Source organism: Amblyomma americanum, chromosome 9 (assembly GCF_052857255.1).
Source record: "Amblyomma americanum isolate KBUSLIRL-KWMA chromosome 9, ASM5285725v1, whole genome shotgun sequence".
NCBI lineage: Eukaryota > Metazoa > Arthropoda > Arachnida > Ixodida > Ixodidae > Amblyomma > Amblyomma americanum.
The window spans coordinates 122,097,815-122,164,672 of NC_135505.1; the positions used below are offsets into that span (position 1 = coordinate 122,097,815).

General features: G+C 46.1%; 2 protein-coding genes across 2 annotated transcripts; one reads left to right on the forward strand and one right to left on the reverse strand.

Moving 5' to 3' along the window:
- Positions 1-13,924: 13,924 nt before the first annotated feature.
- TrpRS (Tryptophanyl-tRNA synthetase) lies at positions 13,925-29,735 on the reverse strand. The gene is made up of 8 exons (XM_077637094.1): positions 29,336-29,735; positions 28,954-29,062; positions 25,696-25,815; positions 23,896-24,078; positions 21,821-22,034; positions 18,865-19,038; positions 16,320-16,460; positions 13,925-14,281 (listed from the first exon to the last, which is right to left on the reverse strand). The coding sequence occupies exons 1-8, from the start codon at positions 29,481-29,483 to the stop codon at positions 14,117-14,119; spliced, it is 1,254 nt and encodes a 417-aa protein (XP_077493220.1). The 5' UTR covers positions 29,484-29,735; the 3' UTR covers positions 13,925-14,116.
- Positions 29,736-30,669: 934 nt separating this feature from the next.
- On the forward strand, positions 30,670-52,377 carry LOC144104217 (calcineurin subunit B type 2). Its single transcript, XM_077637095.1, has 7 exons — positions 30,670-30,830; positions 37,834-37,873; positions 40,051-40,227; positions 41,163-41,222; positions 43,494-43,678; positions 47,084-48,754; positions 48,939-52,377. Exons 1-6 carry the CDS (start codon positions 30,828-30,830, stop codon positions 47,129-47,131), a joined length of 513 nt encoding a protein of 170 aa, XP_077493221.1. The 5' UTR covers positions 30,670-30,827; the 3' UTR covers positions 47,132-48,754; positions 48,939-52,377.
- Positions 52,378-66,858: the final 14,481 nt, after the last annotated feature.

Here is a 66,858-nt window from a genome sequence, read left to right on the forward strand (position 1 = left end):
CACCGTCATTGGGCAAGGTGGACGTCGGCAGGAGCTAATTTCCCCATTTCATCACCGCCTTATTTTAGGCCTCTGTGCGGCAAACTGTGTCACAAACACTGGGACCAAGCACCTGCCCCAACTTGCCCATCATCTCTGCCGACAACCAGCCCAATGAAAGTCGGTAGCGATTGCCATAGACGGGAAATCAATGCAAGCAAGCCCGTCTGAATTTCGTCACTGCGAATCGCGGTTGACTGCAGATGGCGCCATATTCCGAGTACGATTCACTGACGTCACAGTCGATACAGCCTGTGCATTTGACGTCAACGGATTACATACCGAATTCTCTCGTGCTGCAAGAAGGACAACTTTCAGCACTCATTTCACTCTTTATTTACTTTTTGTTGTTGAGCTAACAATCACGTCCAACATTCTCGGGCTAAAATTTTGAAAATTAGAAAATTGTAAGACACTAATATAGAAATATCGAAGGTAATGATCCATTCTCCTGATATGTAGCAAAACCTTTCTTTTAATGCGTTTCATCGATCCCATCGATAAGTTAAGACTGCCGTTGAAAACCAACGGGGAACGCTTTTGGCGATAGCGAAGACGTGAATAGAAACAAATACAAGACTGCCACGGGTGATTTGCAGATATATTGATTGTTATAGTGAAATCGTGCGTTATATGATAAAATTGCGTGCATAAAGGGTTTCTCGCTCAAAATTGCTTTTTGTCCAGAATTGTTGGGTATGTAACGAGCCGCGAAGCAACGTTCCCGTTCATTAATTACTGCTGGTGAATAGCGCGCCTGATTAAAGAGTAGTAGACAAACCTATAGAACTCGAGCAGTTTCTGGCAGATGACGTAAACATTATGACTGTCGAAACGTAGTGCAAATATTGTAGAGCTTTTAAACCATCGTAGTGTTCGTCATTCCGAAAGAGCAGTTTGCACATCTAGGTGTCCGTTCTCTGCCAGCCTCGATGCTGACGTTTAGTTAAGCTTTTTTTGTCTGCAAACGTGGACAGCGTTAAACACACTAATAGTATCGAAGCCTTGCACTTATGCAAGTATTTAACCGTCGCACAAGCGACAAATCTACGCGTGGACACTTTCCCGATGTGAGTGTCGTCACCTCGCCGCCATTTTATCGAGGACTGAAGAAATTTCATGTAGCTTAGTGACAGATATGCGGTCAAGGGCGACCGACACGGCATCTGATGCTTCAGAAGTAAACGTCATCGGCGTGTGTGTCCAAGCATTGATTGTTAAGCTGGACGCTTCTAAAGTTTGCTTCGACTTATGTCTATGACAATATTCCAACCGCGTGGTTTAGCAAAGCTAGATGGTAGCAAAAAGTGCTGTTACCTCCCAATCCTGAATTAGCAGCGAGAAAAGTAAAGAGGTTAAAACACGGAAAACATGCTGATTATCACTCAGGTGGAGTCATGTGTCCAATATTTGATCGCAATAGCAATATAACCCTCATCGAAAAAAAAATGTGATCATCTTCCGTCACTTAATTTCTATTGGCTGAGAGGAGCGTGACGTCAAGCACCACGTGATGAGAGTAGGCTCACGGCGGGAGAGGAGGCAGTCGGCAGCTGTGCTTTGCCATGTGCAGACGTGCCCAGCATTCCATTGGCATGGAGTCAGAAACAGGGCCATTGCGGGCTGTGAAAAATCGCCGCAAGCGGAGAAAGCGTTCATAAGTGGGCATTGCATTTATGCATGGTATAGTATGTTGGCGCGATTAGATACCCGCGTTTGGCTGACAGCATTCATTGCCTAGCTTCTCTCGGAGTAGCCCAGATAGCTGACGCACGGCACGTGCGCCTTCGACAGAGCGCGGAGGCTGACGCCGATAAGCGCCTGAAGGTGGCGGGGAAAAGTACTAAGAGTACTACCCAAAACTGCTTGCTCTTCTCGCTAGGCAGTGTGCTATGGCGCTGCAATTGGCACCGCAAACTTCAGCGCAAGTGTTCCCCATTGCTGTCCGACGGTCCCAGAGTAAACCAACTAACCTAGCACAATTGCAAGCAACGAAAAAAAAAATTGAAACAGGGTCTGTGCAGCTCAGTTCGCAGTCATACTGTTAATTCCCACAGAAAAATATGTACAAATATTTTCATTTGCAGTTCCTTCAACCTATTTTCAATGACTTGATTCAGAGCAAACATTTCCCATAAAAGAAAGAAGATCTGAGTACTTAAGTGACACACTTCTTTTTTTTTCTGTCATCTAAGCTTGGTTCCCGCAAGACACTAACTATAAGGTGACGCCCACTAACTGAAAGCGAGATTACTCTGGAAGCCTATAAATATGCAGCTTGCGATCATCACAGTTTAGCTTACACTTTTCTTTCCTCAGAATGCGAAAGCAAAAGTAAACCAGAACAGGCTTCACGCGGCAAATGAATACAGTGTTTAAAGGTGTCACTAAGAACATGAGCGTTGGCATCTTTCATGACCATGCAGGATGATACTTACCCTGCTTTCAGCGAGTTAAAAATTCTGAATGGACACAGCTTAAGAGACACAAAATGGAGTGTAATAAGTGACTCTTTTTCATCCTTTTTCTTCAGAAGTGAAATGCACCTTTCTTGTAAAAGGCTGCGACGTCGCTCGGACAGACATCTATAAATGTTTCTTCAGTTTCTACAGCTGGCTTATTCGAGCTCAAATTTCCCATGGGTATGTCGTTTGGCGGTGGGTTTCGTGCACAACTGTTGTTGGATGTGGTATTCACTTTTTTCTGCCAAAATTAAGTGGATCGAAATGCATGTCGTCTGTGGCAACCCCAAAACAACAAAAATATATATATAAATCGCTGCAGCATCTGAACACCTATATGATGTTGGGCGGAATACCAACGCTGGAGGCGTCGAGAGCTGCGACAGAGCGGGTAAAAAAATTGGTGGTGGTTTAGCTCTGGTTAAACCTGGAGTGACGCGATAGCTACAGCTGGCCGAGTGGAACTTGGTCATGTGACCAACCACGTGACCAACCACGTGATCAGCCACGGCGCCGCGCCGCCGGCAGCTGCTCCTCACCACGTGACGAACCACGTGACAGCGTGGCGGTGCCGCCACCCTGTGGCTGCGCCGCCACGCTGAAGGCTCGAAATGATACCGTAATGTAGCTATCGCTACAAAAACTAATTCTTATTAGTAAAACAAAAATGACGGTGGTTTACCTCTGTAACACCTAATGGCTGAGCGATAGTTGTGCTTGCTTCTACTATGATCTTGCTGTTTTGGGAGTGGCCCGGTTTTGGCGGCCACTTTCATATTAAGCACATTCGCATTAGCCTGGACATCGATATCGGTTGAAATCCGAGGTCAAATTTAGAGAATGGGGTGGGCCAAATTTTGAAGTGACCGGGGTCAAATTTGAAGGTAACCATTATATTGGTCATAGTCAAATTAGCCTGGATAGCGATTTTGGTCCAGATCAAAAAAAGTAAAATTTCAGAAGATGGGGATGGGTCATATTTTAAGCGTGAGATTGGGCCAATGTTGGTAACGACCAAGGTCAAATGGTTAAAGTATGCTTCGGCATCTGACTTAAGGCTGTTGTTATGAATCGCTAATTCCGAATGGAATTTGAAGGTCAAGATGAACACACACTGAAATTAAAGTTTCTGCATTTTATAGAACTATCGCTTTAAAATTCTTAACCTTGTCACTGTCATGGACCATGGGCTCTTCAAATTCTTTTCGACAAGAGCAACAAACACTGTGCCTAAACGGAGTATTACACGAAACCCAAATCTAAATGACACCCACAGCGAAATCTGAGAGCGAACACATCAGTGGTACGTCTGTGTGGGCGATGTAACAGTCTTTAGAAACCAGGAAGTCAGAGACCACATGCCAAACATGTTTTTTACTTGATGGAACCGTTGTTGAAAGAAGTAATGGTGTTCGTTCTGTGCGCAATTTTCGCAAAACAACCGTTCAAACGTGAGAATCGTACTCCTGCCAGAGTGTATAAGTGACTAGTTTGTTCTTTCTCTTCGGCGTAAACTTGAAAACACCGGCGACCGTCGTTCTCGTCTTGAAACACAGTGTCGGCGATTCTCTGTATGCGCTACACTCTCTCCACTTGTTTGTCAAAGAGCTCAACGTCGACAGTGCACGGTGTTTCCCGGAATATGTACATAGCCATTGTACTGCCGTCGAGTGGCACCTACTGAGCAGAGAATAAAATATTTAGTGATCACGGCGGCCCCTGTATTGCGACAACTGTACTACACTTACGCTGTAGCATATATAAGTAAACAAAAATTAGGCTAATGGAAAAAAAATTCCAATGTTTACACCCTGCTTCTTTATGCGCTAAGCTCGTGGAAAGCTGGCGCTGTGTTTTTTGCTGATACCTCATCTCATTAAATTGAAGAAATGCACCCTCCAGAGAAACCTCCCACTGACACTTGCGAAAAATGGCCACATTTTTGCCTTTCCTCTATAACCCTCACAAATAAATCATAGGTCTTTCTTCACTCTCATTTTGTAAATTCCCTGCCCTCTCTTTCACCTCGTAAAATTTGGTGGCCCTCCCTCACCCTAAACCTCACTTTGCCGGCCCTCCATCACCCTCACAATCAGCAGTTTTAACATTTGAGTTATTATTCCTTTGAACTTTATTTCCAACGAAGCGGAAGGGGCTCGCGTACAAAAGTGAAAGATTATCACTCGACGAGTTTCGTGCCCCCTTCATAAGGCATACAGCAGATTTCAGGTTAACATTTGTAACAGCATACATGGGACATTCACACGTTGGAGATAAATACAGAATCTCATGGTGAAAAATAAAGATTAGTTGAATCATACCTCTAGAACAAAATTTACCTTTTTGAATTCATGAGAGAACATCATTATGCAATACTTAGCGAACATACCCATTACGACGACCGTCGCCTTGCTGCGCTGCATTTTGAAGCGAAAAGCTTCACTAGGCTCGTCAACACCGGGCTTCGCGTGAGCCACACGACAGATTTTCCGCAGCTGCGCATGCGCGAAACCGAGTGACGTCACGCGGAGCGCAGGTGGTCGCTGCTGCCGCAGCCGTCGTAGCCACCGCGCTACCTCCGTCGTCTGATCTTTCGCCATGGAAGGAGAAGACCCAGAAGTGGTAGCGTGGGAGTTGGAGATTTTAATAGCCTTGTATAACGATTGTGCAAGCTTTGTATACCTAAGACAACACGTTTTGGAAAAGCTAGAAAGGTATGCCCAAATTGTAACCCTATGTATGAAGTATTAAGCTAAACCACGAGCATCGCCACGAAGCTTTTCGCTTCGAGATATCCAGGCTTAAGAATTTAGCTAAGCCTCAGCCCAACTTTTTTGCTCCAAGATGCTGTACCAGCTAGTTCAAATGTCAGTATTTCTTCGCCAAGAGTGCAAGGGTTACCGTCGGGACATGGGGCTCCCATTTCTTCATGATTAAAGAAGGTTGTTATTGCTACAGTATGATATCCGAGCGCATGTGAAAATCTATGATGGCTTTACTAAATGGAAACTTTGTATTGTGCCTGCATGCAATGGGCACGGACGTGAAGCAAGAGGAGTGGGTGGAATCAAGACGACAGTCGCTGTCTTTTCTTTTCACCACTGTAATATATGGCTTATCATATCTGTAAGAACGAGCACAGCTGTATCTGGTCCAAGATAAATTCCAGTTAGTAACTGGAACTTTTTCGAACAGTTCCACTTTTATAATTAGAACTGCGTTCCAGACAACTAACGAGATATATGAAACACAGTACCATGCATCTGGAACACAGTTCCGCCTATATTCCGGAAGGTATTATCCAGTGATATCTTCTGACACTTTTGAGCAAGCCATTGTGCCTCATAGGTATTTTGCTTGTAAAAATGATGTTTTGTAACCTCCCTTTGGCTTGTATAAACGACAGCAGTCAGATATAAAGACGCAGTTGTAAAAAATAACAGGAACACACTCACGATAAAGATACTACTTATCAGTTAACATAAGCAGTTTGCAAGAAGATAGCAAATCAGATGCCGAGATGTAGGGCTGTGCTTCACCACTGTGTAACCAGTCAAAAAACTGGAATTCGGACAGGTTCTAACTGGAATTCAATGGTCCGAATAGTAGATCAATTTGGATTAAATAGATTTGTAAATAAAATAGGACGCGCAATGGGTCTTTTCAATCCATCATCATCATCAGCATAAGACTGACTACGCCCACTGCAGGGCAAAGGCCTCTCCGACGTCCCTCCAAATAACTCTATCCTTCTGCAGCTGCCGCCACCGTATCCCTGCAAGCTTCCTAATCAGTTAAAATGGGAAATAATTACAAATTGCACCCAGTATCGGGGACATAAGTGCCCAGGATTTGCGAGCGCGTGCAAAACGTATCCCTAGCAGCGGAACATTTTTGTAACAGCGTGTTCATTCCTGCCTGGAGGGGTGGTCATCTGGGAGTGTTGCTGCAACGGTGCTCTATTCGGCTTGATACGCGAAGGAACACTCCGGCAACCCGCAGTAGCTGGCTACTGGTAAAATCCAAAAAAATACGTAGGTTTCCTGCGCCTTATCGGAGTGGCGGCACACTCCAGGAAGCGCGCAAGCTTATCTAGCCATCGTGTTGGCTGCTTTCCACACCAAGCCCAAGGGAGGAAGAGCAGACACTCACAGACGGTCACCCCTCGGTGCGCGAAATGGATTCACCCTTTTCGGGACACAAGATGACGCCGGTGACGGAGCGATGCATTTGGAACAAGGGCGGCCCGTATGGGCACGAATTGAATGCTGTCGCGCGGCTTCGCACAGCACGACGGCGTATCAGCGCACGTGCAGTTAGCCGTCAAGGCCCAGCGAGCCAATCTACTCTGCCTAGCGAATATACACAGTCACCTGATTTATACCTGACTCGCTATCTTTTGCATGATCATGATCATTCCCTTGCCGATAGACTAGCCGTATCCGATTTTTCTGAGTTTATTTAAATGTCGCTATGGGCCTTCTTTATCAGCTGAATCACAGGCCACGCCGTAATCACAAAACGACGTCACCCTTTTGCTCGCGCTCACATGCAAACGAGAGCTGAAATAGCTTTTGACGCTAACTTCGAGCGAAAAAAAAAATGTTGAGTAAATCCAGAATCATTCCTTTTCTTTTGTTTATCGTTGACCCAGAGGATTGCTCAAAATAACGAAGAGCTTTTTTTTTCCAGTCTGTAAACGGCACGCATTATCTGCGCGTGGGAAAAGCCGCGCTCACGCTAGAGGCGTTCAATTGCTTCTTTGCGAACATCAGAAACTGCTAAAACTGCCGTTTATGCCTAATGGCCAACAATACGCAAAACAAAAGTGACCGCTAATCTGTAACCAATTCTAGGCCGACAACACAAAGCATATCACATTGTCTTAGTGGAGGCTTAGTTCGCACGTTGTTTGGAAAACAAAAGTATCCCTTTGTGCTCACCCGCGACGATTGTAGACACAAAGCGCTACGCTTTCACGAAATCAGCACTTACCTATGCACTGTCCCATGAACGTGGGGCTGTCCGCAGGCTTCAGGCTGTGGTTACACAAATTTGATGCAGTGCTTGTAAGCCCTTCACATCTCACTGACTGCACCACCTTTTGATGGCACGCTGGCCTCCGTGCTCCGCCGCGTGCAAGATCATTTTAGCGAGGCACTCCACAACTGCCTTGGCTGCCGCTAAGAGCGACAATTGCAGAGGCTTCCTCAGAGCCAGTGGCGTTAACTTACGACGCTTCAATCGCCAGCTGCAGAGATAAGCCCGTTTTCGAGCCTGCAGCATACTTCAGAGTCTGGCGGTGCCAACGCCGCTCTAAGTGCACCGTCACTCACGGTGTCGCCGTCGTTGATCAGGCGAGCTGCTCGTGTGATGGACTAAGCGGCGATGTTGGCAATGTTGGCGTCAGGTTTAAGCAGCGCTTTCTGACCAGCAATACCGCGCCAGCTTTGTTGTTATGCTCTATGTAGCCATACTGCTTCGTTCGGATCTGAAGTAGAGGCTTTCTGTGGGCCCTGGAGCTGTTTGAGCAGTGCTGCAGTTCGATTTTTGTTGGAACCTTATTTGCAAATGCGTTCTAATGTCTCCGATATCAATTCGCTTGTGCTGGATATTGCTGGGTTCGATCCCCAGTACCGCCGGGTACCCAGCGGGTTTTCTAAGGGGTACAAGATTTCCCCCGGCCTGGGGCTCGGCTCTTCTGGGGTGAAATGCTTGGGAAAAGGGTCTTGGATCACACTGGGGATCGTACCCAGCACCTCCCTAATGCGAGGCGGATGCTTTACCACAAGGCCACCGCTTCGGTTAAAAATGGCCACAAGTGGGCTTTTACCGCATGAGGCGGATTTAGGGGTTCTTGACGGCGGAAGAAATCACAGGCCCGTCAACACAGCGGTTCGGTCCAAGACCTTGGATCTTGGCTCCTTTTCCCCTCAGTTGAATTGAAAATTGGTTTTAAGGGAAAGGAAATGGCGCAGTGTCTGCCTCACATATCGGCCGACACCTGAACAGCGCCGTGATGGGAGAGATAAAGGAGGGAGTGAAAGTAAGAAAGAAGTGCCGTAGTGGAGGGCTCCGGAATAATTTCGACCACTTGGGGATATTTAACGGGCACCGACATCGCACAGCACACGGGCGCCTTTTGCGTTCCGCCTCCATCGAAAGCCCCGCCGCGGTGGCTCAGTGGTTAGGGCGCTCGACTACTGATCCGGAGTTCCCGGGTTCGAACCCGACCGCGGCTGCTGCGTTTTTATGGAGGAAAAACGCCAAGGCGCCCGTGTGCTGTGCGATGTCAGTGCACGTTAAAGATCCCCAGGTGGTCGAAATTATTCCGGAGCCCTCCACTACGGCACCTCTTTCTTCCTTTCTTCTTTCACTCCCTCCCTTATCCCTTCCCTTACGGCGTGGTTCAGGTGTCCAACGATATATGAGACAGGTACTGCGCCATTTCCTTTCCCCCAAAGCCAATTAAAAAGAAAGAAACGAGAGCAAGAAAAGAACGGCCCTGTGCGTGTGGGGGTGGGGGGACAAACATGAGAGGTCTATGTGTCTGGTTCTTTCATCTACTTTGCAATAGCGCTGGTTTGCATAGAGTATCTTGCAATCTCACCAAATCGCGCATTTATTTTTGCTATACGTCAAGCCAGTAACAGAAGTGCAAACATCCACTATGAACAAGTCAGGAATCGAATCTCTGCAATGCGCTTAATGGCTGAAGTCAAGTTTAGAGTACTGCTGTGACCATAACTTTATCTGTAACGCGACGAAGGTTTACTTGAACAGGTTTGCATTAAGTGAACGCGATAAAGTTTGAAAACACGGCTGTTCCTCTTAAATTAAGCCAGTCGTTCCACTTAAAGTCAGCTGGTCTTAGATAAAAAGCGAAACTAAGATGTGACTAAAGTTTCCGTTCCACATTGAGTAACTTGAAAATAGTCTCGTTCCAATGAAATGATTGGAACAAAGATTTAAGTGAATCTTATGCGGAATCGATGAAGTTTATGTGGAACCAATATTAAGAGCGCATGAAAGGGAGTTGTCATATCTAGCCGAGTCATTAATTTTTCTGTTGTCGTTTTTTATGTACTTACTCTGCGTTTTGTGAATAAACGATCAGTTGCGAGTCAGTGTTTGTGGTGCCTGTAATTCCTTCTACGTCCTCGTCTTTTTCCGCTGTTTTTTTTTTCATGTCTCTTGACGAAAAAACGCGAAAGAAAGCCCAGGCCCTCTTAATGAGCAGCGACTCAGCAGGGTGCCGCGGAGTTGGGCAGAAGCTGCCAAGCATCCTGTTCTTTGAAGCGATTGGCACCATATTCAGCTGCATGCTTAGCTTGTCGGCATCGTGTGCAGTAGTATCCAAGGCAAGGCGTGCGCACGGAGGCTGTGGACCTGTAGTTCTCAACAACCTCAACCTCGGGAAGGGAGGCAGAACACCTTATGGTGGGCATGAATCCTGTGGTATAGTAGGACCGTTCATGGGCATGGTCGAACATAAGGGTGTTCCAAAGAAGGCATTCGTACCCCAGTGCACGTTTAGGTAGTTCTTGTTTAGTAATTTTCCTTCAGTCATCGTCTACGCGTGTTCTGAAATCAGCTGCGTCCAGGACGGGAAACTTAAAGAAAGGCCGGGGCCGGAAGCTACTTCATGGCACGCGTGCTCATCCTCCACGCGGGAATCGCCTTTTCTCATCCTCACCTCACCACCTGTGCCCTTGTTCACCTTATATACTCACCCTAATACACTCTTACCCTCACGTCACCGACTGAATCCCTCATGAGGGGAGGGTGAGGACGCCCTCATGAGGGCCTGCCCTCGTGAGGGTGCCCATGTTAGAGTTCCTGTATATGCTCCCGCAGGGAACTGAGTTGCGCGAAGGTTTGCCATTTTGTTCCAAGCTCTGCGGGAAAGCTGCTTCTTGTGTGGCAGGAGCCTTACGAGAAGGCCGTTTAGAAGCACCGTTCCTCATCCCTGTGGGGGATTCACAATACCCCCTCAGTCGTATAACAAAGCAGACTGGGCTCAAGATGGGAAACCTCGGGCCCCATCCTCCTCCCTGTGGGGGCTTCACAATACCCCCTCAGTCGGATAACAAAGGAGTCTGTGCTCAGTATGGGAGCGGCTGTCCCCCTGGGCTCATGTGTTGGGCATGAACAGATATGGTTTGGAACAAAACACGTCAGCGTGATCACCGCTCCGCGAATAGTGTTACGAGCGGCGCGGGGAAAACAGTCGCGCAACTCTGCTCCCTGCGGGAGCATATACAGGAACACTGGCCCATGTCTGCTTGCAAAGCTCACGCGCAGCGGCGGCTTTTCACGCATGTTGTTCGACGCCCTGCCACCACTGGCGGCGGCTCTCGGTGCGGCTGCGACACCTATCCAGTGAAGTTCTGTGTCGTATCCAAAAGTGGCCTTACTTAATCCAAAAAATCCCATTTTGTGGACACTTTTTCCATTTGAGAGTATGGGAAAAGTCTGCTGTTTTCCTGCGTTATTTTATAGCTTTTTTTCAAAATTTTTCATGCGTTTCGTCAGCGTTACCAAATGCAAAACTGCAGGAATTTTCCAAGTACTACTTGGTGTTCATATATTGGCACTTTCTTTTCTGCACTCAAGCACGCATTGCAAGCATGGACTACCACTGAGGCAAGCTGGCTCTTATCTCAAAATAAGGGTGCGTTTAAAAATTAATAATTGCTGAAAATCCAGGTTTTAGCTTTGTTCAGTAACAATGCGCTTCTCAGTGGAAGCAAAGGAAACAAGAAGGTCACGTACAGGTTGGTATGTGGGGTTTAACATCTCAGGTGACAGGTACAAAAAGTATGATGGGGCAGCCTAAAAATAACGTAAACAATTAAGCCCCTGCCTGTGCCAATACGTATAACAGGCTTAGGTGACAGGTACAGTACGAGTCATACTTAAAGGGAACAAGGCAACGCGTCGCCCTACGCTTCGGCAAGCTCCAGCATCGCGCAGCCGCGGAAGCTGGTGCAGGCGCAGAGAACTCGAAAGGCGGAGCCTGAAGCACGTCATCTGCTTAGAAGATAGCACTAGCTCATCGTCTTGGAAGATTAGCTCTAGCTGCACAAGGGAAAACCATAAACGAGGCAGTACAGGGGGATATGGGCCGGGCATAGTTCGAAGCACGGGAAGCTCAGAGTAAAATACTATACGAAGAACGCCTGAGGAAATTTTAAGATAACAGGTGGGCAGCTGAGGTATTTAAATACCTATACAGAAAGAGCGTTGACTCAGAGTGACGGAAAAGAACTAGAAAGCTAACCAGTAAGTTTGCCAGGCACGAGGAAGGAGAAAGAAAGAGCATTGAACGACAGGTTAAAAACGCGGAAGGTAAAAATTAGATAGATTCATTGAAAAAGAAGCATAGTGTAGAACTATATCGATGCTGGAAATGGCAGATCAGGAAGGAAACGTTTTATGATAACTCGAGGCAGTGCCCTCCTCTTTGAAGCTAGGTCAGGATGTCTTAGAACTCGCAGCTACAAAAAGAAATTTAACGAAGATCACACATGTGTTGTGTGTGGTAAATCTGTAGAAACGATACAACACCTCATACTAAAATGCGATGGCATCCATCCCGATGTCGACGCTGGCACAGTCACTCTTCCTGAGGCCCTAGGGCTTAGAGATAACAGTGGTCATGTAAATAATTATGCGGTGGAAATTAGCAAAACGTGATTGGAAGATTGGTGGCTCAAAAGCAGAGAGGTGACATAAGGTTATAAGTGTAGGATTGAAAATGTAAAGAAAATTGCACAATTTTAGGCCAATTTATAACAGTTAAATAAAAATAAAGGCAAAAAAAACGAGCATGGCAGCAACTGCCACCACCCTGTTTCAAAGGGGAGGCTCCTATCTTCCATCCATTAGGGTGCCTTGATGTCCACTTCTCTCTCGTCTCCACTTTCAAGGTGGGGACACCCTTTGCTTCGTACCATCCGGCACCATTTCCCCCTCGCAGCAACATGTTGGGTCCCACGCGCCAGTCGCATACAGCGCGCTACGAGTGTGGCGTGCTTTGTATGCGGTTGCATGGCGACTGAAATAATGGAACTGAACTGGAAGTAGGACGTGCATAGTTTTCTCTCGTGGCAAAAATATTTTGGCACTTTCGAGTGTGTATTAGGCACTGTGCAGTCGCTCAGACTACCCGGCAATTGAAAAGTTATGACGGACTGCTGTGTTCCCCAGTCGCTGGCTGCACTGAAAAGGACAGCGATTATTTGGTCTTCTTTAGTAGTCTTAATTTAATTACCAGTGTGGCTGAATTCCGTAGAATTGTGCTGCATTTTGTCGTTCAAACGTAAGGACTGTTCACAAGGCCCCAAGTTTCTCGAGTATACCAGCAGCACGGAGGATGACCAGCAAAGTATAGCTATTTTTGCGTAGTTAACACCTGCTCTTCTAACATTCTCTGGAATCCCTTTGTCTTATTACAGCACCTTAGGAAGAGAATTCCACACAGTAATAATGGCATATTTCTCTTCCAAACGGTGGGTCGCCACATTTCTCTGGCGTAGACAGCTGAAGACACACCGCAACTCCGAGGACGGTTACTGGGGAACAAAGCAGGACTTTTTCAAAATATTCAGTACAGTCTTCAAGATGCTGGCGGCAATTCCTAATGCTGCAAGAAAGTACCAAAATCAGGTTGGCGGGCTTCTCCGCACAGCACTGCCAGAATTACCTAGAGTGACTTACCTGCATAACACCAAAGTCGCGCGGAAAATGGGGGTACGCCGCATTGAATGCTTCCACACACCCCCTCATTACAATCGACAGCAGCTGAACGGCATAGGAGGATAATGCAAGGCTGCAACCCTCCACGCCACTGCATCTTCAAAGGCGCTATCAGCAGATGCGGGATAGAAGCTTGTCCCACCACAGGCCGTTTGGATGGTGTTGCGAAGGATACCGCTAGCCATCAGAGTGGGCTTGGCTCATCACCAGGACTTTCGACATACTATTCGTTTTACAACCAAACATGCTCACATCAAGTAGAAATAGTGTGTATCTGTCAGGAAGATCTTCGAAAAAGTCTGATATGGCCAATAATTTGCTATTACATGCTGGACATGTCAACATTCTAACTGCTAGTTCCATTAAACAGAATCGCACAATGGAACGGACTACAACCTGCCAGTCATTTTTGGCATCGGTGGCTTCATATCAAATAGACAAGTCACTAATGCAGCTCACTAGATAAGACTTTTCATAGATGTGAACATTCCATAGGAGAAAAATCAAACATATTTTTGACACGTCAAATTCGTCTTAAAGAAGAAAGTGCTATCAATAATTCGACAATTACGTCTTTTCTGGTAAGCCGTTGACAAAAAAGGCAGTGCTAACATAAACTGTACCAAAGCACTTGGCCACAGAAATGAGCAAAGCTCGTTGGCATCACTCCACTGATTCTGTAATCCTTTTGAGTCAACAACTGAATCACCAAAACTCAATGCAATGAGAAAATACAGAGGCTTGCTGTGCTTTGGCATAAACATAGATTCGTTGAGTGTCTTCAATGCGATATGCGAATGCTCCCACATTTGATAAAAAAAATTAGGAGAATGTACAGCCTATGCTGAAGCATGTTACGTCGATCCCTTCAGATTCAGAGGCCTAGGAGTTGTGAACTTGGTGATGACGTCGTCGGTAACAGCCTTCCTGGCAGCTTGGTGGTCGGCGATGAGCTTCTGCAGAATGCCTATCAGCTCCTTCTTCAGGTAGCCCGTGAGCAACTCTCCGCTTGTGTAATCCTGGCAAGAAAAAAAATGAATAACTGTTATTAAATGTCTTTAGGATGTTGAGCAACGTCAGTGCTGGGGCACCTGAGTGAGGATATAGGAGTGACACGAACTTGAAAACATTACCTGATGCAGATGTGGTGCACCTATGTCATGTAGTGGTGTTATACCATTTGAACAATCTTAAGCAAATAGTAGCCAGACAAGCAAGCCCTCTTGGAGCATATCAGCTAGAAAGGACGTAGCGACCATCATGGTCACAGCACTCCGCCCATTATGTTGGAGAGCATAACAGAGCAGTCACACAGACTCTAAACTAAGGGGACGCTTCACTTCTCTGCAATAGCTGGCCTCACCACAGTGGTGCCTGCCATCGAGCCACACTCGGTTCCTTTTGGGAGGGGAAACTTGGAATTACATTGGTGACTTATTATTCGGACTTGACGGGACCCAAGAAATGGCCTGAATAACTGAACAGTCTTAAAAACCTGTGCACTTCTAAAAAAAATAATTTTTCTGCAAAAAAAAAGGCTTTAAAAATCGCGAAGTTTGCCATTTTCCCCATTCCAATTGCAAGGGATAATATTACATTATATTTGAGCCAGAGTCGCTTTCGTACTGTCCACACTGCCCCACGTCACGTCACACTGCCTCGCGTCACTGTGCGACACGGCCGCAGGTCACGCCATGAATGTGTAGCGATGCACGCACCACATGAAAGTTACAAAAAGTGGGATAGGGAACCCACAGAAAGAAACAGTGCCTCTACAAAAAAAAATCTCAGGTACGCTCAACCCACGGTTTTGTTTACAGGAATGGCACAAACTCAAAAACATGCTAGGAAAAGGAAAGCACTGCCCATAAAAGTTGCAACAAACTCAGAAACATTCCAGATGTGTTCAACGAAAAGTGCTGCCAGTAAAATTGACAGGAAACTCAAAAACATCTCGGGTATGTTCAAGAGATAGTTTGTCCCTTAAAAAATAGCACTAAACTGAAAATACCCAAGGTGCTTTCAAGGCAAAGTTGTGCCCATAAAAATGGCACTAAACTCAACAGCACAAACAGTGTGCTCAAGACAGGTCCATAAAAATGGCATGTAGGATGTGACACTGACTCTACACGCGACACAAAATAAGCTCCACAAAAAATAGCATTCATTACAGGTGTAAGAATGGCAATGGGACACGCAGGTGAAAAAGACAATTTTTGTTGAAAAATCGCATAGTTGTTTTTGCATATTTTATTACGGGCAAGCTCTTCTCTGTCATGTCCAACTATACCAGTGCCAACTTTACGGACATGAAATTATTAATACTTGCAGAGTAAACACGTCCAGTGACTAAAATAAGCATAACTGAGCTACCTTCATGAGGGCAACCAATTTAAAAAGCAGCATTTAGGAATCCTGCTTGGTTCAGATGCATCCTCCGGCAGTTTTGAACCTTGAAAAAAAATTCGAAACTAGCGTTTTTAAGCCCTCAGAAGCTGCATTGTCACTGTCTCTTTAAATCATGTGGGATGCCTTTCCTTTCGTTTAACATTTTCATGCAACCTGAGTGCTTGTGCATGACATTATTGCAGTTACTCTTGTCGCATCACAATGAAGTTCAGTATGGATATGCTTTACTACAGCAGAATGCAGGTATACTATTTTTATTGCAATTTATGACGGGCAATAGGAGTCAAATTTGTTACAACCACTGTAGTCCTACCTTAAACAGACATTGTAAAGAGTATTAACGTTTGAAAAGTTCAGAAATTTTACACATCACAAACTTTTTCTCGTTGCATAAAAAGAATCTTAGTGAGCGAAATTAGATATTTCTCAGAGCTGTCGTGTGCGTGTACTGGCCACAAATAGGTGCACAAAAACATCCCTACATTTCAAATGCAGACTTGCAAAAACTGAACCAAGCAAGGTAGGCAAAAGCCGAAAACAGATTTAAAAACAACTGACAAGCATCTCTGAACTGCGCAATTTTTAGTCGCCCGGCACAGATATCAACAAGAAAGCTTTGTGGCTAGCACGAAGCCGAGCACCACATACCTTGCGTATCTGCTCTAGCCTCTCATCATCGTCGAGGAAGAAGCGTAGGTACTGGTAAGATATGTCCACATCACAGTTGCCTCCCTTCTCCTTGTGCTCTTCAACGGTTGCACCACCTCCAGAGAAGGCATACTTGTTGATCTGCACAAAGACCAAGGGTAAAAAAAAAACGTGTTTGTGGGTGCACTGAATTGCATACAACAGTTGCACTGCAATTTCCGTAGCACCTAACAACGTTCTGTAAGTCGAACTAAGGCAGTGGTATAAAACCTGGCCTCACTTTCTTGTGGGGTGTACAGGCTGTCTCGATTATGCGAACAATGTGAACAGTTCGTGAACAAATGTGAACCAGTTGAGCTTCGTGTTACCACAGCAAAACATGCCATGCCATTTTTTCTAGCTTTGGGAGGCACAGTTCATAGTTCAGCACCTTAAATGTCAAGGGCCAGGTTTTTGGTTAGATCTGTCAGCCATTAATAGCTTAATAAATGATTTACAGGGGCGAGTTGTCAACTGCAGGCAGTAATGAGTACCTGTGGTCTGATGTACGCAATTAAAGAATGTATCCAATCTGTCCCCGGCTTGTTCCACTAAACAAAGCTTTGTGTTAGGATGGCTCTGTCAGCTCAATTTTGTAACAGGGATTTCACGCACAATGCAGCAAGAAACACGCTGCACCAGGTACATAATCTCTAATATATACAATACAACACGTTTTCTTTTATTTGTATTTGAATCATACCACGCTGCCTATTGTATTTTTTGGCGTGTTTTACCATCGGGAATCGGTTACAATCGATGATAGCCCTTGAAGAGAGAGCAACAGATCTGAGCAAGTTAGGGAAAAATGCGAGTTACTGACATCCTTGCCGAACTCAAGGAGAGGAAACTGCCACGGCCATAGCACATAATGAAAAGGCAAGACAACTGATGGTCCGTAAAGGCAACAAAGTGGCTTCCAAGTGTGGAAAACCTGTTCCCCCCCTCCGTTTCAACACGGCCAACCACGTTCGTCGTGCGTCAGGACAGCGCCGGCTGGGTGAGAAGGGAAGTCTCCCGCATGGGGGAAGCGGAAGAAGCGACAAGAACGCCACCTCGAAGGTTACACGGAACTCTGCGGAGCCGGTGCCAATGAGAGTCTCCTTGGGATCCGGCCAGTGTCACGAGCGGTTGCAGCCGTACGCTCTCGTCACCCTCCGCGGCAGGCGCACGGAGATCCGTCGTGCCTTGCCGCTGGACTTCTGGTTTCAGGCAGCAAAGTGAGCGCACAAAACGCGCGCTCTTGTCACCTTCCCCAGTAAACTCTCGGGGATGGCTTTGCCCCAAGAATGCGGTGCGCATGGGAAGGCCCCGCCGCCATTGTCGGCGCATACAAATGTTTGCCGCGATACCTACGAGTCGCGCCCCTGCCCCAGCCGGTAAGTCGGAAGTCCTTCTTACGTAGCCTTCTACTTCCGAGGAATGCTTTGTTGATGTTCTATAGCTAGCTGGCCCACTCTGTGTATTATTTGCAAGTGTAATAAATAGCATACGAGTGTTCACGCTTTGTCGTCCCTCCCATTGTTCCCTCGAGCACAAACCCCTCCGTAGTTAGCGATCGGGAACACTGCATCCGCGGAGTGGGAGTGCGGGACGGAAGGCGGTCCCCCATATCTCCACACTAGAGACAGTAAGCACAGCATGGAGCAGTAGAGTGTTAGGCGGGTGCATGAAATTGGGAGGCTTGTGGGGATAAGGTGGTCACAGCTGCCGCAGGGCAGGGTTGATTGGAGAGATATGGGAGAGGCCTTAGTCCTGCAGCAGACATAGCTGCACTGCTGCTGATGCTGAAAAGTTGTTTCTATTCAGCGCTATTTTTCCTGCGCGCAGCACTGAATGTCGGAGGCCGCCTTGTAATTACTGCTCCGGCGCCAACAAGACATTTTAGTATAGCATGCGGAGACATATTCCAAGTGTACACTTAAAGATATCATGGTTCGCAGTGCACCTGCACGAAATTCTATTTCAGAAGGAGCTGTAATGTAAGCTTGTGTTGCATATGCTGTTTTTCAGGTTTGGTGCAAGTGACTGGTGTGTACACGAGACAATGTTGTCAACACGGCAACACGCTCTGAAGTGGGGCTCCTCAATTCATAGTAAATTCATCATTTTTAATATTTTTTACAGAATAGTCCACTGACTAAATGGTGAATAGGGCTTTTGCTTTACCTTATCTCACCTATAACAAAATGGGTGAGTGATAAATCTGCCTATTCTTGAACTAGTTTGATGATTCCATGTAGCTCCTAGGCCTATTGAGAGATTACGGTTTGTTGATAAAAATCATTACGACACTATGCCTGCAGTTACCGTTGTGTCGGTGCTTGCACACTGAACCAAAACTGCGGATGTGACAAACAGCGTAGCATCCGACAAAATGCTTGCATTTAGCACAAGTAAACATGCATACACTATTCTAAAACTCTCTAAAATATCTGCCAATTGGCCATATGAGCCACAGACCAGGGTCACAAGATCACGTCCAGCACATCCTCTACTGGCTCACCTTGTTCTTGATCTGGGCAGGTGTGTCCGTAAGGAAGATGGATGAGTTTGGGTCGCTGGCACTCATCTTGCTCTGGGCCCCTTGCAGCGCTGGGAAGAACACAGAGTGCAGCAGTGCAGGCTTGGGGAAGCCCAGCTTGGGGGCCACGTCCCGGGTCATCCGGAAGTATGGGTCCTGTTCCCCAACGTCAAAGGGACAAAGTCAAGGAAGAACAGGCAGAGCCAAGAGCCAAGATTAATACAAATGACAATACAGCAAACACCTTCTGAAAAGAGTGATGCCAAACACTGGTGACACGAACGTTGGTGACACAACTCAGACTCCGTACTTTAGTTGATGTATGGCCAAACAGACAGGCAAGCAGCGGATGGGCGGACAAGCAAGCGGATGGATGGACAGGCAAGAGGGCGGACAAGCGGACAGATGGACAGGCAAGAGGGCAGGGGCAAGCGGAAGGATGGACAGGCAAGAGGATGGGAGGGCAAGCGGAGGGATGGACAGGCAAGAGAGAGCACGGGCAAGCGGAGGAATGGACAGGCAAGAGGATGAGAGGGCAAGGGGAAGAACGGACAGGCAAGAGAATGAGAGGGCAAGCGGACAGATGGACAGGCAAGAGGGCCCGTGGGCAAGCGCAAGTGGACCGACCACTTGCCGGATAGACCGGCAAGAGGGCAGAGGGGCAAGGGGAAGAATGTACGGGCAAGAGAGGGGACAGACAAGGCAAGCGGAAGAATGGACAGGCAAGAGAGTGGACAGAAAAGCGGACAGAGGACAGGCAAGAGGATGGAAGGGCAAGTGGAGGGATGGACAGACAAGAGGGCTGATGCGCAAGCGAAAGAAAGGACAGGCAAGACGATGGCAGGGCAAGCAGATGAATGGACAGGCAAGAGGGCAGGGGAGCAAGGGGACAAATGGACAGGCAAGAGGATGAGCAGGCAGGTGAAGGGATGGGCAGAGGTATGATAAATTTCGACTATCAAAAAATAACAAACCCTGTCCCTCAAATTGATGTCAACTTCTGAAAAAAAAAAGTGGATCCATTATGCGAGTAAATGCGGTATTTACCATGCAAACATGAACCCCAGAGTGAGTATCATGCACCCTGGTGCAGTACGCAACACCAGTAACAAAGAATGCCCAAACCAAACATTTGGTACCCCCTTTAACTCTTTTGCTACCACGCTATAGGCGACCGGGCCCATATGACCGATGTTTTGAAAAACACACTGAAAATTCATTTTGGCACTTGCAGACACGCTATGCCATCTAGGTTATATCTATAGAACCAAGTTCATAATTGCAGCCTTTGTTTTCAGTTTAGAACAAGAGGGGGTGCTGTGAAAAAAGAAACTTTGAACGGCTGCAGCAGTGTCAGCCGGCAAATATGGCGACCGCTTCGCCGCGTGCCCCTCGAAATCAAAATCCGACACCGAGCGCTTCGCCGGTTTCGGTTCCGGTTTTTGTGACGAAAGCAGCGACGATAAGTCAGACAACGATGTACAAATGTCGCATTTCGGTTCCGACAGCGAGACTTCGTCTCGGGGGCCTGGAACGTTGGCGTGCATTCACACTTAAGTTTTGTTTTCGTTCGCTCTGTGTTTTCTGCGGTGCATGCGGTTTGTAACTGAGGAGAGTGGTTTATTTTTGTACTTCAGGGCCTTCACAACATATGGCCAATACAGTTTGCCAAATGATCAAGGCTGCGTCGCGTTTTTAAACCGAGACGACAGCCAGGTGTCCGGCATGTCGGCGTATTGCTGCGAAGCAGCGTTCGGAGATTTGCTTGACCTCTCGACTTCTTCTTGATGTTCTTCGCAGTGGAGGTGATGAAGACTCTGTATGAAAACACTATGAAGTATGCTAGTATGAAGATTTTTTACAGGAAAACATATGCTAGGCATGACGGCTCATGGGAAGAGGTGAATCAGTTAGCCATGCTGAAGTCCATTGGAATGAATCATCATACACATGGGAATTGGGATCTGCCGCGACTATATCTCTCTTGGAATACAGGAATCATCTATTCTGGCCTTCAGCCATCAAATAACATCTACCGAAATCGGTTTTTCCTTTGCTTGTGTTGCTGCACGTAGCAGACCTGGAGGACTCAGTAGCGGCTGCATCTAATGGCAAGACGTGGAAAGTGTCCGGGCTTTTGAACCACATCAATGAAAGTTCATCGATCCTGATGTTCCAGAGCTTGCCCAAAACGCCAAATTTGGTCAGCTGGCTTTCAGGAAGCAGCTTATTCAACAAATCTTACAGTAGAGATGAAGTAGAAGTCCACACCCCCAATCCTCCCACACAATTCATTTATCACAAACCGAAAAAAAATGGAGAAAAGAAGGAACTGCAAGCTCTGCTATCAGAGAACAAAACATGAACAAAGATCAAACGTTATGTGCAGCACCTGTCAAGTCTACGTTTGATTCACATCTTCACGCCATTGCTTTTCACAGTGGCACCACAGTCATGACCGCTTACTTGACCGGCCGTGGAAAGTGCAATAACTTTTCCTCACAGCTGAAACTTGGAGGAATGACAGCTATAAACACGAGAAACAGTTTGCATATTCCAGTTTTCTTCTAATCAAGTTCGCGCTTGGTGCATCCGGTAATTTTTGTTTTTCTTTATAATTTTTTCGTGTTTTTAGACCAAGTACTTCAACTTACTTCAAGTACTTCAAGTACTTTTACACACACAACTCTGCTGTTTGCTTCAATCAGAAGTGTAACTAAAATAAGCTACAATTTCATGTGTTGCAATATGCACTGGGTTTGTTACTTGCGGAAAAAAAATTTCTTTCAGTACACTCCAAATCGTCCACACTTCCGCTGTATCGAAAGAGTTAGAACTATTTCGATCGATACCAGCTCAAATCCCAAATGCCACTCCTCCTTTCAGTAAACCCTGTTGGGAATTTGGCTGTATCACAGGGATTAGCGAAGGTGTGTACCTGGTCAATTCCACAAGGGATGAGGCAAGGGACACGGCTCCTCTCCCCAAAGATGAAGGGAAAGGAAGAACTGAGTGCCGGAGCAGCCTGGACCGCCGGGAAGCTGATCTTGCCCATGGAGTCGCTGTCACCGAAGCCAAAGATGCCCTTGACCTGGTTGAAGGTGACACTACGGCGGATCCTCACTATGTTCTTGTAGAATGCAGGACAGCTCCTAGAAGGTCGTCAAGAAGGAAACAGTAACTGTCTTCAAGTAGAACCAACAAGTTTCAACTAATCTACTGGCCGCGCTAACATATGTGGCCCAAACTACTCACAACAAAAGCACAAACTTTGCCCTGAATGGTGAATACCTTGCATTTGTAAGGAACATATAAAGGAGTTTAAATGCTAACCACGTTGGTGAAAGTAAAGTTATCTCGCATATCCAGACATGATTAACTAGTCGCATGTAAAATCTTTTGTAATTTGATTAAAAGCCTGGATATTATGCCGAGTCAAAACGAACCCTACCAGAACAGCAAGTTGGTGCCCAACTACAGTAGAACCTAGTTGACAAATTTCCAGTTTGTATGATTTCCCAGTTCATACACTCAAAATCACGAAGAATAATAATGTCCCACAGGGCAGCAAAATATTTTTCCGGTTAATACATTCCCGGATAATATGATTTGCCTGCAAGTAAGCTCATAACTTTCTCAAATTCTGATTGTACGATACGTTCAGCAACTAATTGAATGTACGCTGGCATGCAAGCAGGCCAAGCCTGGCGGCACGTGACATGAGCACAAGAGCAGAGGTCAGCTGCAAGACTGGTTTCTTAAAGGCAAAGTCAAAAATCAAAGCAATCTTTATTTTTTGAAAGTTCAAGGCAATATACAAAATATTTGGACTGATAGCCATGTGACAAGTAAACGATCCAATACAAAATATAATTTGACATGCAGCCGTAATGTGCGAAAAAACCACCTCAAAACTACTCGGAATAACACCCTGAGCAAATGATTCGAAGCCAAGTATTAGGCAGAAAAGAAACATACAATGATACAGAAAAGCACAAAATAAAAGCTCACGAAAAGTAGACAAACTGGAAAAAAAAGGAGATCAGGGCTCTTAATGAAGAACGAATTGCAACTCAGCTTGAAGTTATTTCCAAAAAAGGGATGACAACCTAAAAACCAAGCCAAACCCGGTGACAGGTAATGCAAATAGAACAGCATCACCAGTTACCTGCTAGAGTAGCTTCTCCGCAGCACAGAAGCGCAATAAGGCAAAGGATTCGAAAAACGCCACTGCGACAAGACCTTTCTCCAACATGAGCAGACTGGCCATCTCACAAAGTGTCAATAAATGCCTTCGTATTTCACTCCTGAGTCACATTTTTTTTTAATTTTAGCTGTTCAGGATGATATGTTTACCCAAATAATATGATTGCACCAGCATTTTCAAGAAAACACAGCGAGGTTCTGCTGCATATGACCCTACAATTACACCCACACCACTTTGCACAGTGTCTTGATAAATTGCCGTGTGCAGGAGATTTTCTTTGGAATGACAATTCATGCCAGCAGCTCCTCAGAAATTCAAAATTCACTAAGCCACCTCCTCAGAAATCTGTAAAGCACATGCTGGATTCAAATGAACCCATCAGGTCAGCAAGTGGACATTACCAACAATGACAGGGTTGCGATGTCGCCAAGGAAATTGACACCAAGAGCATGTCGACAGAAATCACGTTTTTTTTTTTCTCAACTCCTTCTCGGAAATATCTGCACAAACCACAAGAACACACACACGGCCTGCCGACTCTCTGTCACATATGGAAGTGCGTAAAATTTCTGCTGGGTTCTTTCGGCTTCTATTACAGTCCTCTATATCCCCGTAGTTTCCAGTAGCCTCCTTCAGTTTCCACTAGGTGCCTTTTGGTTAAAGACAGAATGATCACTAGAAAATTTAAAACACATTGTGCCTTAAATGTAATGAAAATGCTCACAAGCTGGTACAAGGGCTGAATTTTTTCGTCCATGTGATCGACTTCGAAGAAAAAAAAATAAAGGCATTCAGCTCAGACTCACCCCACAAATTGGAAATCAGAGAAGATGAACGTCTTGTCAGGATCAAAGCCACACGCAATGATGTCCCGCATGTTCTCGTGAGCCATCTTCTCCGCCTCTTCCACCGTCATGTCCTTCCACAGGAACTTCTCGTCGTCGGTCAGCTGGATGACCAGGGGAACGTTGAAGGTGTCTTGGAGCCACCTGCAAAGCATACAGCATTTTGTCAGTACTGAAGGGCCTTATAAATTCATTTTATATGTGTAACCGCGTTTTAGTGGCTATTCTGCACCATTTCGGGTCAGCCTGCTTCTCACCTAGCTGGCTGCAAAGCTCCTACCCTCAATCCCTCCTGCTATCCATCTTTTCTCGCCCAAAATGCACAAACACAAAAAAACATGCATACACTGGCCATCTAAAAAAAAACGGCCTCATTCTATTAATTACTACTGGCCGTATAGTGAAACAGTCGGCTGTAACAAATTACAGTATGGTCAGTAACAAAATAAGGTGGGCAAAAAAGGTGGAGGTTGAAGTATGAATGAGTTCATATGCTCAGGGAACCCAAAAAGTGTTCCAAGAAACTCAGTTCCAGAACCCCTGGATTATGGAAATGACAGCACACCTATCAGAAAGAAAGAACACCTCGTTTCTCTGCTTTGCTTAAAGGTGCTGCGCACTAAGGAAAGGGGCCCAAGACCCCTAAAAGTTACACTCGGGTGAAATTTAGCTCAGCCTTTTTTGATGCTGCTCAAAATTTGTTCAACAGTACAAGACGCTTTCATCGTTGAGAAATATGGAGTTAAAATTCGGAATACTTTTCGCCTCCATCGTAATTTCAACTTGAGATGTTGGCAGTGACATCAAAGATTATGTGATTGCTCCATTTTGCATTCCACATTTTATTTCCCATTTTCCTTGCATGATGAATTGCACTAGTTGTTGGATGTAAAGGTTTTTGAGTACACAATTCATCATCTTCTATTCTGTTCGGTAAAAAAAAAATGTACTAAATGGTACTCCAGCTTACTTGCAAAAAACAACTGGTGGTGGCGACATCTGCCCTTCATTTTTCACTTTCTCCTTGTTTGTAAGAGCTCTACTCCCAGTGAAATTAGCTCTTTGCCTTTAGAACGTGGTGCTCCATCAACCTGAGCCAATTTCATTACCTTTTAAGAGTCTTTGCGAGGAGTAATGGGTTGCGAACTATCAAGAGATTGCTGGCCAAACGCTGATAGCGTTTTTTTTTCCTCTCTCTCATTCTTTATCACATCAAATGAACCCAGCTCTTCACCGTGTTTAACAATGCTAACTTGTAAAAGGCTCCAAAAACTTGAACAGCAGGCCTAGTTTGTCAATCACCAGCAAGGCATGACATCCCGAATCACAAGCATGTCAAAGTCATAGCCTAGTACTCAAGTGAGGAAAACTGATAGGACTTGCCGACACTGTAAGCGTCTATGCTAAAAATTAAAGCAGTGTATTTTCACGCGTCCCCCTATCCTATGAGGCATGTCACAGTGAAGCATTCCGCATTACTTTTGACCAGCCTGGTACTCTGAATGTGTGCCAAAATCTCTTCACATGAGCATTTCAGCCTTCTTACTGGTGTCAGTAAATTAACAGCAAGCCAGGTACGAGTTGCCTCAATTCAAGCTCAGCCGCTGAATACCACGGCCAAGATGACATCGTTGTACATGAGTCAAAGGTGCAAGCACCAGACCTATGACACCTGCCTCCAAATGTCCAAATGTTGCAAGCAGAACCCTCGGCAAGTCTCTAACAGTCGTACCCAGTTTCTAGTTTGCAAACGCGACGTACTTGGTAAAGATGAATGGTATCAGGTGACCGACGTGCATGGCATCCGACGAGGGACCCCTCCCCGTGTACAGGTAGAATGGCTTTTTCTGCTCATAAGTGTTGAGGATCTCATTCAGCTCCCTGAAACCAAAAACAAATATTCAAGACTCTACATCTGTAGAAATACCAAAGCAAATATGTTTATTTACCATGTATAAATAAATACACAAAAAGACAGGAAAAAGCTACCCCTTGACAGTATATATATATAAGCCTAACAAAGGTTGAACCACCAGCAGAAACTGTTCGATTATACATATTGTTTACATACATACATATTGTTACATATTGATTATCCAGCAGTTTTGGTCAATGGTCCAACCTTTGCCTTAGTTCACAGGTAAATAGATGGAAAGATCCCACAAAAACCACTGGTGTAAGAACATAGCGGTCATTGTGCATACGTGCCAAGTTAAAAGCCACTTCAGCCAGTCCGGTATAAGCAGCCTTTCATACACAAGAAATAATTTGACAAATATAATTATCAGGCATCTTAGTTTGCCTTTATCTTTAATTTGTATGTAGTTTAAAGTAAACTGCCATGCATCCTCACGTCAGAAAAAAAAAAGGTTTCCACACCATCATTTTCTGTAACGTGGCACCTAGAATGTTACTGGTTGATGATTGGCCCATTCACAACATTCGCACCGACTATGCAGCGATGCGACCAATTTGTTGAAAGCCAGTCGCACTGGGTCTGTGATAACAGCACTGCACATTTCTGTTCTGCTGAAATCGCACTGCTCCCTAGCAAAAATCATGCAGCAAGCTTCTTTAGTGCTTTGAATCAAGTATCTTTTTTTTACCTGCAGAAACGCCCGCCCGAAGTTAAGAAATAATAATATCTGCTGAGGGGAAAATGCGGTGAAGGTTTCAGTGCCTGCTCAGGAAGTGCCGGGAAAAATATGATTTGAGGAAAGTGTAAGGAAAATGAATAAGAAGAGGTGGCCATCAAAGTTTTCAAGTGCTTGTACAGTAAAAACATGGGTATGTTGTGGAGGAAAAGGGCCAGGAAACTTACAACAGAATTTAGAGGCAAGAACAGGGAAAAGGAGGTGGCCATGCACACCAAAGGGGATGACCGTGAAATCAAGACTGCTAACAGGAGACGAAAAATGGAAACAAAGGAATCGCTGTGTATGACACTAATACAGAGCTGGAAAGAGCAAAATCTAGAGGGAAATGTTATACAGTCGAACCCGGATATATTGAATTATTGGGCATATCACACTCATCTGCGAATGTATAGGAAAGTCGCACAGTGTCCCGAACTCCCAATTTCGACGGTCATTCGATATGTCAAAACACACGCTGTGCCCCTGCAAGTGACGCTTCTCTGAACAGAGCTCATGAATCACTTTTCGCACGTGGAGACGGATCTTGGGCACCTGCTGGCAAGGTTAGTACTGTGAAACCACATGACGAGTTGCACTTGGGAAGTGCTTGAAGGTAGCCTGCGGTCTCTTGTACTCATTCCCCACGCCACACCACTCTCATGCGGTGAAGTCAACCAAACCTACTAAATTCTAGCGGCGGCACTTGGCTCGCGTGCTTGGCCCGCGTTGGTGCCAAAGACGCCGCGGCAACCAATTGTACTTTAATTCTAATGAGCCATTATTATATTTATAGCGTACTGGTAACAGGATTAGATGCCTTATGACAGGCAGTCGCTAGTTCCAAAGCACCGTACGCTGCAGGGTCAATGCGACACAAGTCATGCCCAGCAAAGCATGGCGAGCAGTGGGCTGCCAGGACGCTGACAGGCAGCACGTCACTGCAAGAAACATGCCACTTGTGTGGATGGAATGCGTTGTTACTTATAGTTTACGGATAAGCTTGTCTAATGTCATTTTTTATATATCGAATTATCAATATATCGAACCAATTCCCAATCCCCTTCAACTCGATACATACGGGTTCAACTGTACAACAATTCTAAAGGCAGTTTCCCTTATTTTTGAGGTCAGGTAAGGTTGCCTTTGAACAGGACAATATAGGGGTAAGCTTAAGCAAGGAGACGATAATAGTGTAGCCTTTGGAAGCAGTGCAGAAAACATGAAACATGCTCTGGTGAACTATGTCAAATAGGGTGTGGTCAGCCTTCCAGAAGCTCTGGGTTTCAGGGATAGCGAAAGCAAAACTAACAGATCAGCAGTAAAGATGACAATACTGGTGGTGTAATAGCTGAATGAAAAAATTGCACGAACTGTCACAGAAATCCAAACAATATAACCGAGAACATAGGAAGAAAATACTACCTTCGAATGGAAACGAACCACAATAGAAGTAAAAAAAATTGTCAGTTGAGGTTTAACAACCCAAAGCGACACATGGACTATGGGGACGCCTTAGTGGAGGGCTCCGGACTGATTTATATCACCTGGGATTCTTTAACGTGTATTGACATCATACAGCACACAGATGCTGACTAAAAGTTTAAGATAGTATGAAATAAATAAAACAGCCACCATTATTTACTAGGCAAGGTGCTGCTCTGCTCGCCACCATCCTGATCTAAAGGGGATACCAATAAAACTGATCCATCCATCCGCCAGATGGCGCCTGTTTCAACCCCATTTCAAAGGGGGCACTCTTACCATCCATCCACTTGGACAACATCCATAAGCCATCAGGCAAACAAAGGACGCGCTTTCAGTAACAACATGCAGGTCAAAACAACACGAACAGTGAATGGATAATAATCCAAGGTACGGCAACTAAACATGAAGCACTCTCATGCTTCTGGTTCATTCATATAAAAGGGACTATGCACTTGCTCATGGTCACCTTAATTCCTTCCCGGTGTGGAGTCAACACACTATCAAAGGGATAACTAAATTCCCATGACATCAAAGCAGAGCTGGAAGCTCTGATGGAATGGAAACATGATGGAATCGGGGTGCAGCCTTGGCACAAATTATTAATAGTGATAACTGTAACAATGTTGATGGAAACTATTGATGGATGGGGAAAAAGACACACTTGCTCGTTTCCTTTGTCCCATCTTAGCACTGTTCTTTTCCGTCAACATGCATCAGCGAGTAACAATGTAGTCAGTTAAAACGATTCCGAAAGCAATAGATCCTGAAAGCATAGTATCACACTCGAAAAACAACGAGTAGCTGTGTCAGTAGTACAAACTCAAAAGCTGCAGGAAGTTTCATAGAGTTCACAACAGCATTCACGTGATAAATGCGGCCAGACTAAACACACACTCACCTGTGAGAAAAGAAGACTCCCCTCCGAAGAAAGTGGTGAGCCTTTTTCCCTGTTAGGGCTTCAACCCTGTCCACGAGGTCTTGCGTCACTTTGGACGAACCGAACTTCACTGAAACGGAGCACGCCAGAATGACAAAACGTTAATCAAACGATGTGCGCGCACAATACACGACGACAGCGTCTTTACTTGATTTTTACCTACAGAACAGGGTGGAAACACCAAACAAAGAGGCTGAGCAAATGCTGAAAATGAATGAAATGGTGAGGGCGCAACGGACTACCACACGATCGACAGTGCTAGGCGACTATTTGCGCATGTAATAGACGTTTGACAGATGAAACACTTTAAACTTCATCACGAAAAACCACCAGGCCACCTCACCGATGAGCTTGTCGTAGTCGACGCCTGTCGCCGAAGCGCTAACCACGTTCCAAGGATTCACCACGTCTTCGTCGCCTCTTGAGACCTCCGCTTGATCGCCGCAGTCGTTCAAAGAAAGTTGGGCCATTTCGGCCATAGACGCCGACATCGCGGCCGGCAGTCTGTATGCTAATTGCACTCACGAGATCTGAGAGCGAACTTTCGGAAAGCGATCACTCGCTCGCACATGCACGCAAGCCGGCACAACGAATCGACGAATCGTCACTCACGTCACAGCTCGTGCGCTCATCCACGTTAACGACCACGCGCACCTAGTAGATGGAGAGACGGAACTTTCCCCGCCGTACATGCCCCGAAGCTTTTCTTCCACATCCTACCAATCCGGCTTCTTTCTTGAAGTAAATGCAGGAAGCTAACAAATTATTGGCTATCTAGAGGTGAACAGGCTAACCTTAAGCTATTAATTTTTTAGCTAAATTGACCAAAAAAATTTTATTTTTTTCCCCACAGGTAGCAGTACAACACATACATACAAATTAAGCGTGTTTGCACTACAACGTCAGGGTTTTTTAGGTAGTTCGAAAACTATAATTGCTATGATCGGGCACAAAATTGTTTATTTTTTAAATGCAAGCAAAACGGAAAACAGTGCAACCAACAGTTCGCTTTTCTCGAGAAAATTTCTGAGAAAGACCAGTTTCTATGCCTTCTAGACAATGCGTAAAACACATGGTAAAACCGAATTATATAGATGCGCGAATGAGTGCGAAAAAAGGACGTCAAAAACACGGCGTCAATGTGCTTCTCCTAGTCATAAGGAATGACACTATATAGTTAATGATGAAGTGAAGAGAAATTCAACGAGGGGCAAAAAGCACAAAAAGGCACATATCGTTTAGTCAAAGTTTGTTAGGCGTTCTGGCCAGAATTAAGCTGAAGTTCTTCGTTTCATTATTCTTTGTTTTACGGTGGGTTTACAAACCGGCCGTTATTTACTATTCACCTTGGCCTCTACTACAGTGTAGTTCGCTGTACCTCTACTTTGTTCTTTCCTTCCTCCATGCGATTTACAAACTTTGCAGACAGAGAGATAAGAGAACCTCAGTTTTATCGAAGCGCGTGGACTGAAAGTGTCACCATATGGACAACTCTCAAAAAGCCATTTTGTTTCCAATAACTCTAGCGCAGTTTAAAGGTCTTATGCAACATTTGGCAAATAAAATTATTTACGTTGCAAGAAAAAATAAACCCTTGCACTCTCGTTTTAGGAATGAAAACAACAAGACGCCGGGCTCCAACAAAAACTAGCAAAAAGGGAGGGGGCAATTCGAAAATAAACCGCACTAGATGTCTCCACCATCCCTCGGGCCGTCTGATCGTAGTAGCGGCGTTAGTGGTCCGGGGACAGGAAAATTCGTCGCGCTTTATTCGCGGGTGGCGGTCCTTGGGCGCGGATTTGTCGTGCTGTAGTCCGAGCCAGCCACCGCCAAACATGGTGAGTGCCTTCGCCGACGCCTCCAGGGGCGTTCTGCCGCGAGCTGGACTGCGCCGCAACACACGCACGGACAGGGTACGCGAGCCCGAGCGCTGTGGCCGTAACCGGGTGAAACCGCTACTCACTGCTGCAGCCTCGCCACTGCGTGCGACGGCAATGAGCCCGTGTAGTACCCTCTTCTTCTCCTTCGTGGGGCGTACACGCCCTTAGTACCCCTACTAGCGTAGGGAGTTGTAATGCTCGTCCTTCGGGCGCGTTTAAATGCCCCTAGGCCTAAGGATATTGGAATTTCCGGGCCCGCTGCAGTGGGCCTTCGCTTCTGCTGCGCCTTCCGAAGTGTGATGAGGCCTGTGCTGCGGCGCAGCCATAGCGGTGTGCGATGCCTCCGTCCAAACTTATGCTTTCTTCTTTTGCTTTCGTTCCTTCCTTCGTTCACGCTAAAGAAGCAGCAACGGCGAACGGCTTTGCGGGCAAGCACCGCCGACTCAGTTTCGCAGGTCAACTGCTCGAACGCACATCAGTTCCTCGTCGACCGACGTGTGGAGGGCGTTCTGTCGTTCCTTTTATTTTTGTTTTCTTTTTCAATTTCCTTAATCTTGACGCACCCCTGCGCATCGCAGAGCTGTTGTGATGTATCTAGTCGGCCAAATGCTGCTTCCAGGTTCGCGGCCTTCGTAGCGCGAACGAACGAAGGAAGTTGGAAAGTGAAAATAAGGCGCGTTAAATTTTTCAGCGACCCGCCCGTGATGTCGCGCGCAACCCTTGGCTCACGCGAAGCTATATGATGCGGGAGGCGCTTGTCGGGGTTTTTCTTTTGTATGTATTTGTATGTGCGTAACACCACCCGTTGCAGTTTGACTGCGCGGACCTGGGCTCCTTTTTTTGGTAGTTTTTCGCGTTATAATCCCTGTGGCCTGTGTTCGTGCGGTCTCTGGCACGCGGTTGATTCGATTCGAGCGTGTAGATTTTCAGCGTGGCCCGCGGAGCGTGTCGGTCCTGTGGCCTTTCCGTTACACGCCAATGATCGTTGAACACAGTGCGTTGCGTAGCCCCCCCACCGCCTTCTGCCCCCCCCCCCCCCCCCCCCCCCCCACTGTTTTTCGTGCTGCTCTTCGCATTCCTCCGTACGTGAGGCGCAGTCCTGTCAAGTTAATGACCGCCCGTTGATTATATTGCGCCATCTGTAGCCAACGCCACGACTGAAACAAGCCGCTTTACTGCGTCGTGCATTCTCGTGTGTGCTGCGGCGCATTTTTCAAAAGGTTGGAATTTTATAGCGCAATGCACAAGACACAGACATGCAAAGGACAGGACACACACGAGTGCAGATTCCCGACTGAGCCAAGCTCGATATGCAGGCAACCGATGGACGTATTCCATGAGAACTATATTTCAGTTAAAAGTGCAGATATTATTGTAGCTCCTTCATGTGTTCAGAAGAGCTGAGTTTTTGCGACGTTCAGGTAGCACCTCATTGAAATGTTTCGAAACAACGGGAGCAGTGCAAAAGTGAAGGAAACGAAGAGACAGAGGAGCTCTTATCCTTCGCAACAACATTGTTTCGACATGCATTACGAACTCTCCCATTACGCTGTGTTGAAATGTTTTTCACACGTGCGAAATGTCTAGCCGCAGGTTGCCTACATATTGTGCTTTGCTCTTCTCAGATAAGTTGGAGGTTAGTGCGGTTGTGTGCGGTCCATTTCATGTGGATGTCTTGCATTGCAGTATAATTTAACCGCCTTACCAATTCACCCAGCCTGCCATCTGAGTAGTTCAAATTTGTAGTTAGGGTTTATTCAAGGGTATTAGCATTCTAACAGGAAATTGTAGCTTTAGCTCTATGCTCAGTAAAGTTGTAATAATTAGTGGTAAATCCCAGAGTCGTCGAGTCCTAGTGTGCAAATATGTGGCAAATTAGGAATACGCACATCATTGGCAGTGAACTGGAAGTGTGCAGGTTAGCTGGTACTGCCTTGTGTTTGGCTGGCAGGCAGTGCCTGAAACATGCACATCACTTGGGACACAGGTTATTAGCCTTTCTTCCTAATGCTCCGTGCACGGACTGCGAGCGTTGCCAGATTGCAGGCTGACCTTTAGAAATCATGCGAGGCATTTCTTGCTTACTTATACATTGTTTGTGGAGACTTGTATATGGAATGTTAATGCCTTGAAAAGCTTTGCGATACCGCAGCCATTTCGGATGGCATGGTGCCGCTTTCAAAATAGCCAGATAAGGCTTCTGCACAGAAAAAAAATGATAGATGTTGTTGAGGACTTCATGTGCACATGCTTCTCTGAGAAGCGTGTACTATTTCACAGTAACCTGAGTCCCAGTACAGAAGCATGAACTTTTAAAGTTTTATGCTTGGTGTCTTGATCAAAGAATTGAGGGTGGGGCACTGTTTTTACGCAGCTATGTTATGGCCACTGCGAGTTGTTGTATGTAGACTTTCCTGGCAGTAGTTTTTGCCTGGAAACAGTTCAGTCAGGGTTATATGAAAATGCAGGTAATATGTTGCAGTCCCTACACAGGTTACTTGTTTAATGTTTAGAAATGTCACGCAGTAGGGGCAGTGTCTTTTTATCTGCGTGCGGTGCACGATGTCATGTTTACATTTGTTTAGCTAATGTAAACATGTTTAGTTGACCTCCTCAGGCTGTGGAAAGTTGTTTCTAGCCACATCAAGTTCTTTTTTAACCTCAAATAAAGTCTTACTGCTATACCATTGTCTACCTGTCCCAGGATTGAACAGTCACCAACTTATACCCGTGCCACACCCACAGCAGAAATGCTGGTAAATGATAAATGCCTCACGTTTGTTAATGCAATTATTTTTGGAGTTGGTGCTACACATCTAGATTTAATTTCGTTGTGTGCACGTCACGGTGACGATAATGCCTGCAAGCTAATAAAAAAATTTATTTGATTTTAAACTGTGCTAATGAACTCAAAATCTTGACAAAGTTGTCTTAATGTAACATAAGAATTATTTTCCACAATATGCCCCCTGTTCTTAGTTGACAGATTGAAAAAGTAGCCTGCAATTGACGCGTCAGAAAGTGACAGTGAATAAACCAAGAATATTTTTCAGAAGTACCAGTCAAAATCACGGTATTCGTATCAAAAATGCATTAGAGGCACCTCATCTAACTGAAAGTTGTCAGTAAACCATTTGCTACTTGATAGGAAGTTGTTACCAACAAATTTGTGTGTTATTCTACGCGTGGAATGGTGTCGAGAGTGTGCATTTTTCAGGCGAAGGTGTTGTGGCTTAACTCATTATGTTGTGAACGTCATTAGGGCTAATGCCATTAAATTTTTGTTTGTGGCACTGCGCAAATGCCATTAAAACTTGTGGCAAGGCATTGAGCACTACGAGCATTAAATTTGCCCATGTAGCACGGATATTACTTGCGAAACAGGAAATGCCTTTCAAGACTTACTACGGCACATTTCTCTCCTGTCGTATCAGCTAATGAGTCACTTTGGTGGACATTGAACGGAAAGGAAAAAAAATCTCTCAACAAGTTCCGCTTTCGCATGATGCATGGAACATGTGCTGATTCCTTTTTTTTTTTGTGCCCCCCATGTTTCATTCGAAATGAATTCAGAATCTGCAGCATCATTTCTTTGTGAATGTATGTATGATGAAGTCACTTATACCTCATTTTCATGACTACAGCTCAACGAATGGGACATAGAAGGAAACACGCAGGGACAGTACACAGCACCACGTTCTGTCCCTGTGTGTTTCCTTCTATGTTCCGTTTGTAGCGCTGTAGCTATGGAATATCGTCACCAACTCACCCAACAACTTAGCTTGTCTCATTTTCAAGCTGAGGTAGTTGAATAGGTGTTGCATAATGTGCTGTTAGCAGCAAGAGTTTGTGATGTAGGTATGCCGAAAAAAAAAACTATGCAGCACAGTTGCCTAAGCCAGTCACTTAAGCTCCACGACCTGGTGGTAACAGGGAACATTGCATTCAATTGTTTTCTGAAAACAGGCATCCCGTAATTTTGCTGGCGATAGTACCTTTGGTTTGGTGCCATTCATTCACTCCGGTGGCCTTAGTATTGGCTTTTGAATGTGGGAGAGTTTTGTTCTTGTTGACTGTGCACGGTTGTGCGGTGGAGCAATTCAAGGTTGGGTTTTCAGCTTCGTTACAAGTAATTAACTTGGATGCAGTCAGCCATAAATTTACCTCCTGCGGACAGCGAGCTTGTTCCGGATGCACTCACCTGCAAAGGTTAATGTCGGGCCCTTTCATTATTCATTCAGAGATAGAAGCAATGAAAAAAAGAAACAGCCTGGTTCTTTTGAATGACAGTTTTTGGCAGTGCTCAGTTTATATTACTGCCTGCTTCGTATTTATCTATCTGGGTTGTAAAAAATTTGTCCTATGCAAACTACTTACCTATTTGGGCTCGTACACTGACCACAAGGTAGTTTATGATGATTCACATTTTTTATCAGTATTTAGAATCGTAATTTGGTTGGATTTTCCCGAGTTGGCAAAAAATTGCGGTAGCCTATAAAGTGAGCGGAGCAGCCGATTTGACAGGCTGCGCCATCTTGCAAACGAGGCCCAGCCCAAGCCGGGACATTAATTGCCTGACTGTTCACCGGATGACGCTGCATGTCAGATCAACTGCTCTGCTTGTTTTCACGAATGTTCTGCCACACCCAACTGCATTTTTTTTTTTGCCATTTCCGGAAAATTTCAGCAAGTTATGATGTTAAATTGCTGAAGAAAATGTGGACCACCATAAGCTGATTTGTGTTCATTGGTTGAGCCCATAGGTGCCGGTAGTTTGCGCAAGAAAATACTTTACAACCCGGACCATTAAATATAGAACGCGCAGTATCTGACAGCAAGCTGTAAGATTCTTCTTGTCTAAGAGGACTTGGATTTTTTTGAACAGAGAATGTTGGAGATCGCTGCTGGGGCATCTTAACCATTATAACCATATTAGAGCACGTGTGCAGTTTCTAATTGTGCAAAATTCCTAATTATTAGTTATTCCTTTCTTGTATTTGATGTTTTGACTTTGCACGATCTGCTAGGCCGCTAGCCTGTTTCTTGTTTCCATGTCTGTGTTTTGTTGGCCTGCTATAAAGCCTTATCTTGAGAGCATAAAAAGGGTGTCCTTGTCACAATCATTGCACCAGAGTTAAGGGACACGCTTCTTTATCTGCTGCGCAGTCAGTCAGCGTAGCTTGTATGCTTCATTGCCACTCACAAAACATGGACACCAACATGCCTCTTTACAAAAAGTTTTGAAATTGCAGTGGAGTTCGCAGTTCATAGAAGTAGGACACATAATTTGTTTTTTACGTAATGCACTTAGCTGTGCAACTGAAAACTGCAGAAGCTCAGAGGAACAATGTCAATGTACATTACAAGTGTCAGTGTGCCTCAAGTGTAGCGTCTAGCGTCAAGTTTAGAGTGTGAAACTCTGGTTAGATGGTAGTGATTCATAATTACTGAACGTAAATAAGTGGAGAGCGGTATCTTGGGGGGAGGGGGGTTAATCTCTGTAAGGTCTCATTCTATTATCCCTCTTGAGTCTTTGGTTACTTCTAGCGCAGCTCAGCATACTACCAGTGCAGAAAGAAAGGGTCAGAAAATGGTATATATGCCCTGAATAATTAAAGTATAATATTTTATTTAGCCACGAGCACGACTGCTCTGGGGCTTTCGGCCCTGAATTACTGAAGCAGCAGGTAACTTTGTGTAACATGCTTAAATGTGTAGTTGAGCGTGAAAGGCGTGGTTATTTAAGCTTCAGTGAATTTATTACTTGTAATGATGACTTTTACCAATTATTTGTAACAGTGACTTGTAACATTGCTTGTAACAACTGCTTGTAGTGATTACTTGTAACAATTACTTTTAAAGATTACTTCTAACAATTACTTGTAACACAGCTTGCATACTGCGAGTTTGATAAGACGGAAGAGAAGAGGTATACCACGAAGTCTGGGTATCAGCTGAAGTTTATTACCGTTGTGACTAGGCAGTGAAACACTAGATGCCTGCTTGGTGCCCGATCAGTTATTTGTGGCAGTAATAAACTTCAGTTGGACATGACATGGTGACTCTGTGGCTTTGGTGTTTGGCTGCTGATATCAATGCCGCGGGTTTGGTCCCAGCCGCAGCGGCCATATTTTGATGGAGGCAAAATTCAAAATGCTCATGGTTGTGTGAAGCAAGCACATGGTAAAGAACCTCAGGCATTCTGAATTCCTCCGGAGCCCTCCACTACAGAATCAGTCCATGCGTGGCTTCAGGACGTTGAATCTCGCATTTTACGAAAAAAACGTCATGTCGTTTTGTGAGTAGAAGGCTCCGAATTCAGTCTACATGAGGTTTCTCAGAGGGGCACTGAGAAGGAATGCAAGTTGGCCTGGATCAACGGGGGTCGTCACTTGCTGGCACGAATAAGACGACGTTCACTGAATACTGGCATTTATAAACTAGAGTAGCGAAAAATGAGAGGTATTGGCATGCGAATAAAGTTGATTTGTATGTACACTGATCTGATTCTTGTTTGATGGCAGTCTGTGCTCACTGGGCATCATGGAACCTTGATAGAATTGCTGCAATTCTAACCGAACATCACGGAAACTGAATAGCATTGCTTGGATCATTTGATAGCAAGGAAAAAAGACCACAGTTCTGTTATTTTTCATGAACAAGAGTGGACAGCAATATGTTGATGTCTCTTAATGAGCAGGGTTGATCAAAGGGCTTTTGCATCTAATTTAAGTGGGAATCAAGACTGCAATGCTCATTAACTGGTACCCTATATATGACATGCAGTATAAATAGGAAGTGAACTTCGTTGATGACTTATTCTGTATTGTGCCTTTTTTGCTTACTCACTCTGTCTTTGTGCTGAAAATGCTGAGGCAGTTGTCAGTCTTTAATGTGAGATCTTGCATAACAGGTTGTCATTCGTTTTCTAAAATTGTCACTTTTTATTAATTTTTTTCAGGGAAATGAAAGCTCTCTCCCAATGGAGATGTGCTCCAACTGTGAGTACTAACATCACCTTCTATTTATGGTGTCCAAAAGTGCAGCATGTCAAAATAGTATTTCGAATGTTATTAATGCGAAAGCATTAGATGGCTCTGTCCAGAGTTTCGTGTCAGCAAAACTTTCTCCACGCGATTGTGTCGTTCTGTGAAGAAAAATGTGTGAACATTTTGTTGTTAGGTAGTGTGTGATGAATCTCGCTGTGGGAAAAATTTGGTTGGTGAATTTTAATTACTTAATTAATTAAATGCAGAAATTACTCTGATGTCACAATACTCGGTGTTTTGTGTCAGCAAAACTCTCCACACGATTACATTGTTCTGCGGAGATAAATGTGCAAAAGTTTGATTGTGTTATATAGTGCGGGACGACATCTTGCTGTGGGAAACATTTGGTTGATAAATTGCAATTAATTACACATTGATGACACAATATCACGGACGTTGATATAGCACCTGTAGGTGAAAAGTAAAATAAAGTAAACAATAACATACAGAAAATTCAAAAATACAAAAAACATAAAATAAACAAAAATTAAGTAAAAAATTAAAACTTAAAAATATTTTTTAAAAAATTAATCGTGCACTGGCGTCGCGGAATTAACCTGCGTTCTAGAAAGTTCCATGCTTTTTTATTCCTCCACGTAAGCAGACTTAAGTGCCCTGGTAATTTTTGAATGCTCTTAAAGGGACCCAGAAAGGGGCTCTCAGTAAAGGTGCGATATGTCTGGGATGTTAAAAGACAACGGTTCATAATTATCCTCCAGCAAGAATTATTTTAATATGTTGTGTGGTAGCTGAGTTACATGCAGACAAAATTTGAACTTCCGCGTCTTCGCGCCTTTCCCTCTTCTCTCGCACACCAAAACGGCGGCGCTCCTGCGCCGGCCCCACTCACCAGCCCCTCCTCCCCTACCTCCGCCGGCTGCGGCGCGCGGAGAGTGGCCCCGGCCGCGGTAGTGCGTGACGTCTGAAAGAATTTGGTGCTGTGAACCAATGATAACCCACGGCTGCTGACGTCATTTGCAAGACGTGACGTCGTATGCCAGGTTTTCGTGCAAAAGCCCGGCACTGCGCGTCGCTACGAGATGTGAAAGCGGGAGTTTTTAAAAATGTATTGCAAGTTTCCCGCTCGCTTTTGAGGTCCCGTACGTGGCATGGACGCTCGGTGGCTTGTACTTTACATAGTGCAAGTATTTTAAAGCCAAGCTCAATCACCCCTTTCTGTGGTCCTTTAACACCAAATTGTGCACCCTTCTGTGAATAATAGCGTAAGGTGCTGTTGTCACTTCTCTTGAAGGAAAATTGCAGGGAATTTTGGCAGTAAATAATGCCCAAGTATTCAGGTGATGGCCTCCTGCTGCTTCGGCTGCTGTTATAAGGTTTTATGGAAATTGGCTAATCTCGATTCAAACAGCTGCATTGAAAAGAACAGTGTGAGAGGTTATTTTAGGCTTGACGTCTTCTGTGTTTGCTACAGTTCAATTGTTTTGAAATAAGCTTAAGATCGGTTGCTCATTTGTTGGTGTACTTATTGTGTGCACACTTTATTGAGAGCAAAACTAAGTCCACTGTCTGGGTTCTGGAAGATATTGAGTGCAAATAGCAAATAGTGTGTCCTGAAGACATTGTCGGGCACTGTACAGGAAAGTGATAGCCAGATTTGACCTTACTTGCAGCAGATGTTTAGACGAAAAAAAAAACAGCAGCAGAGAAAGCTGAATGGCACTGCCATGGTTTTGGACAAAGCTTTTGCTGTTTCGATATTTTGCATCTTCAGAATTATTTCTTGTTGTGTGTAATAATGGCACGAAATGTATTGTTCCTGTTGTGGAAACAGTGCCTTGTGGATTTTTAATCACATTTGTGTGTCCCGCAGGTCTGGTACTGAGTGGCCAGACCTCTGTGGGTCGCGTTTTCACGATGTCGGTACATTTATGTTTACCCCTTCTAATGAGCTAAAACTTGTTCTTCTATCATGAGCGGGAGGGCTATAGCGATCGTACAAACATTGTGAAAAATGCCCAGTGGCCACGCAAGCATTGGGACCTCCATCATATAGAACCCCAGGTGGTCCAAATTAATCTAAAGCACTTCACTACAGTGTTCCTCATATCTCGTTTGTCTCTGTGGGACATTAACCCAGACTACAGCGGTGTCTCGGCTGTCATTTTCAGTCGATGCCGACGAAATCAAAAGGCTCGGCAAGAGGTTTAAGAAGCTAGACCTTGACAATTCCGGATCCCTGAGCATCGACGAATTCATGTCCCTTCCCGAGCTCCAGCAGAATCCACTAGTACAGCGTGTAATAGACATCTTCGACACGGACGGAAATGGCGAAGTTGACTTCAAAGGTGCTCCACATTTTCCTTCATATATCAGGTTTCTTTGCTTGCAACAAAGTATATACACTGGGCATGCATGAAATTGCACGAACTTGGGGTCAGTGAAGTCACATAGGGTGATATGATTAGGGTCAGAACTCTCAAACTTGGAACAAGCAAGACAAAGGTGAGCTTAATAGGCAGCACTTAGTCACTTGTAGCCCGTGAGCATGTTTTAATTAAGGTGGGCAAAAGTTGTCAAGCGTCGTCACCGTAACATAACTGTGATGCTGCCTGGTTTGTTTCCGGAGGCAAGCTTGCGTTTGAGTCCTTGTAGTGAGAAGAAACTGATCATTTAACAACTCATTTTTGACAATTTCATTTTGAAAGCATAGCATCATAGCCAAATTTGCAAGAAATTTTAAGGCCCATGGCCAGATTAGATTGGGTGCTTGTGAAAGTGTACAAATATTGTTTTGTGCAGTTATCATTACTATTATTATGACATCTGTATGTCATCCTTTCTGTCCTTGTTTGTATATTGATATCCTAAAAACAAGTTGCTTGCATGTATACAACGACGTATGTTATGTTTTGCTGCATGCATTTTCTGGAAATTTTGCTGGTGTCTTGTTCACATGGTCTCATGTTTGTCTAGATGCGCCTTTTATTTATTATTGTGCACTGTTGTTGAGAGTTCTGCTGCCTTGATTGTTTCTTAACTTGCTTTTTCCACGAGTTATACTTGTGCCTGTTAATGTATGCCTTGCAATTGGTCTTTCATTGTTTGACACTTTTGGCTGCTTTGTATAGACTTCCCTTTTTTAACTTATAGGTGAGTCTGTGTTGTTGAATTCACTAACGGGGCTGATGTTTTTGATGCTGCAATTCAGTGGAGACGCACTTGCAACTATACTTTCGTTATTGACGTCACTCTTCATTTGAGTTATTTCTCTCTTTTCCAGAATTCATCCAAGGAGTGTCACAGTTTAGCGTTAAGGGGGACAAGGAGTCCAAGCTGAGATGTAAGTGTTGTCAGAGCAATAATCGGGTTTCTCGCATTTGTGTGCAACAAGACGCATGAGTCTTTCAGCAACTGTGTTACAGGGAAAGCGTCAAGAATGCGAACCGTGGGTATCGGAATAGCTCTGCATGGTGTTTGTAGCCCTATTAGAAATGAAACGAAGGAGCTAACAGCATTTACGTAATGTAAAACCTCGGTTGTTTCGTACTTCAAGGGAGTGGAAAAAGCGTCCATATCAGCCGAATGTTAAATCATAAAATCCCCCCCCCCCCCTGCCCCCCCAGAAAAATAAACCGCCAAAAATGAAAACCTGTTTGGAGAAAACTTGGAAAGTTCTCACGTTTAAGATTTAAACTGCATGACAACGTACAACGGTGGTTTTTAACAGTTCCATCAAATGCTTTAATTCATGCTTCCTATTGGGAAGTTTTGGATGCAGAACTGCCCCATAATGTTAAGGGTCTCCATGGCTTCTTTCGGTATGCGACGTGGTGGCGTTACACATGAGGCTTCACCTCACTGATGGCAAACATCACATGGCGAGCACAGAGTTCTGGTGCACTGGAATGAAATGCCACACGGACAGAAGCAAGGGAAGTATGCATTGATGCAGGGGCAGCAGGACTCCTTTGGAAAAAAACAAGTTAAAAATACCAGTGATTAGGCAGTCATTGTCCTGAATTGCATGAGGCTAGGCTGGCTGACTGATATGCGTGGTCGTTAGCCACTGTTGCCATAGGCTGACGGTGAAGCTCTGAAAGCAAAACTACGTGGCCGAACTTTTTTTTGGCTAATAGACGGGCCCGCCGATCATCAACGCACCTTCTGTCTGTTGCGCCCATGTCAGAGGAGCATGGGAAGCAATGTAAAATGCAGTTCAGACCTGAAGATAAATGTTTGGGCGATTGCTTGTTCCTAGTTGCCTGTTTAACTGGAAAGCATCTGCAACACTTAGTGAAGGTTAATGTGATTTGTTGCAACAACTTTATATGAGACATGAGATACAGAATTGGCAAGCATCCGTGTTTTTTGCTCTAACTGGAAGATTTTACTCTTTTGCATTCGGGACGCTTGTGATATCAAAGCGCCGCTGTCTTGTGGTGACCATGCTTAACTGGCATGGATTGCGCTACCTTCAGAGGAGCAGGCAGAGCCCTAGGTGCTGAAAAATTTCAAGTCTCGCCACTTATGATAAAAAAAGAAAGTAGGTGCCAAAACTCTGCATTGATTCATAAATCCTTGGTGTTACAGTAATGTGCCTCAAGAAGAGCAAAATATTACTAAGGCTGGAATCAGTGTGCTCAATCACATATTTCGCTGTTTTATCTAAGAGCATGAATGAATGGCTGCAAGTTTTGTCAGCATTTAGGGTAGCCCCTTGGGTTTTCGAACATTTTATGATTATCGCATTGTATGCCTGAGAGTCGCCCATTTTTGTTGCTACGTATCATTTTTCAGAACTCCAAGTAGAGTGATTTAAAAACGGCAAACTTAAACCAAAGCCCGGCTGCATGGCTAGAGGCAGCACTTTGTGTGACATAGTGGCATCAGAGACCTCAAAGAGCGGTAGGCAGAATGGATGTCTGCACCGTGGTCAAAGGACTAAATGGCATCTTTCATGGCAGATCTTGCAACATACAGCCATAGGCAAAATATTTGGGTTGGTAGTGTGCGCATGTGGTGTCTCTTTTTTGTTAGTGCCCTTGTTTGCGCGCCGTTCATTTCATCATGCACCAACTCGCCCCTCAGGCCGTTATTTGGGTTTCTTTGACTGTTTTTCCCCCTGCCTGGGATTCTCCTAAATAGAAAGTACCACTGTATTTACTCTCGTAATGAACCAGCCCACCTTTCATTTGTCATTGAGGATTTACGTTTTTTACCTCTTAAAAAATGTGCATCTGACCTTCAGTGCCGGTGTTCAGCATGTTCACTTTATCGCAGCGATTGGCCAGCACTGTTCACTATCGCAAATTCATCTGATCATGCCTTGATACAGCAAACACCTTTTGAAGTATGCTATGCTAAACACCGGCGACACGAATGTGGGTGACGAGGGGAAGCGGCTTGTCACTTTGCACCTTTGCTTTTGATTGATGGATAAGCAGACTGGTGGCCGGTCATGCGGTCTCTCAGGCTTTTGCAGTAAACAGGTTAGCTTCTTTCTTACTCTTCTGTTCAGGGAGCTGGACACTTTTGAGACCTCTGAATCCGTGAAGATACGTTTATTTCCATTTTTTGTAATGGCTTATATGCACGTTATACCCACTTGCAGTTGCCTTCCGAATCTATGACATGGATAACGACGGCTTCATCTCCAATGGCGAGTTGTTCCAGGTGCTCAAAATGATGGTTGGCAACAACCTCAAAGAAGCTCAGCTGCAGCAAATTGTTGACAAAACCATCCTTTTCGCCGACCGCGACGAGGACGGCAAGATCTCCTTCGACGAATTCTGCTCGGTTTGTGCCGGTTTGCCATTCGAGCTGCCTATAATGCCCTTGTAATTAGTAGCACTTCAAAAAGACTAGTAGATGTGTGGGGGCATAACGCTCAGGAAGTCTCAAAGGGATTTCAAGATGCCTTGTCTTGCAGTGCCTAAGAGTTGTGGACATTTCTAAAACATTCCTGTCTGGTTGTGTGTGAGAAACAGACTGCGGTGACCCTGGAGATTATGTACAACAAAAAAATATGAAATTATCAACGCTCTCTCAGAATGTTTCAAAAACTTGCGCAGCAGGTTATCTTTGCTTTGTAATTAAACAGTTGTGGCCAGTCTGTTTTCCATTCCCTTTCTCAGTGCATTGCATTGTGTGGTTCATGTTCATAATGTTCATGTCCCAGATCAGTGTTCTTTGTTCTTATGCCTGTGTTCATTTATCTGTTATTGGCATTCCATTCTTCAGTTCTTTAAAGTGAGAAATATAGTATAGTGTACAACTGTTGCAAGGAGGTTGCAAGTGTGTAATATCTTTATACATGCCAGCATATTTGCATTTCTGGTGACCTTTCATTTATGACTTCTGTAATATAATTTTGTGTGCCTCGTAAGCTATGTAAGCTCGCTATGTTATTTTATTGCAGACTCTGAAAGTTAATTTAAAGCATTGAATTTGTGACCTTTGTTAGTGGATTTGTGATGTTGCTTAGTGCATAAAGTCAAAACTCCATCAAAATTTTCTGTTGCCACCATCTGGTCTGACACTTGATAAGTGTAGTCTGTAATTTTTTTCATTAAAAAAACGGAAAAAAATGTACTGAATGAAATAGGCACTAGTAATGTAATACGCACAAGCACAGCTCCTGCCTGCAGTTGCACTAAGCATCCCGCATAGTTTCTTCAAATAAACTTGAATGGTATCAACGTGATATGTGCAGCAATCGGAACATTTGACGTTCGGAGGTCAGGAAATTGTCCTGTGAAATTTCTTCGGCTTTTGTGTCATTCTTGTAAAATTCGGTTCAAATAATGTATTGTTTGCTGCTTGTCAAAATTTTTTTTTCCCCTGAAGCTCGAAGGCTTGGAAGGTAGTGTCCCTTCCCCATGTGTGGCTTCATTGTCATATACAGGGTGGAGGCATTTTGACACTTATCAAAATATGAAGTTTTAATAAACGTAGCTCAAGTTCCTTATTGAATATTTATGAGGGTATTTTTTTCAATCGTAGTCTCTCGTAGTAACGTGGCATTTACTGATGCGATTAAGCAGATTGTTGCGCAGAGAACCCAATTGCCCTCAAAAGCAACTGTTGGCACTTAATTAAGCTGATGTGTTCTGCACACAGAACAGAGAAGTTGTCCTCGAAAACAAATTTAACTCAGCAGATGCGTGCTGCGCACAGAACCCAGATGGTGTCCTCGAATACAAATGTTACGATAGTGGTACCCTGCTTTGAGCAATAACTCAGTTGGCCTTCAAGTGCCATAGCTGCATTTCGTTTACCTTGCTCAACACCTAGTTCTTCACATTAGTTCCACATAGGCACATGGGCATTTGCACATACTAAGTAATTTAATCTTCAAATTGTACATGACCTCATTTACACCTCGCATGGGCAGCCGCTGCAGTGGTTATGGCGCTCGGCTGCTGACCCGAAGGACGTGGGTTCGGTCCTGGCCTTGGCGGTCGAATTTCGATGGAGGCGAAATTCTACAGGCCCGTGTACTGTGCAATGTCAGTGCATGTTAAAGAACCCCAGGTGGTCGAAATTTCCGGAGCCCTTCACTATGGCGTCCCTCATAGCCAGAGTCGCTTTAGGACGTTAAACCTCCATAAATCATAAATCACACCTCGCATTGTGCGTGCAGCACTGGCCAATGCCCTCTCTACACTCGCCAGTTTCGCTAGTGTCGAGTGACCGTAAGGGTTGAAAGGTGATCTGCATGCAGCAATGCTGAAAGCAGTGATGGTGTGATAGGTTCTGCAGTTAACGGAAACCAGGATTTATGGTAGTTCTGATGGAGCACGCCAACTTGGGGGTAATGATTCAAAAGACTACTGCGAACTTGCACATGCGCATCCTACTGATACATTGGTGGGCATATCACGTGGCCAACTCAATGTGTTGCAGCGACACGCGAGAAAGTGGGTTAAGAACTATGCCAGTATCGTTAATAGGAACTTTGCTTGCATGAGTACTGAAGTGCTAAAATGGTTCTTTAGAACTTGTAAACTGTAAACTGGTAACCTATGAATTGCACAGACCGTATTTTAGTCTCCGAAATGTAAGGGACCACACAGTTGTGCAATTCAACCTACTTGTACAACAACCAAGTACAGTGATGCTGCGTTGTACAAAAAGGAGTCGAGTTCAGGGATACAAAAACTTCTTGCAGCACTTAGATGCTTGTTTTGCTTCAGATTTTTCACTTACTGGTGATCATGAATGCGAAATGAGACTTCATTGTGCACCTGGGCCTGGTTGCACAAAGCAAATTATGCGATCAAGTTCCCAATCTAAAATTTTTAGTCTAGACCCTTCACTGGGTTTCAGAGAAAGGAAAGGGGCATAACTTGCTCACTTCATCGGTGGACACCTTAACCACTCCCTCGAGAGAAAAAAAGAGAAAAAAACATGTAGGCGAGCTAAAACCTTCATTGTAACATGAAGTGATAAAAGGGAAGGATAGCTCAGAACTGAAGCTTTTAGTGTCCTTTTCTTATTTTGTTTTCTTCATCGTGGTGCGGTTAAACTGCCTGCCAACAAAGAACCATTTATGTGCCTTCTTTTCTTCAAATCCAACAGAGGGTCTAGACTGCGAATAAGGCTAGACTGGGAACTAGATTCTCTGATCAGTTTCATGCAAGTGGGCCCTGGTGTCATACAAACTTGTTGCAAATCAGTTTTGTTTCAATCTCTGAAACTCTGGGTCTCGCACTAAGCCCCTGCTTCTGCAGTTGTCTGTAAACCTTATCTGGATTCGTGCTCAAAATGATGCCAGACTAACAAGAATTGAAAGCCTATCTGGGATGCCAAGAGGGACTTGCTTTTTGTGTGGTACGCTGTGTAGTTCTGTTCTGGTAGCTCACAAACATGCCTGAAACTGTCTGCACAGCATAGCGAATCATTGCTTGAATCTCCCCAGCATAGAACATAGTCTTATTGTTGCAAAAGCTTATCTTGCAATGGTATTCTGTTATCTTTATGCTATCATGTTAGATTTTCCTCTTAATTTCCAGTCGAAACAAGGCATTCTGCACTATCCAATGGTTGCTGATCGATATCTGCATAATTGCCATTCCAGCATCAAGATCACATGATTTTGCTGTCAGCCATGAGGCATATGCACCTCGTGTTGTCAGGCATAGGTGACTTGCATTGTGCGAGGAGGTCATCTCTAACTGCGCCTTTTTTTTATCTCCACAGGTTGTCGGCAACACAGATATCCACAAGAAGATGGTGGTGGACGTTTGATGGCCCGTCGCGAAGGCGTGCCCGTATCTCGACGATTTGATTTTTTCGCGGCCCGTTTTCCCCCTCCGGAACACTTCAAACGTGTGCTCCCTTGTTTCCTGCCGTTATCTCTGCTCCAGTCGAAGAGGAAAGCCGATAAACAGCGGCAGGCCCGCGATACACATCCGCCGCGCGTGAAACAGAAGCGATGCACCCGGAGCTTCCGGTGCACACCGCTAAACAACTTGACGCTGCTTTCGAGGCTGTGACGAGCCAGTAGGTAGAGGGCTTGCACTTGACGGCACAGATGCCATGGTGGTGCGCCACCGGGCTCCTGGTTCTCCAACATGGCGGCTGTGATAACGTCGGTACAACTCGTCTTCAGAGCTGGTGAAAATGCACAGAGGGCTTTCCATGGAGCGTTATTGTTGAGGTTATTGTGATAGGTGTGCTTTGACAAATCAGGGCACCTTCGTCGCAGTACCGAATGCTTGCCCTGGAGTTGTATTCATCAGTTAGAGGCTGGAGCATTGGTTTAAAACCTTGCTCTACGTTGAAAACATTCATGCCGCAATTTATAGCCCTTCAGGAAACCAGAGTGTCACTGGCCTTGTACTGGTCAGCCGATTATTTTGCAGGCACAGAACCCCAGGGATTTTGGCAGTCTCCCGCTTAGCCTATAAATATGTAAGGTCGCGAAGGAGACAGATCCAGCATGCTGGACTCCACAAGGAAGTGTACAGTTAGAGCTTTTTATCCTATTCCAGCAAGGTTCCAAGAAGCAAGGACCGTCAGAGGAGTGCAGGAGAATCTGATGGCTAAGGGGGAAGGTTGAAGTCACTTTCTGTGAAACCGGAAGGGGGCACGTCGCAGTGTTGGCAAGCAAGCATCTCTTGTCCCATCCGGAACTGCTCGCACCATCTTCACTCTGCCATGCTGTGACATCTAATGTGTAGCAGCGAGGTTGCTGCTGAGCGGCTAGACAGTGAAAAAAGGAAAGAACCGTATGTGACACCCACCAACCTTTTGCCTTTGCATTCCTCCATGCCGGTGAATCACTAGGGTTGTCACCACCTTGAAAGCAGCGCCAAGTCCCTCGGCCGCTTGCACGCGCAGTTGATTTTTTTTTTTTTTTTTGTCGAGAGTTGGATGCACGTTATATACACATAAGCTGCGCCTTGTCTCCCTTAATCTCTCTCTCTCTCATGTAACTTATACTTCCGGCGCCTCCGATCAGCACGGGCACCAGCCCAGCCAGCCAGCCATTTTGGCGGGAAGCCCCGGGCCGACTTCCGGCCAGCGTGTGTTCACACTATACTATATTTCGAGGTGTTTTTAGCGCATTGCGTCGATGCTAGAGGGAGCTACGGCGTATAACGTGGAACTCTAGTCGGCATGTGGCACCACTTATTTCCCCCCCTCCCCCCCCCCCCCCTCTTGCCCAGTGTTTTCCTCCGACCTTTTCTCTTTTAGTTTTTGTACTTCCTGCATTGTTTTGGATGCCCCACTTTCCCTCGTCCTTGTCCACCGTCGGAGCGTTGCCTCGTGTTCGCGTTTTGAGCTGTTTTGCCTTCTTTTTGTCATTCGTATTCATGTGCCATGGGCGCCGCAGGAGCTTTCGGTTTTGGCACGATTACTGTTCAAGTTCACAAGGGTAGAAACTTGGGCAAGTCGGTAACGGTGATCCATGGAAAGTGAGAGTAGCGCAAAACGGGACAAAGGGACAGAGAAAGACAGACACAACACAGCGCCTGTGTTGTGTCTGTCTTTCTCTGTCCCTTTGTCCCGTTTTGCGCTACTCTCACTTTCCATGGTTCTACTGTTCAAGGAAGTGTGTGGGTGGTTGTGGAGAAAGGCTGCTTATGTGATCGAACTGCTGGTTCTTGTTTGTTAGATGCGCATCTTGAGCGTGTCATTCGTAATGGACCGTGGACCATCTTTCTTGGATGCTGCCGCCATTATAGCGCTGGGTTGGTAGTGCTAAACTTTCCCCAAATGTTGTATGCAGTGGCGTCAAGTCACCGCGCTCGTTTAGCTCAAAGTTCTTGTTTACTGACTTATTTTATAGCATTCTACATTTGACAATACAGTTCAATGGTTTCTGTTAAAAGCCCAAGTTGACAGCGTCCACTAGGTCTTGATAAAAAAATTACAAATACTGAAACATTTAGGTGTAAATGACATCCCTGGATGGAGCCGCAGTTTTGAGTTTTTGCTCTTTTAGAATGGTGCGGCTTTTGCATTCTTGGTTTCTGTGAAATGTGCCCGATGGAAGACACGAATTTGCCGTTTGTTGAACATTTACAACAAGCGTTGAGTAATCCCGCTTTTTCGGGAATATGAGGGTGATGGTGGTATGGTGAAAGTCTTGCTATAATGAAATGAGGTATAAACGTAAGTGTGGCACAAGCATTGAGTAATCCCGCTTTTTCGGGAATAGGAGGGTGGTGGTGGTACGCTGAAAGTCTTGCCATAATGATATGAGGTATAAACGTAAGTGTGGCGGTTCTCTGTTTTGGCCGTAATTCTTCATTATTCAAAGGGCCATAGTATCGAAAGAACCATTGCAGCTTTTCAGTGTGGTTATGGCATGTTTTTTCTTTTTTTTTCGTGTTACAGAGGCGTGTAGCTTGACTGCTAGTGGATGCTTATGTCGTCTATCTCGTTGGTTAGCTGGCGAGGCCTTGTGTTATTTGCTGTGTGTGAGTGATTGTCAGTGTTTGTGCTCTAGTGCTGCCGCGTGGCCTAAGTAGCATTGTCAAGATGGGCTTTGTATAGCCTCCAAAGTGCTTCATGGTAAAGCGGAGGTGAAGCGCAGTCAGTGGGGATCGCCTTAAATAGTTTGCAGGCTTGTCTGTGTCTCGCACACCTTCGATGGTGTCTTTGTACTATTTTAGCGGGTTACTTCCAGTTAGTATGAGCGGAAGTGTTGTAGCCATTTTTGTGCACCAATTTCTCCATTCCCAAATGAAATCTGGCAGAGAACCTTAAATCGTGATAGTTCTTAAGTAAGCTTGACTTGATCCAGTTGGGCGACTGTTGTATGCAGTTCTGCAACAACGGTTAGTGTTTCATTTAACCTTAGAATAGCATGTGCTTGTGTGTGTTGTCAGCAGTTGGATGTTAGTACGATATCAAGAAATCTGAGTTTAGCTCTATTATTAATTTTTTTAATTGTTCAGAGTTGTATACTGGGCACGTGTGCATTCAGAAAGCAGTTTTTTTTTTTTTCAGGATGTTTGGCGTCATGCTTGATTTTCATCTGTTTGCATAAGCTGGGTATGTTTAAGGAAGCAAAGCCTTTAAAATGTTAGCACAGCAGGCAGTTAAAAAACGGAATTTGCTAGGTTTAGCTTCATTTTCGCTTTGTGTGGCGGTTGGCAACATTGATAGCATTTTAACTAACTGCTGTGATTGCTTCATTGCCCTAAGGCATAGACCCAAGACCCTCAACTTCTCAACTTCACCAGTCTGTGGCCAGCGTGCTGCTACAGTTCAGAGTCCTTTAATGCTCGCAGTTACGAAACTCCAAATAACAATCTGTGCACGGTCTGCAGTTGCATGCAGAAAAGTTAGTGTACAGAGATGCCACCTATGGAGCAGGCAGATTGGTGGAGCCTTGCAACTTCTGTCTCTGTCTAAACCATGTTTCGAAGAGTGCTGACAGATGGCCAATCTCCTAGTTTTTGCTTTAGTGTCTGATTTACATTCATGAGTGCCGTGGGGAGACATGCAAATGGGAAAGTGGTATAGCTCTGGCAGTTAGCAGGTATTGTTAATCACGAAGGAACCTTTCCCGCTTTATTAGCGCGCAGAAACGAAAGCAATATGGCGGCGCCCATGGTGTGTGCGGAGCTTGTGAGCCCGTATGACGTAGTAGCTGCAGGGTGAACTCTTGATTTGTTTGACACCATCACTGTCTGTGTATTCTGTTGTTTTGCCTTCTGCCTTTCTCGACACACACTCCATACGCTCCATATCTTGTCCGCCATGATTTTTTTTTTTTTCTGTCCTAGGCTGTGAATGTGTGTGCTGTACACACCAACGGTTCTGCAGGGGGGTGTATTCACACTTGTGATATGTCCGGGTAACTTGTCATTGGCTTTTGTTCATGTTTGTTTTGTCCTCGAGGCTCCCCACTAACACGAGTCCTCTAGTTCAGTCGCGGTGAATCCCATGTGCCGCGATTTCGATGCACGCTAGCAAACCCCGTGGGGGAAAACTGGTCTGTAGACCTCCACTCTACCATGGCTCATAGCAGAGTTGTTTTGGCACATGATGAGCAGTGAATTGTTGCACCATCGAAAGTCAGCCATTTTTTTTATGTATTCGATATCGTGTACTATCGATGCACCTCTGATCGCCACTGCGAAAATGCAACCTCTTTGAGAGGTATCAATACTAACCAGTATATTACGCTGATAGCATGCTTATAGGCCTTCCTCGTATTATCTTTCCCTCGGCAAGTTGCAATTGCTGCGTCATAGCTTTGTGTGCACTGATTTGGTTGAAAAAAACTCCAAAAGGGTATGTGAATCCAGTGCATTAGGTTGGTGTGTATATGCTCTTCCTCCCTCTACACCTCTGCATGGGTGTTTTCACATCCCTTGGGTTATTTTTTTTTTACTTTCACGTAAAAAGAAAGTTGTCACATACTATATGGAGGAATATTTTCCACTGAGAGGTCTACTGGAGCACTAGACTCCTTGAAGGTGTGAATGCATTTGTGACCATTTTACCTACCGTGTTTTTGCATGGATAACTGCTAGTGACAAGTCCTAACTGCGCTGCTGTTTTATTCCGGCTGCAGACATCAAAAGAATGCTATTCCTCCACCGTAACTTTGGGCCAGCTATACACCTCTCACAAATGTGAATACATCTCAAGGAAGTGTCCCGTATTTTCCCGCTTTTAAGGTGCGACACACGGCGGCCGTCTTGGTCGCGTCTCCGCACTGAGCACACAAGCTACGGCTCTTCTTAACTGTAGGAAACACTGCGTTATTTTTGTTTCTTTTACCAGCAGATACATAGCGCGATGTGTTCGCGACATACGAGACGTTTTGATGTGCGCGTGTGTGAGTTTGCGTGTGTGTGTTTTTGTGTGTGTGTGTGAGCGTGTAATACTGTCCCGGGTGAAGCAGACCTTAAAGAGAAAACTAAAAGAAAGGTACGAATTTATTGCTTCGCATTGTTTAGCTCGTGATTGTACCATACGTCTGTAAATACTCTCTTGCCCTCGACTAAAAACTGCACTCTCCCGAATCATCTATGGTTTCTTTTGTGTCTGTCTTCATTCTCTGGGCTCTCGCGACGTCATGGCGTCGCACGGGGTTTACCCACTTGAGTGACACTGTCTGCAACAGAAAAAAAAAAATTGCTGCCTAATCTTGGTTCTGAAAACAGTATTCGACTTTAATTTCTTGCCGGCCTTGTTGGTTGACACAGACATTAGAGAGTTTTAGCATACTGTGATCCGCTTGCGCGGGGTTGCATTGCGCGTGCGCCTGCCGCGTCCGGACCAATCTGCGCGGGCGCAGTGCCAGCGCGCGGCAGCGGATCACAGTAGCGGGGTGCGCTATGCTATAACTTTCTGTTGGGTACTTTTAGCACAGCGTGTATCGCGCGCCGCTACTGCGCACGCGCTGATTGGTCCCGACGCGGCACACATGCGCGCTTTTAATTGACGGTAACGTAGCATCCTCAAGGTAATCTGATCATGCGCAGTGGCCGCTCGCGGTACGCGCTATGCCGAAAGCGTTTAATAACGGGCTTCTTTTTTTAGCGCTGCGGTATAACACAAAGGAAGACAACAGGATAGTGCTAGCTTGTCCTGTTCGTATTTCGGTTGTTTCACGGCACTGGTAAGCAGTTTTCACAACTACCGAAAACCGCGCAGATTTAACTTTCTTTTTCCGATTCATTTTGCTTTTTTTTTACTTTTACTGTCGGTAGTTTCGGCTTGTGATGTCATGAAACGAGCGACTTCATTCGCCGGATGGCTCTGCAGTGACCATAGTTCGTGAATAGAATCTGCTAAATATGGACCAGAAATTAGTATGGCATAGGGGATCAGTTCTTCACAGAACAAATGGCATGCTCAGGAACCAAGCTTATGGTTTCTTTATTTGTATTGGGCAATAAAGATACTCGTCTGTGAACTGAAAGACAACCTGCACGTTTTTAAAGCGAACACCCCGAGTAACTTTTCCATTGCCATTAGTCGTGGCGGTTTCTCTGTGGTCCTAGCATTGCGTGTCGAACTACCGTTCACCTGGTCATAAGTGGTGTCTTGTTTTTGAGGAAAACTAGTGTTTGTAGCGCAAGGAAGGCGGAAGAGGTCTATGATTGTCGGGAAAAGACGTTCGTGATGGAGGAATAGCGGCCTTTGTCGCACAATAAAAGCATGCTCTACGCACCGCACTATAACCCTTTCCATTACGGTCGTAAGACGTGGCGCTCAGTATGACCTCCAGATGGATTGGTACGAGCACGTTGCCTATGTTGATGCATGCAACAGTGTCTCGTGGCCACCGGCGACATTGCGTGCTTGCGCAGAGGAGCCTCAACGCTTTGGTGCTCCCGTGTACTGTCTCGGTTGTACTCCATCGCAGTACCTTGCAGCACTACCGAAGCTGCGATGAGTGCAGACGCGACGTTTTGACGCTGCAGATTGTATTGTCGAAGTATAAAATGGGCATATCAGATAGCGTGCTTTAAAGTGCGCATGCGCCAAACACTGAAATCGAGCCTTAAAGGGCCGCTGAAATTATTTCAGTTGGCATATTCTAGTGCAACAGATCTGTAGAGGTGGTATTTGTGGGAATTCGAGTCAAATTAGCAAGCTCTGCGTGGGCCCTATATAGTGTCAGGCCGTGACGTCAAAACGATGCGGCGGCGCTGGCGTCAGCAGTGACTTTCGCTCCGCCTACTAATTTCGTCTAGCGAACAGGCTGAAGAAGTGCAAACTACTCTCCAAGCACCAACAAAAATGTTTCTAACCACAAGCGACGCGCACGCTTTGAAATATTCGCATACACCAGTTGGTTTTGAAGGCAGCGTCGTTTGGCCCAGTGTAGGCTGTCTGCATTTTGCCTACACCCCGCGTCGCTGGCGAACGCAGCGCCATTTTTGTTTACAAACATGACGCTTGTCTATAATTTAGAAATTTTTAAAAATCGCTGCTCGCAGTAGCACGTAACCGGTTAGGGCGACACCTCACTTCGCGTCCCCAACCCAGAACGCGCCAGTGGTAAAGGTGCCCTACCAGTGGGCAGAAGAACCAGCCTTCAAGCTCGCCCCGTCTGCCCACTGACGTCATCGGGGAACGGGACTCGCTCTGAGGTGTCGCCTAGAGTCACTAAATAAAAATCTGATCGGTTGCGAGCTAAAGTGCCCACACAGAGCGAATACTCACAAGGACACCTTTACAGATCTGTTGCAACTTGTAAAAAAAGAACACTGGCCCACGGTCCGCGGCGTCCTGTATTACTCCGCTAGCCAATCGCAACAATAACGAAATCAGCTTTTCAATGTTTGGCTTTATTATACAAGCCAGACGTAAAAATTGCAGAACTGAAAATTTCTTGTTATTAGCTTCTTGTTTAGCAACTAGAAAGGTTTCAACAACGAACTACTTTTCTATCGCGGAAGAATTCTGTGCGGCGGTCCTGAATGTGGGCGGAGCTTCACTGCAGACTTTATCCGTATATGCCCATAGAAATCATTTCAGGGTTCCTTTAGCGTACGTTCGCGTTATGTACGCTATTTACCGAGATTGCATGCGTGGCTTTTGCGTAGGCTAAAAAGTTTCCAACAAGGCGGTGCGCTTCGAAGCAGCACCCCTCATTTCGCAATTAATTCGTTGTTACTGGGGTTTTTTTTAGTTCATTCATTACTCATAAATGGCGACATCAGACTTTCGTTTTGTCTCATTTCACCTACAACAATATCCATGAGCGATACATCTGCTTTATTTTTTTTTATTTCGAGTGACGACCCTGCCGGTCATATAGGCCTAAAGAAACTTCGGTTTGCTGACAAAAATGATTCCCTTTCTAGAAACTACATGGCGCCACTTTGCTGAAGTCATCGTTGTGAGTCCGTTTGCATACGTGGCAAACGCATGGCGTAACTCTCCTCAAAATCGTTGCGTTTAGTGTACGTAATAATGCATACACTACTCTAAAACTGCCCCATGTTCCTTCGGTTTTCGGCGCGGAGAAAGCGCTGTATCTGCATACTTCACGAGCAGCGACGAGGCGCCAAGTAACACGTTTAACGCACTCATTGGCTGCAGTGGTCTAAGAGTATAGCTCTCATAGTGCTGCAAGGAACTCAGATGACGTCATGGAGCAAGGAAAGAATTTAGGAGGGGTAGTTATGTCATTTTTTGAAACCGGACGCCACGGCTAAAACGTGGCGGATTCTAAAGGCTCTAGTGGATCCTACCAAGACCAAATCAGAGAGCGGAAAAGCCATACAGAGACTAGTGCACCAATATCAAGGAACAGACGAGCAGCTCATCGATGAAGTCAGAACCAAATGCTACGGCACAGATGAGCCCAAGGGCTACGAAGGGAACTACCTTGGAGAAGAAAATCCAGATATGGACAAGCCCATCACCAGAGAGGAAGTCACCGCGGCAATGAGAGCCATTACAAAAACACAGCGGCAGGAGCAGATAGAATTAGAAACTCTCTCATAAGAAATTTAAGCGACGAAGCGGTGGACCAGTTGACGGCCTACCTAAACAGACTATGGGAAGAAGGAAAGATACCAGCTGAGTGGAAGCATGCCATAGTAGTCATGATCCCCAAACCAGGCAAGAAGCTGCAGATTGAGAACCTCAGGCTAATCTCCCTCACTTCTTGCCTGGGAAAACTGTATGAGAGGATTGTCACGAAACGCATCCAGCAACACCTGGAAAACAAGTGGCTCTACCCGGACACCATGTTCGGCTTCAGGGCGAACCTCTCGACGCAGGACGTACTTCTGCAGCTTAAAGAAGTCCTGGAGACAATGCCCAAACAAGGGGAGAACGTAGTCATGGCACTCGACATAAAAGGTGCTTTTGACAACGTCGGCCACGCCGCTCTAAAGGAGGGGCTAAACAATACCAACTGCGGGAGAAGAATCCATGACTATGTCACAGACTTCTTGACCAACAGAACAGCCACGGTGGGACTAGGGGAGCTGAGGAGTGACGTCCGAAGGAACACCCCAAGGCTCGGTCATCTCGCCCATACTCTTTAATGTGGCGATGATCGGCCTAGCGATAAGACTCGGCAGAACCCAGGGCATCCATCACGCGATGTACGCAGACGACGTCACGGTCTGGGTGAACCATGGATCCCTGGGGGAAAAGCAAGAACTGCTACAACGAGCAGCAAAATGCGTTGAAAGATACGTGAAGAAAAGAGGACTAGCCTGCTCTACAGAAAAGTCCGAACTAAAGGGTAGGAAGACATCCCACCGACCCGCCGCTCGAAGTGTAACTAGAGGGGCAAAACATCCCGGAGAAAAACATGAGTCCTAGGGATGTGGCTGCAAGCAAGCAGAAAATGCAGCCACACATTCTGCCTGCTCGGCAAGTCAGCCGAACAGGTAGGCAGAATAATAACCAGAGTCTCCAACCGAAGACATGGAATGAAAGAAGAAGACACGCTAAGACTAGTAAGAAGCCTCATAGTCAGTAGGGTCATCTACTCGCTGCCATACCACCCCATGATCAAAAGCGAAACGGAACAGGCAGAGACAATCCTAAGGAAGGCATACAAGACAGCACTCCACCTACCAAGAAACACATCGAATGAGAAGCTGCTACAGCTAGGAATCAGCAACACCTTTGTGGAGCTGGCAGAAGCACAGCTGCAACGACTCAGAAACACGGCTGCAGGAAGAGCGCTCCTGACTAGGTTGGGTCGCGACCCAAAGGGGCATCTCGATCGATCCGCCGATATACCCGACGAGATCCGTAAAACCTTGCAGGTCAATCCCATTCAGAAAAACATGGACCCAAATCTCCACGCGGCCAGGAGACAGGCGCGGGCAGATTATGGGGAGAGGTAGTTAGCCAAATTAGAAAACAGTCTCTTCACGGATGCAACCATGTATTCATGGAATAGACGCGAAAGCTACTACAAGACATCTTCGGTGGTAGTTGATAACGCAGGCAATCTAATCACCTGCGCAACTACACGTAACGTCAGGATAGCGGAAGCGGAGGAGGTCGCTGTTGCGCTGGCAGCGGCTGAGGGCTATTGAAAAGACGAATCATTGGTCATCCTAACGGACTCAAAAGAGAGATGCAGAAACTATACGAAAGGTAGAATCTGCAGGGCTGCCTTAGCTATCCTCCGCGAAGCAATACACCCCAGAAAAACAGCAACCCACAAATTAATCCATGGATTCCGGCACACACGGGGATAGAAGGAAACGAAAGGGCAGACAGCGTGGCTCGAGAGATCACGTACCGAGCCGAGCGGCCATACGCCCTGGGACAGCACTTCACCGTGGAGATTGGATTTTCAGAATACCTAAACTATCAAAGAGGCAGGAGAATTAGATACTCCCCGCCACATAAGGGCCTCACACAAGAAGAAGCAGCTAGTTGGCGGAGGCTGCAAACGGGAACATTATTTAACCGACACATACTTATCAAGATGCATCCTAGTCAGTATAGGAACACATGCCCGTGGTGCGGGGCAACCCCCACGCTTTACCATATAACCTGGGAGTGTAAGCGAAACAACACGTTCCACCAACACAAAACCCCGAGTGCGGAGCAGTGGGAGAGCCGGCTCACATGCTGCGAGCTCGCCGCCCAAAGGGCAATGGTGCAGCACGCAAGCGAAGCAGCGCGACTCAGTGGAGCCCTGGACTAGGGGCCCAGCCCTGCTTTGAAGGTCTAGAGTCCGCAGCTATGAAGACGAAGACCGAACGCTAAACCCTTAATGGACCAAATAAAGTTTTTTCTCTCTCTCTCCTCAAAATCGTTGCGTTTAGCGTACGTAATAATACATACACTACTCTAAAACTGTCCCATGTTCCTTCTGTTTTCTGCGCGGAGAAAGCGCTGTATCTGCATACTTCACGAGAAGTGACGAGGCGCCAAGTAACACGTCTAACGCACTCATTGGCTGCAGTGGTCTCTGAGTATAGCTTTCATAGTGCTGCAAGGAACTCAGATGACGTCATGGAGCAAGGAAAGAATTTAGGAGGGGTAGTTATGTCATTTTTTGAAACTGGACGCTAGTGCTCCTCCTCGCTAGTTGGACGCCGTCTCAACGTGCTTTCGCATGCGCAGCAGAAAATCTTGCAGACTACGCCGCCGCGCTATTGGCCAAAGGCTTCCTGTAGTCCTTGCACGTTACTTCCGGCACACTTTTAGTCAGACAGTGAGAGCCTCTCCTATAAGCTCGTGTAAGAACCCCACGCTATAGTGTTCTAATACGCTATGCCCAGGCCAGGTGATTAGAATTAATCTGGAGTCCTGGCCGTCTGGACATTGAGCAACATATGCTAGAACAGTGAGGAGAGGCTCTTTTTAAAATAATGTACAGTCGTGGGCAAACCTAGGAGTCTCCCTTGTTGCCAATAAGGAACTTTGTTTGGGCTAGTTGGTGCACAGCTAATTGACGGAGACCAGAAGTCGAGAACACACGACGATGGGCGCTGTACTCTCGACTGGCAGGTCGTTACAGCAACGGGGTTAACCAGTGTGGTGGCTGAGTCGTGCTAAGTTCGTCGACATAGAAACGAGCCCAATGTAGAAGAATTATGTTGAATAAGAACTTTTCCCTGGGCTAGTTGGTGCATATCTAATTGACGGAAACTACAGCGTGAAAAGAATGAAGACAAGAAGGAACACACAAGACAGCTAGGATGGGAGCTGTACTCTCGACTGTCAGGTAGTTACGGCATTGAGGTTAACCACGGTGGGGGCTGAATCCTGCTAAGTGCGTCGACATAGAAACGAGCCCAATGTAGGAAACATACGTTGAATAATGACTTTTGTGTAGGCTAGTTGGTGCATCATATATAACTGACGGAAACCACAGCGCGAAAAGAAAGAAGACAAGAAGGAACACACAGGACATCCTTGGGCGCTATACTCTCGACTGGCAGGTCGTTACGGCAACGAGATTAACCAGGGTGGCGGCCGAATCGACATAAAAAAGAACCCAATGTGGGAGAAGTGGGTTGAATAAGGACTAATTTTTGTCTGGGCTAGTTGGTGCATAGCTTATTGATGGAAACCACAGCGCGAAAAGAATAAAGGGAACACAGCTAGAAGACAGGGCATGCGCTGTACTCGGCTGGCAGGTCGTTACGGCAGCGAGGCTAACCAGGGTGACGACTGAGTTCGTCGACATAAAGAAGACCACAATGTAGGAGAAATACGTCGAATAAGGACTTTTCCCTGAGAAAAGTCCTTATCCAAAAAAAGATTAAGGATTCAAAAAGAAAAAGAATATTCCTTATACAAAAAAGAATGAGGACTTTTCCCAGGGAAAAGTCTTTATTCGACGTACTTCTCATACATCGGGCTCTTTTTCTATGCCGACGAACTCAGCACGATTCAGTCATGACGGATGTCGTTTACGGCGAAGTTTGATGAGCACGTGATGGCTGCGATGTTGCATGGGCTGGTCATTCCAGTATACAGCAGCCCGGGAAAAAAAAAAGCCGCAAAGAGCCCGCCGCGGTGGCTCAGTGGTTATGGCACTCCGCTGCTGACCAGAAATTTGACGCGGGTTCGATCCCGGCGGCGGCAGTTGAATTTCGATGAAGGCGAAATTCTATAGGCCCGTGTACTGTGCGATGTCAGTGCACGTTAAAGAACCCCAGGTGGTCGTCGAAATTTCTGGAGCCCCTCACTATGGCGTCCCTCATAGCCTGAGTCGCTTTGGGGCGTTAAACCCCCATAAACCAAAAGAAACCGAAGCCGCAAAGTAGCAGTACGGCCACATGGTCTGGAAATTTGAAAAGGATGAGTGCGGTGAGATATGCGGGCTGGCGGGAGAAGGTAGGGTACGCAGCTAAGTGAACTATATGGTAAATTTTACGAAATAAGAAAAGGTTGGCAAATACGGCGACGAACTAAGAGGGTTAATAAGCCCGATTCTGCTTTTCAATGCTGACACACTGATATCGTAAGAATACGAAGAATGGACAAATCTGGCCGCTCTGTTTGGAACCGATTCAAGTGCACTGATAAAGTAAGCATGATGCGGGCTCCAAATGGGTGATGCGTGCTCTAATCTTGATCTGACAAGGGACTTGTAAGCTAGCTTACTTTTTCGGTGTGGTGACGAGTGGTGGAGTATGCGCTTTTCCTAACCTCAGCGTGGATCATTTCATGGTCGCTTTAAGCGTTAATTCGCTTCGGTTATACTTAATTCAAGATGTTCGTGCATAGTTTGCTGATTGAATAGACAGGCAGCAGCCGCGGTCTGCTTAGGTTGGGCAGGAAAAGAAAACTCGTGTACCAAGCGAAGATGAATAAATTTTGATTCGAATAATGAGCAAGAAATACATAAACTAATGTGCTATTAGGTGCACCTATGACTTTATCCCCGCCTATGAATAAAAAAAACTATTGATTTCTTTACCAAGTAATCTTCGGGAAGACCTGGTAATACCTTTCGAGGTTCGATGCATAAATGTAAAAACGAACAGGCATTCACCAACACAAACTTTCTTTCAACGAAGTGTGTTAGAAGAATCAGTGGAAGCGTCACGAACGCGAGACAACGCGTCTTAATAATAATTGGTTTTTTGGGGAAAGGAAATGGCGCAGTATCTGTCTCATATATCGTTGGACACCTGAACTGCGCCGTAAGGGAAGGGAGGGAGTGGAAGAGGAAAGGAAGAAGGTGCCGTAGTGGAGGGCTCCGGAATAATTTCGACCACCTGGGGATCTTTAACGTGCACTGACATCGCACAGCACACGGGCGCCTTAGCGTTTTTCCTCCATAAAAACGCCGCCGCCGCGGTCGGGTTCGACAACGAGTCTTGAAGTGTGCGATCTTCACGCGTTCGCCTCTCGCTTGTAGCTGCCATTTCATTGCAAGTAGATAGACGTCAATGCTCGATGCGGGGTGGTTCTTCCAAGCGGTTTCGCAAGTTTCGTCCGCGTCCCAGAGCCTACATGTCGACGAATGTCACCAAGTGCGTCACATTGGACGTGCACAAACTAAATGAGAGAACCTCGCTTCTAGACTGGGCCGGTTCATCCGTGCATCGAAACGAGCGTTAGACGCAGAAACAAGGAAAAAAAATATAGGAATGCGAGCCTGGCAAGTGATACCTGTTACCGGGAAGTTCCTGGAATCAGCGGAGACTCGTATATAAGGTTCGCCGCAGTCTTTTTTTCCCCTCGTGTCGTGCGTCCTTCTGTCGGCAACCGGGCCCTACAAATTATTCTCATGGATTGTGCAACGGCGAATGGCGCCGTTTCCGTGTACACTTACGCGTAATGCTGCCGCTGGGGCGGGTCTATAGGTGGCAGGTTTGATCGGTACGGGCTGCTGGAATGCAGTGGCAAAGGGATGAAGAAAATGAATGAAAGGGAGAATAAAAGAGATGGCAGCTCGTATAACCCAATAGCATATATCCTGCAATGAAGTACGTGCTTATAATTTCACGTTTTTTTTTTTAGCGCGAAAGCACTTTAACCGCATTCCCCGGCTATCGTGGTGTTCGTCTCCGTGAAGCCTCCGAGTTGCGAGTGTAGCTGGCTCATTGGGTCAGCTGGACATTTCAGTCGCGGTGCGAGTAGCCAGTGGAGTCCATCTGCAAATTGAGGTAGTTATGCACCTTTCCTTTTCTCAAAAGTCGGGGAAGGTTTAGGCCGTTAATTTTGAGGAAAGGCGCATAGCTGGCTCCCTGGGTCAGCGGACACCTCAATCGCGCTTTGACCCGACTGCGGCGGCTGCGTTTTTATGGAGGAAAAACGCTAAGGCGCCCGTGTGCTGTGCGATGTCAGTGCACATTAAAAATCCCCAGGTGGTCGAAATTATTCCGGAGCCCTCCACTACATCACCTCTCCCTTCCTTTCTTCTTTCATTACCTTCCCTTATAGCGCGGTTCAGGTGTCCAACGATATATGAGACATACTGCGCCATTTCCTTTCCCAATTATTATTATTATTACGGCCGCGTTTCGATGGAGGCGAAACGCAAATGGCGCCCGTGTGCTGAGCGATGTCAGTGGGCGTTAAAGATCCACAAGTGGGCGAAGTTATTGTGGAGCTCTCCAATACGGCACCCCTTTCTCTCTCCTTCCCTTACGGCGCGGTTGAGGTGTCCACTTAGTGAGACAGTTACTGCGCCCTTTCATTTCCTCAAAAAAAATAAAATAATAGGGGGCTCCGCATAGAGTTCACAGAACTATGTTATGTTGCATCTGGGTTGCAAGCCCCAAAGGTAGCGTTGGCCTGGCGGCCTGGGGCAAAGCTGGAAACATCCGAAGGTGCCGGCAAAGGATGAGTCGACTGGCAACAGAACAACTAGTTTATTCTGGCATCGCAAAAGAGCAGCCGGTCAGGGCGACCACGTTACTCGAAGGAAGGAATCGAAGGCTCTCCTTGGCGTCCGGGGCAGCTCTCTTTATATACCCTCGGTGTCGAGGGCAAGAGGGAACGGCTTGGGAAGAGTCATCCGATACGGCGACGCTTGAACATGTTCAGGCGTGACGGGCGCGTCCGCCAGGCCGGCGCCGGTCAGACCTCCTCGCCTCCCAGTTGAGGAGCTCCTCTCCCCGGCTGCCGCGCTTTGACAAGCGTGGGCAAAACAAGCACACACACACACGCACGCACGACGACACGTGGCACTGAAACATGCCTGGACGCGCTTGGCGGGAGGCGTTGCGGCAGCGATGAACGAAGCCGCGGCGTCCGTTGCATCCGCGCCGGCTATACCGCGCGTCGTAGGTAGGCGAGACGTAACAGACCGCCCCGCCGGGAGAAGGAGATCCCGATGGTCAGGGGACTGCATCCGCTGTCCAGAGGGATGTCGCTCGATGATGCTCGTAATCGAAACCGATCGTCCCTCGACGTTGCTTGAGCGCAGCGCACAGAGAAGGCCTCGTTCTCGGGTTCAGGATCACATAGGACACTGTAAAGTCACTTCGGGAGAGTTGCCATTTTTGTGCTCGTTCCCAGCAAGCGTTAGAACTACGCCGAAACGCAACCGCTCAGTCAGCAAGCACGAGACAACCCTCACTAAGCTCTGCCAGGCTCTTTCCCCTTTTATACTACTGCCTAGTTCCTTACAGTAGTCAAGCAGCACTCAGAACGCGTCCACAAATTGGAAAATTGCACTAGAAAGCACATAATCACTTTGAAACACTAAACAAAAGCAATATGTTAAAAATCCTGCCTCAGGAAGAAAACATCAGTAACCAACAACTTTGAGGCGGATTCCCACGTTAGGGGCTTCGACTTAAGCCATCGGCGTTACCGTTGAGACTCCCCTTTTTGTAACGCACCTCAAAGGAATATTGTTGCAAAGCGAGGCTCCAGCGCAGGAGGCGGCCATTTTTGGGAGATATGGTCTGCAGCCATTGGAGAGGGCAGTGATCCGTCCCAATGATAAACCTCGAGCCGGCTAGGTAGCATGACAATTTCTGAACGGCCCACACGAGACACGCACACTCTTTCTCGGTGGCGCTGTACGCCTGCTCACGACAGGTCAGCTTACGACTAGCATACAGGACGGGGTGTTCCACTTCTCCATTGTCCCTTTGGCACAGTACAACGCCCATGCCTCGCTCACTAGCATCGCACTGAACAACGAACCCTTTGGTATAGTCTGGCGATCGTAGCACAGGCTGGCTTGTTAGGGCGCTCTTTAGGGCGCTAAAAGCTCTCTCCTTTGTCTCGCTCCAGACGACTGTTTGGGGCTCTGTTTTTCTTAGAGCATCCGTCAGGGGAGCCGCGATATCGGAGTACCTGGGGATGTACCTCTGATAGTAGCCGGCGACACCCAAGAACGACCGAATATCGGTCTTCGTGCGCGGTTGCGGGAAGTCTCGCACAGCGGCCACCTTTATTTCAGAGGGGCGGCGACGACCCTGTCCAATCACGTGACCGAGGTAGACAACCTCGGCCTGTGCTAATTGGCACTTGGGAGCCTTGACTGTCAAGCCCGCTTCGCGCAGGCGGGTTAGCACTGCCCGCAAGTGTGCCATATGCTCAGACCAGGATGCGGAGAATATCGCTACGTCGTCTAAATACGGTAAAGCAAATTCTTCCTGTCCCCGCAACACTTTGTCCATGAGGCTTGAAAAGCAGTATGGCGCGTTCTTCAAACCAAAACTCAAAACTTTAGGACGGAATGTTCCCATTGGTGAAATGAACGCCGCATACCTACTAGCCTCCTCTGTAAGTGGAACCTGCCAATAACCCCTGACAAGATCTAGGGTGGAAATAAACTGAGCGCTACTAACTTTCTCAAGGCGCTCCTCGATGTTAGGGATCGGATAAATTTGATCCTTAGTGATAGAATTAAGCCTGCGGTAGTCGACGCAAGGACGAGGTTCCTTGCCCGGTACCTCAACTAAAATCAAAGGGGAGGTATAATCACTCTCACCCGCCTCAATAACACCGAGCTGTAGCATTTTCTTTACCTCAGCCTCCATAATATCGCGCTGGCGGGGTGACACCCGGTACGCCTTGGATCGTACTGGCTCTGGGGAGGTAAGTTCTATATCATGCGTAAGGACAGAAGTCCTACCAGGCCTCTCAGAGAACTGACCTTGAAACTCTTGTAAGAGTTGGTGTAGTTCGGTTTTCTGCTCAGCTGACAGCGGTGCTTTAATGATTAAGTCACTAATGACCTGATCAGTGTCTTCCCTGTTCGTCACTGAGCCTAGTCCCGGAAGCTCGACCGGAAGCTCTTCTAACTTTCCCTTGTCGGGCATTTCCTCTCCAGTACCTGGTGCCTTCAACGCTACAGGCTCAATTTTATCCAGTTCTGACGTGCTCGGAATATCAGCTTGCTGCGCCTCCGACCCTTTCTCATTGTTCGACAACGTCGGCCCCGCAACTACCGCCTTTGCAGCGAGCTCCCGAACTCTCGGTCTGGTTAAGGCCTGAACGCTAGCCTCACCAAACAAAAGCCCCTTCTCGCGCAGGAGGTGATCGGACCTGTTCGAAAATAGGTACGGGTACTGGGGGGGCAGCCTAGATGACACTACGGCCTCCGTCTCAATTGCTCCGAAAGGTCCTTCAATAACCACTTTTGCTACGGGCAGACACACGCTATGAGCTTCCACGGCTTGCTTAATCCATGCGCACTCGCCCGTGAACATATCGGGTTCTACGTAAGAGGGGTGAACTACATCCATTGTAGCTGCGGAATCACGAAGCACTCTTTCCCGTTCACGAGGAAGTCTCGCATGTAAGGCTCGAGAAGCTTCATGTTCTCGTCAGTGCTACATAATGACAAACACACGACTTCTCTTTTTGTTTCTGGACACTGCGCCGAAAAGTGACCCGGCTTCTGGCACGTATAACACACGCGCGCTTGCCTCGCCTCGAACCGCTTTCTGCGTTCGGCTTCGGCTGCCGCCGTCTCCTTACGTTCGGTCAGACTGCTTTCACTCGCATCCGCACTACGCGTGTCCCCCCTTGCTCTCATGGGTGTGAACTTCGGCCTCTCAGACTTGGAGCCAAATTCACCCTTTTGACCGTCCTTAGCTCCGCGAGCCCGACGCGTCACAAACTCCTCGGCTAGCTCGGCGGCTTTAGCCACTGTACTAACGTCTGGCCTATCCAAGACCCAGTACCGCACGTTCTCAGGTAACCGACTATAAAACTGTTCCAGCCCGAAACACTGCAGAATTTTCTCGTGGTCACCAAACGCTTTCTCTTCTTTGAGCCACTCCTGCATGTTTGACATAAGCCTGTAGGCAAACTCTGTATATGACTCATTTCTGCCTTTTTCATTTTCCCGAAACTTCCGACGGAACGCCTCCGCTGACAGCCTGTACTTTTTTAGCAGACTCGATTTCACTTGGTCGAAATCCTCTGCCTCCTCTCTCTTCAAGCGAGCGACTACGTCGGCCGCCTCGGCGGGTAACAAAGTGAGCAAGCGCTGTGGCCACGTTTCCCGAGAGAACCCCTGCTTCTCGCACGTTCGCTCAAAGTTAACCAGGAACAAACCAATGTCCTCTCCAAGCTTAAACGGCCGCATCAGGTCAGTCATTTTGAACGATACCCGTTCTCCTGCACCGTGTGCCTGACTTCCATTACGAGCGCGTTCCATCTCTACCTCGAGACGCTTCATTTCCAAAGCGTGTTGACGGTCGCGCTCTTCTTTCTCTTTCTCTTTTTGTTCTTTACGTTCTCGCTCCTCTTTCTCTTTTTGTTCTTTACGTTCGCGCTCGTCTTTCTCTTTTTGTTCTTTACGTTCGCGCTCGTCTTTCTCTTTTTGTTCTTTACGTTCGCGCTCCTCTTTCTCTTTTTGTTCCCTCTCCTCAATGGTCTCAAGGCATTCCGACAGCTCGTCATCCTCAGCCTCCAACTCAAGAATCGCCCTTAGCAGTTCTGGTTTTCTGAGTTTGTCTGAGACATCAAGACCCAACTCTCTTGCAAGCTCCAGCAATTTCGGTTTGCGCAACGACTTCAAATCCATGGCTGCTCCGAATGCTGCTTTCTCTACTGCCTACTATTGTCTTGCCGCAAACTAACCAGGCAGCAACGACAACCACAATTACCAGCTCTGTTTCTGACACTAACAA

Bases quoted from the DNA above. Each gene is read 5' to 3' on its own strand.
- TrpRS (XM_077637094.1), bottom strand. From the start codon at position 29,483: ATGTCGGCGTCTATGGCCGAAATGGCCCAACTTTCTTTGAACGACTGC. The intron at 22,035-23,895 runs GTGAGTCTGAGC...ACGACCTTCTAG, and splicing joins TCTGATTTCCAATTTGTGGG to GAGCTGTCCTGCATTCTACA. The intron at 16,461-18,864 runs GTGAGCCAGTAG...GTCTTTGTGCAG, and splicing joins CTGCCCAGATCAAGAACAAG to ATCAACAAGTATGCCTTCTC.
- LOC144104217 (XM_077637095.1), top strand. The intron at 37,874-40,050 runs GTGAGTACTAAC...TGTCATTTTCAG, and splicing joins AATGGAGATGTGCTCCAACT to TCGATGCCGACGAAATCAAA. The intron at 41,223-43,493 runs GTAAGTGTTGTC...ACCCACTTGCAG, and splicing joins CAAGGAGTCCAAGCTGAGAT to TTGCCTTCCGAATCTATGAC.